The sequence below is a fragment of the Lathyrus oleraceus genome, chromosome 6, assembly GCF_024323335.1.
Source record: "Lathyrus oleraceus cultivar Zhongwan6 chromosome 6, CAAS_Psat_ZW6_1.0, whole genome shotgun sequence".
NCBI classification, from domain to species: Eukaryota; Viridiplantae; Streptophyta; class Magnoliopsida; order Fabales; family Fabaceae; genus Lathyrus; species Lathyrus oleraceus.
The window spans coordinates 9,940,317-10,012,405 of record NC_066584.1 but is presented as its reverse complement, the minus strand read 5'-3'; the positions used below and the strand labels follow the sequence as shown (position 1 = coordinate 10,012,405).

The window sequence follows — 72,089 nt, the reverse complement described above, 5'->3', positions numbered from 1 at the left end:
TGACCTCATGTATGATCCATCACTATCGATTACTAGAATTTTAACTTTAACTTATTTTATAATCTGAGTTCATGCATTCCAACTTCGTTACAAAAATAAGTGGTTCTTGGGTAGCGATTGTAGTCGGAAAGGATATGTATCGACACCGGAGTATTAATTTTCAAACAATCGAGTCCAAAACAATGGAAGCGTTTGGACGAATTTGAGAAAAGTAAATATCTGAGCAAAAGTAACGAATCGTCAACGAATAATCCGGTTGTGCAAAAACAGACGAATTATTCGTTGTCAATAGGGAAATGCACTGACGAAAGCAGATATTACCCATATTTATCAATTTTCTATAATTCATGTGGAATTCTCGTAATAGAAATGACATGGATCGTGCGATTGTATTAGAATAACAAACATGACCCCGGTCATGCTTGCCTTAACTGAGATTTAAGTTATTATTTAAATAAACTATTTACAATAAAGTGCATTTTAAGCTATTTTATTAAAAATCCATATTTTTTATTTTTTTGAATATACACAAATAAGACGAAATTCGATACTTAAGTCACCGGTCTCTTTGATTCTGTATGTGACACGAAAAGTGTTGGGCTTCCATTGTTAATGTTGGTGGGCTTCAATTGTTATTGTTGTAGTACTCTAACTCTAGCTGATAATATTGACATTTTATATATGTATTATCTGTATTTTTACCTTTTTTTTCATTTTGGTGTGCGATCAAATAATTTTTATTTGAGATGTGACACAAGTGTTTCTCTAGAATGAGACTAACAAAAAGATTATTATGCAGTAGTCTTATACATTGTCCGGCTCAAATTGGCTGCTTTGAATTTCTATATAAAATCATAGGCTGCTACACCAAACAATTAGCCTAACAAGCTATCCAATATAGTAATCACCATATTCTTTGTTTCCACACAAAGCATGTTACATCGCTATTGGACATGTTATGTTATTCCACTGTACCTTTATTGTTATAATATATACTTGTAGATTCTATATTATACATTTTTGCAACTAGACATGTTGATTATTCCATTCCATGTATCTAACTAAGTGAATAGTATTCTATATATTGCTATTAAATATTGTTGCATGTTTATCATATCTAGAACTAAACAGGAACATATATATAAATACCAGTCCCAATGTTGAAACATGCATTCATCATTCAAGTACACAACAACAAAAACATATAAACGCGGCTAGAGAAATTAATTACACCGTGGTTAGTTTTTTCAATGGCATTTATAGAGCGTAATATTTCTAGCGACGGGAAGCGTGTGATGACTTTGCAACAGTTCAAGCAGTGGTTAAAGACATCATTTGACGCAAATGGTGACGGTCGGATCAGTAAAGGTGAATTGCGTGAGGCGTTGAGGATAACCGGTGGATTGTTCGCTTCGTGGAAGAGTAATAAAGTGTTGAAATCTGTTGATTCTAACCATGATGGGTTCATCGATGATAAGGAGTTTGTTAATCTTGCACGGTTTGCAGAGAAGCACTTGAACATAAGAATCACAAAGTAGTTTTATTGTTTGTGTATATTGGCCGGAGAATCCTGGCGATCGATGGTGTTTTTTCCTTAAGAGTTTTACATTGTTTTTGTGATTACTACAAGTTTTGATTCTTTGTAAATGTCTTTAATTTTTTGTATTTAATATACTGGTTAAATTATCAATTACGATATATGATATATAAATAGTCTCCTCACAAATTTCATCAATTATGCACCACTCTTTCACAAAAACGTGAAATATTTCTGTTGTTTGTATTTTAATTGGAGAAATATTTATGTTAGAAAAATGTTATTGTTTTAAAACAGAATATTTAGGTTTATCGTAAAGAGAGGGTTTTCTGGGTTTTTTTCTAAGGTCTTCAATAGTGGGGTACTTTTAAAAGTTGTTTTGTTTTCATGAAAGTTTTTTACGAAAAGTTGTCAACTAGGTAAAATCTCTTTAGATGCCAAATTGTGTCTGATTGTGAGGTTAGAATCAGCCGATCATCTTTTTGTTGTGTGTGAGGTGACTTCTGATATTTAGTATAGAGTATTTAGGTGGGTGGGGCTGCCTGAGCCTTTTCCTTATTCAATTCTATGGGTGATTGAATTGTTCTTGGATCTAGGTAATGGGAAACAAGTCTCTTTAGGTTTGACTTTGATATGACATTTTATGGTTTGGACGATATGAAAAATGTGAAACAAAGTTATTTTTTGTTGGAAAAGTTTGACGGTAAATCAATTGATGTCTGCAATTATTAGTATAGCATGGAAGTGGCTTTGTGCCCATGCTCTGGTTGATTGGAAGCGGAATCCACTCATTTGACTTGGCATTAAGGGATGTGTTGGCTTGCCAACTGACCTCCTTTTATTTTGTGAAGGAGTTTGTATCTATCTCCCTCCATTTTTCTCTCTTTGAAGGTCTATTGATCCCGAGATTTCAGGATAGATCGGTTGTTGGAGGTGGTTGACTTGTGTTTCTCTACTCGAGTTTTCTTGTTTTTTATCTTATCTGGTTGTTTTTTTTACTTGTATTTCTAACATATGTTTAGATTGGTTTTGTGGATGGTTCATCAGTGTTTTTTTTCTTCGTGTAAGCTATTTTTTGTTTTTGGGTTGGTGTTGGCTTTGGTTTTTTATTTTCTGTTTACCTTCAGTCTTTTGTTTATAGTCGGTTTTATCTTTTTCTTAAGTACATCTTGTGTTTTTGGCATGTATTATGTACTTTTATCTAATTTTCTCTTGCATATTAATATATTGATTTGCTTTTCTATTAAAAAGAAAATATTTTTTGGTAAAGACTAATATCTCGCGATAATTTTTTTTTTCTTTTTCAAAAAAAATCTCTCGAATAAAATAAAAGCATATAAATTATAATATTGTTGTATTTTTAAAATTAAGGATATGAGTGTTTTCCTTCTAGCCTCGCAATCCATATGTTGATAACTTCTTATGATCATTGTGTGATTTTTTTTTCATCTATAGAGGAATGATAGGAATATTCTCTTTTCAATATTTACTCTTTTATTGGGTAAAATACATGTAGTGTTGGACATGTGACTTCACACAGAAGAGGGAGTTGAATTGTGTGTTTAAAAAAAATGGTTTTGAAAAACTTTTGGAATCAAAATCAGAGTTATAAAACATTTTGTAAATTATTTTAAGATTAAGCAGCAAAAAATTAAATTGTAGAATATAAAGTGCGGAAATTAAAGAAGGGACGAGAGAAAACACCAGAAGTTCTAGAGGTTTGGTCAAAATGAGAAAAAGACATACACCCCTCCCCAAAAATTGATCTTTGAGAGATTTTAGTAGGTTATACTTTATACAAGGAAAAATGAAGATTATAGCTAACTTCCTACTAAATTGTAAACTACGGAGTGAAGCGGTGAGTCTTCCTTCCAAAAGGAAGATCAAAGCGGTTAGTCCCCTTTCCACAAGAATCTTAGTGAAGTTAGTCTTCAAGCTCCTAAATAAATCTTGGGAGCTTTTAACACCAGAATGAGCTCTCGAACCTAAACATTGGTTTTATAATGGGATAATAAATAACATTTTAGATTTTACCATTGGGTTGATCTCGAACCGAAATAAGCTTTAATCATGGGCTAAACTTTAACTTAAAATTGGTTATACAACGGGCTAACCAAGAACCTACGAAATCATTTTTCATAGGCTGGACTTCGAACCAAAACAAGGACTTGATCACACAATCCTCAAACTTAAGCTTATTACGGATTTAGCTTCAAACTCAAACAAAGAATCCCTAAGTGGATAAAATGTTCAACCAAGTTGTAAACAAAAGTTCCATGGTGAAATTACAAATCTACCCTTCCATAATTATAACTTACTCACTTGTAAAAAGACTTTCTCGAAAAACACGTTGGCTAAAGTTCTTAGTGAGAGAAAGTAAATAAAAGAAAAATTTAGAGAGAGGGTGAGAAGTGATAAGTGAAAACACGATTATGGATGTTTTGAAATGAGGGAAGGAACCTCTATTTATAGGCTAGAGGTTGGATCAAAAAGGAAACAGTTTTAAAGGCATTTTATGACTTCCCAATCGATTGGCATCATATACCAATTGATTGGCTGCCTCCATTTTAATCGATAACCAAGTTAAAAATGGAAAGAAAATATATTTAGTCGTTACACCTCATTAAGATGTTGTCCTAATCACTTGGGACACATTTTTGAATTGCACCAATCGATTGGTTCAATGTGTCAATCGATGGACAAAGAGAAAACTTTTCCGAGAGCTTTTCAGAAAGCTTCCAACTCATCTGGCACGACTTCAAGATATTTTTGAAAATGTTTTCTTGAGAAAAACTAGTTTTAAAATATTTTTCGTGTGTGTGTGTGTAATTTAGCCATGAACGTTTTTGAGGACGCCCTTATGCTTTACAAACTATTCACCCAAACTAATTGAGGTTGGGCTTTCTTTTTCTTCAAGACATTTTCAAATACTTTCTTTCTTGTAGGCACTTTCTTGAGTTCACTTGAGATGAGCCTTGAGTTATATTCCATTTGGTTGCCATCACTAGACAATCAAGTCCATCAAACCCTAATATTCTGGTTTTCATCATTACGTCTCTTGCTATGTTTTGACAGATTTCCCATATTTGATTTATATCTATGTCTTATGTTTCTTCTAGATCTTATTCCTCAATTATCCAGTTGTTCCTTAATTCTTCATATTTTATATCAATCTTCATGTCTCTGAGGCTGGTGTAGTCAATTCTGTTGTTGTATGAGATTTATTTTTCTCCCTAAGTATCAATGTTGAAGGTACTTAAGATTCTTGTGATCATTTCTCCATATGTGAGTTTTATTGAGGGGTTTTATTTGAAGTAAGACATGTGATGAAATATCTCATCCACCTAGTTTGATGGAATGTTTTGGGTAAGAAGTCAGAGAGGGATGATATTATCTTTGATGAGCAGGAATCTTGTTATAAGATAGTGAAAGTTTCTAACTTTTGGTTTCAATAGGGTTGTCTTAAACAAGAATCTTATTTTCTCCACGGGGTTGGTGATAAGAGTGTTTAAGGCTACGATTCGCATGAAAGTTTGAGTCTTATGAGCCTCTCTGACTTGTAGGGTGTTCTTAGGAAGGGTATTTCAAACATTCTACCAAAGTATTCTCTGTGGATCATTATTCTTACTTTTTTTACTAATGATGTCAGAGTCTTCCCAATCACATGCAGGTTTAAGTATAATTCTTTTACCAGATTTGGGAAGATTCTATCAGGTACCCTTGTACAGAATGCTCTTGATGAGGCTTGACAAATATGAGACTAGGGTTTGTAACCTCTCATGAAGGTTTCCTACATATACCATGGTTATAGTATCTTATTTTCTAGGATCGTCATATTTTATTATTGACTTTTATTCATTAGCACGGTTGTGAAAATATCTTTTCTTGGCTATTCTATGGGTTTTTGGCTTGAGGAGGTCATGATGATACTTACGGTAGATGAACTCACAAGAAATACATTTTGGAGAGATGAATTTTGAGATGCAAGAAATAGTGAGAAGATTTACCTATTTATAGTGTGTTCTTACAATTTCCTTATGTATTTGTGGCAAGTAATTTATGGAGATTTCATTGATTGAAAATCAGGGCAAAATCTTTCCAAAAAATAAGTTCCAATCGATTGGCTATTTCCTCCAACCGTTTAGTGAATCAAATCTTTCAGGATTTTGTGCGTCCATCATCAATGCTGAGATTTGCTTTGCTTGAAGTGAACGTTTAGCTTGGATATGATCTGAAAAATAGGCGTGCCACACTTCTCCAATCGATTGCCATTGTGCCAATCGATAAGGCTTTTGTTGTTCATACTTGGGCCTTGTGTGGTTTTAATTACTTTTCTTCACTTCCCATTAAGCTTGTTTTCACCTCTTTTCTCGAAGTTTTCCTTTAGGAAAACTTAGTCTTCTTTGTTGAGAAATGGTTCGTTTATATTTCTCCTTGAGGTTGATGTCTCTTCCTCTTCTTCGTTCGGATATTGAAGATAATTCTTCTTCTCCACCATTTCTTAAACAAGAGGTTCCTTCATTTAATGTTGATTTTTTAAAATATCATTCAACTATTGAGTATGTTCTTTCGAAGGATTATACCGGATTTGTATGATAGGAGTACGATGAAGTCAATGATTCTTTGTTTTTTACTTCTTCGTCTATGAGTAATTATACTAGTTCATTCAATTTCTCTATAATATCCTTCTTTCTTGTTTTTTCCTAAATTTTTAAGCGTCCAATTCTTAACTCTTAGACATTGGTTGGTGACTATGTTCTAATATAATTTTTAACATTTCTAAACTTCGAAAAACATTTCAAAGTGGTATCTTCGTCTTCTTCGCCTTATGTGTTCATCTTGTCTTGTTCGATACTTGGAGAGACTCCATATATCATCTCAAAATTAGCCCACATTTCATTGGTGGTATTACATTGATTCTTTGTAAATGTCTTTAATTTTTTGTATTTAATATACTGGTTAAATTATCAATTACGATATATGATATATAAATAGTCTCCTCACAAATTTCATCATTTATGCACCACTCTTTCACAAAAACGTGAAATATTTCTGTTGTTTGTTTTATAATTGGAGAAATGTTTATGTTGAAAAATGTTTTTGTTTTAAAACAAGAATATTTAGGTTTACCTGTAAAGAGAGGGTCTTGTGGGTTTTTTTTAAGGTCTTGAATAGTTGGGTCCTTTTAAAAGTTGTTTTGTTTTCATGAAAGTTTTTTTACGATAGGTGCCAAATTGTGTCCGATTGTGAGGTTAGAGTCAATTGATCATCTTTTTGTTATGTGTGAGGTGACTTATGATATTTGGTATAGAGTGTTTAGGCCTTTTCCTTATTCGATTCTATTGGTGATCGAGTTGTTCTTGGATATAGGTCATGGGAAACAAGTCTCTTTAGGTTTGACTTTGATATGACATTTTGTGGTTTGGACAATCTGAAAAATGTGAAACAAAGCTATTTTTTTGTTGGAAAAGCTTTACGGTAAATCACTTGATGTCTGCAATTATTAGTATAGCATCAAAGTGGCTTCGTGTTCATGCTCTGGATTTTGCAATTCTTCTGGTTGATTGGAAGCGGAATCCGCTCATTTGACTTAGGATTAAGGGGTGTGTTGGCTTGCCAACTGACTTCCTTTTATTTTGTGAAGGAGTTTGTCTCTACCTCCCTCCATTTTTTTTCTCTTTGAAGGTCTATTGATCCCGAGATTTCATGATAGATCGGTTGTTGGAGCTGGTTGACTTGTGTTTCTCTACTCGAGTTTTGTTGTTTTTATCTTTTATGGTTGTTTTTTACTTGTATTTCTAACATATGTTTAGATTGGTTTTGTGGATGGTTGGTCAATGTGTTTTTTTCTTCGTGTAAGCTATTTTTTGTTTTGGGGATGGTGTTGACTTTGGTTTTTTATTTTTTGTTTACCTTCAACCTTTTGTTTATAGTCGGTTTTATTTGTTTCTTAAGTACATCTTGTGTTTTTGACATGTATCATGTACTTTTATCTAATTTTCTCTTGCATATTAATATATTGATTTGCTTTTCTATTAAAAAGAAAATATATTTTGGTAAAGACTAATCTCTTGCAATAAATTCTTATTTTTTTTCTTCTTTTTCCAAAAAAAAAGAAATCTTTCGAATCAAATAAAACCATATAAATTATAATATTGTTGTATTTTAAAATTAAGGATATGAGAGTTTTCCCTCTTGCCCCGCAATCCATATGTCGATAACTTATGATCATTGTGTGATCTTTTTTTATCTATAGAGGAATGATAGGAATATTCTCTTTTCAACATTCACTTTTTTATTGGGTGAAATACATGTAGTGTTGGACATGTGACTTCACAAACAAGAGGGACTTGAACTGTGTGTTTCAGAAAAATTTGGTTTTGAAAAACTTTTGGAATCAAAATCAAAGTTATAAAAGATTTTGTATATTGTTTTAAGATTAAGCATCCTGAAATTCTGGTATCAGATATGAGATGTCGAAGGTAATGTCACGACACTAATATCTGAGTAATGCAAACAGGATAAAGATAAAGAATAGTAATGCAAGAGACACAAGCAATTGTTAACCCAGTTCGGTCCAACTCACCTACATCTGGGGGCTACCAAGCCAGGAAGGAAATCCACTAAATAGAATCAGTTCAAAAACTCTCCGTACACTTCAACAAGTTACAGTCTTTCTCACCTAATCTCTACCCATGCGACTTCTACCTAAGCACTCTTAGATTTGAGAACCCACTCACTCCCCCTCAATCACACCTGTGATTTTAAACAATAATTACCCTGAAAAGAAGACACTTTTCAATTACACACACTTGATTTTCAATCAAGTTGACACACACTTGATCTTCAACCAAGTAGACACACACTTGATCTTCAACCAAGTAGACACACACTTGATCTTGCTTAACAGCTTCAATCAAGTAGACACACACTCATGCTTAAAAGCTTAGAGTGACAAATTACAACTCACAAATCAGACCAATTCAATCATCTATGGATGAATTGAATGGCTTACAAGTCTCACGACTAAACAAGACACAAACCCTTATATTCTCTCAATATTTTACTCAGTATTGGTTGTGTAACAAATCAGGTTTTCCATGTCCTATTTATAGAAGCATTCAGCTGGGCTTGGACATCTTGAAAACCCTAAAACTATTTTCCAATTAAATCTTCTCATGACAACTAGTTAGATCTCCTTGAAAAATAAGTAAATCAGGTTGTAATTAATGATTGAATGCGCCTGCAAATCAGATCTTCAATCATACATAGATTGCCATTAAATGTGCAACCACAAAACACATAACATTCACCCTGAATGTTCTGTGTACAGGATGTCATGACATCGGGTCTGACATCTTGGAACAATCCTGCATAATTCCATTTTAAATTCCAACAGGTACATAATATCAGATGCCATGACATTGTGTATGACATCCTGAAACAATCCTGCATAATTATATTTTTAAACTCCAACAGGTACATAGATATCTTAAGTTAAGACATCACATGGAACATCTTGTGAACACTCTTTGTTTTACCAAAATTGTTACCAACACTTAAAACCAACACATCCAAAAATTAAATTGTAGAATATAAAGTGCGTAAATTAAAGAAGGGACGAGAGAAAACACCAGAAGTTTTAGATATTTGGTCAAACTAAGAAAAAGACATACACCTCTCCCCAAGAATTGATCTTGAGAGATTTAGTAGGTTATACTTTATACAAGAAAAAATGAAGAGTGAAGCGATGAATCTTCCTTCCAAAAGACAGATCAAAGCATTTAGTCTCCTTTCCACAAGAATCTTGGAGCGGTTAGTCTTCAAGCTTCTAAGTAAACCTTGAGAGCTTTTAACACCTAGATGAACTCTCGAATCTAAACATTGGTTTTATAATGGGATAACTAATAACGTTTTAGATTTTACCACCGGGTTGATCTCGAACCAAAATAAGCTTTTATCATGGGCTAAGCTTTAACTTAAACTTGGTTTTACAATGGGCTAACCAAGAACCTACAAAGCATTTTTCACGGGTTGGACTTTCGAACAACATTAGTTTGCTATTGCAGTTTGAATCAACATGCAGCTAATACAACTTTATCTATCATATCATAATTTGCTATTGCAGTTCGAAAAGTTATATATTTGGTAAGAAATTGGAAAAATACTTAAACTACATAATATATAATAAACTCATTTTTTAAACAAACATAAACAACAACATTCATCAACAATAAACCATAAACAACAAATATAACATATCAAGTAATAGAATGCTTCAGAAATGTATCATACATGTCCCATAATGGCGTGTCCATAATAAAATAAGGATGAAGCTAGAGTTAGAGCAGCAAACTTAACATCCATATCTATAAGTTTGCAACACTAGCTTTAGATTCGTCCTCTTTATTGAAACAAGCATCACTACCTACAAGTCAAAACAAGAAGAAAGTTCATACATCATGAAACAAGTTATTGAAATAGATTTCGAAGAAAAAAAATATAGAGAAAACAAATCTGTAAATATTCATTGGTTAAGATTTGATGATATGGTTTTATTTTGGGGTTTCCATATGAGAGAGACGAGTGACGGAGTTGTTAGGGTTTCGTTTGGAGAGAGGCGAGTGGAGTAGTTGTTAGGGTTTTGGTTTGAGAGAGACGGGTGTTATATATTGAAGCAAAAGATAATTTCGCTTTTATATAAATAAGTATCACCTTTCATCACGGTTGGTAATAAAAACTGTGGTGATATACATTGCCAATCACATTTTTATCACGATAAATGACTAATTGTTAATGTTGGAATTCAAACCATTTCACTCAGTGTAACTTTCACTACGGTTGCTTCATTTGATCGTTATGACAATAGTAAATACAAAAAAAACGTCCATAAATAAACTATTACCACAATTAAAACTATGCCCGTTGTAAAATTGGTGTTGCGAAAGATCTATTTTGTAATAGTGAGCTCATAACCTTCTGATGCCTTGTGACTACTGAGACCAGTCAGAACTTTTAAATTTGGCCTAGTAAGAGTTGTTGGCCAATCTTCTTTATATACTTTCTGTTTAAGTTTCTTACACTTTTTCTTTTGGGCTCATACCTAAACACATAGTTAGAAGAAAAATAATCATAAAGAAGATGTGATAATTTATCACTTCTTAGAAGAAGAATTGGAGTTTTCCTAGTTCATTCTCTACCAAGTGACTTATCTCTTACCAAAAATTGGGTAACTTTTAGAGGAATTATTCTACTTGATTCTTTCTTGAGTCAAACTTAATTTTTAATTCATTTCTTTCTTGTTAAGATGCTTTCTTCAAACATTAAATCATTTTTTCTTGGGAAATCTTCAGAAAAACTTTGTTTGATTTGACAAGTTTCCTTTGATGGTGCAAAGCATTCCATCTCCATCTTTGTTGATGTACACATTTATATTTTGGATTAAGGAAGCCTTCCTCAAATTTGTAAGCCAGGCTACATCATAGATCCCCATCTTAGACATTTTACATTATATTAGGAAACTCTTTGCACAATGATTTATTAGTAGCATCGAAGATGTTTTTATCGACAAAAATAAGAACAAGTAAACATGATTGGTTTTAAGAAGGATTTTTATCAACCTTCCATTTTAAAAACTATTTTCAAGCGGAAACTTGCTTTGAAGATCATACTGAGCTCTACGAGGTTGTCTCAGACTATACAGACCTTTTTTCAGTTTGAAAAAAATAAAAGTTTAGAAAACTAAAAGGTTGATAAACATACACTTTTTTTTATTGTTCATGAAGAGTTTTAAAATTAAAAACATTCTTATGTTCTATTGACACTCTGTTATTATGTGAATTTGTGACCAATTTTGGCTAAATCGATGGAATTATGAGCAAAAGCCAAGTCAATATGAAGAAGTGAGAAAAATGACTAAAGGTGAATAAAGTTGTGACTTAGAAAAAATAATAAGAAAAAGGAAGAAAAAACATGAACTTGCATTTGTTTATCAGGCGGCCGTGATGCTTACATTGTGGGCGCAATGACGCCATATCACAATCTCGACGAATGCTAACGCGGTCACGATGACACATTTTCCTGACACACGTGTGTAGATTTTGAAAGGGACTTTTGCTACTTTTTAGAGGGTTACAAATTCTTAGAAAGAAAGTGACGATAATGAGCTTTTGTGAGTGATTTTGGAGAGAATTGGAGCCATTGGAGTGCATATTTTTTATTGATTTTGATGAATACTTCTTATCAAATCATGATATTGTTATTTCACTATGAGTAGCTAAGTTAGTTTAGATTAGGTCTTTTAAGATGAACCTAATTGTAATCTTTTGGATCTTATGAATGTTTGAGATCATTTGAATTCTTTTATGTTATAATTATTATTAAATTGTTCTTGTGTTCATTTCTCTCTGTGTTTTTATGAGTGTGCAAAGTGATTTTAGATGAGTAGGGATTATTGACCGTTAGTCTATCAATTTGAATTAGGGTAATTGTTCAACTTAATAATTAACTAGGAATCGGTAATTATAAGTTGTGGTTGTAGAATTAACAAACTTAGAAACACCTTGGTTTGCTTTGAGTTCTCCTAAGAAATTAGAGAATTATTGTTTAAATTAGTGAGGTGCACACAAAGGAATTGAGTGTAGTGGTCATGTTAATTTTTCGTATAATTATCGCATAATTGTCATTCATCTGATACACACTCATCAACAGGTATAATTAGGGGATTCCTATGTTTATTTTAAAATGACATAGTATAACCTTGTTTAAATTTGCAATCCCTGTGGAGACGAATTATTTTATTACTTCAACGAGACTAGTGCACTTGCTAGTTTTAGTCCACCATACCTATGTTGATTGCACCATTTCACAATGAGTCTTACTACTTTATTTGTTAAAACATTTTAGTCAAACTTATTTCTAAAGATCCATTTGGTTTCAATCACTACATTAGATGAAGGATACCTCTTGACCTTGATCTTGATCATTATCTTCCAACGATTATTTCTCAAGGATACATGCACTGTCAACAACATCTACCTCTACAGTCAAGGGGTTAGACTCATCAAAGGTAACATGTATGAATTATTCTATAGTCATGAGGTTTTAAAAAAAATAGTTTTAATAAAGAAAAAAGAAAATTTTACTTAAGAGTTTTTAAATATCAGGCATATAGAAGAATTAAATAATACTTTATTACCTTTGTGACACAACTTACTTAAAAATAAGTAACTTGTTCCATAAAACTTTAAAAATTAGAACAACTCAACAGTATGATTAGGGCTCTTACCAATAGTTCCAAATACAACAATTTTACGTTTTTTTAGGTAAAATTACACCAGAGATTCTTTAAGTTATTTTCTTTAATAATTTGGTCATTTAATTTTTTTGTATTAACTTGGTCCTTTAGGGTGATTTCTACATCATTTTTCTCATATTTTGAACATTTAAAAATACATAACTATTGTATTTCTTGTTGCACTTCGTCATTTTCATACCACTCAAAATAATAACATCCATAATTAGCACCTTCACTATGTTTAAAAAGGGTAATGGGACACACATTTGGTAACTTAAAGGATCAAGTTCTTACCAAAATACTTAAAGGACCAACATGTTATAAAAAATAACTTAAATGACCTCTGGTGTAATTTTTCCTTTTTTACTACTATACAAAGAAAATTCTCTTCCCATAGGAGTGAAATATGAGAACATGTTTATTTCTTCATTTATATGATTTGAACATGCTTATCTGCATTACAACTTTTCTTCTTCACTTTTGGTACTGAATTATTTTTTTCCCTCTTATGTGTAATGGAATACATATTATCTCTGGAATGATGAGCAGGTATATTTCTCATTTTCATTTCAAGATATTCTTGGTAGAAGTGAGAAGGAGAAAATAAATTTTTACTATATGACTTTTCTTGACAAACCAAGATTGGGCGACATGGTTATTTTTATTGCAATAATTACATTTAAGAGTATTGTGTTTAGAGATATTATTTTCAAGGCATATATTTCTAACACTTTTAACATTATTTTTCTATTCATAACCAAAGACAACCTTATTATACGATACTCTTTCATTTTCAAGAAGCAAATTCAAGTTATCATTTTTTTTAGTGAATCTTTCAAGTGTGTTTTGCAAATATTTATTTTTATTTTTCAAAATATTACATTGACTACACTTGTTAGATTCAACTAATACTTTGTGAGAACGGGAAGAGACTTAAGTTGAAACACTTTGTCTTTCTTTAAGAATATCCAATTTTTTCACAAGGTTTTTATTTTCAATTTCAAGGAGGGCAATTATTTATCTATAATTGGAGACAATCTTTATTTAACTTTTTGCTAATACAAAAAAAAATCATGATAAGAAAAGTGTAAAGTTTTCTTGTTTTCTTCATGATTGTGCGATATTGGATTGAACTCTAGTATGGTCGAAGGGTAGTTTCTTGGTTCGACAATCCAACAAGATCATTAACATGTCGTCGAAGTCTTTTCACATGTTGCACTTGAAGTATGATAGGATTGTAAGCATGTCAAATTGGGTCTGTTTGTTATGTCGAATTGTTTAAGTTAGTTTGTTCTTTAAGTTAGCTTATATAATGAGTCTGTGTAAAAGCTCATTAGTTTAGTGTGTTAGTTTTCTTATAAATAGCATACTAGTCTCTCATCATTGCATAATGCAAATTCTAATTAGGGTGAGAGAGGTTATTTGTTATTCTGTAACACTTGTAATCTTGTTTCAAAGAGAGAGTAAAGAATAACAACTTATAATCAATTTCATTGTGCTCTTATTGTTTTCTTCTTTTCTACCCTTGCGGGTTTCTTACCGATCAAGAAACTAATTATACTTTATAATTTCGGCATCGTTTTCACAATAAATTGGCGGTGAGTATGGAGAAGATGTCGTCAACAAAGTATGAGAAATCAAAGAGAATATATCACAACATTCATCCCAAAAATATAAGTCAAAACGTCAAGAAACAAATGCAAATACACATGCTCTTGAAACTATATGATTTGGATATTCAACCCGCCATTAAGGCACCACACATAATTCATCTCATATCAATGAGAAAAATAACCTTCCACTAAGACACCATTCAGAAATGCATATGCCATGTCATGATGATAAAATGCAAGTATGTCACTAAGGAAAATCTCATCACATAGGCAAACACACAATTCAAATGATAATACACAATCATGCAGATGACTAAAATTATAAATTTTAATATACCACTCTACCACAACACAACAGACAATTTAGACTCACACCACTTAGACAAATAGACAATCACTTAGGAAAACAAACAATCGCATAGTCCATTATTGCAAACACAAACATCCCCTATAATAACAGAACACATCATGCATCACTCCATATAAAACATTTTTTTTCCATTCTTACATATTTATAATAACAATCACAACAATTAAAATTTTAGAACATGTATTATTATAATAACAATATCACAGTAATAGTACATTTGATACAAATTTTTATCAATCATTTAAATAACAAAATCTTACATGGATATCTATATACGAATATTTAAACATCCATATATCACAAAATCATCAAGAAATGTTTACTTTTTTTATTTTATCAATAGATGAATCAAGTGATTAAATACAAATGAAATTATACATTACTATGACTTTAAAAATTTATTCTATATAAATAAATCATTACCCAAAAATATTTTCTCAGTAAGATGAATCGATTAGCATAAATTATATATTTTATTATAAAAATTCTATTTTTATTTTAAAACATTCAAATTAAAAATCACATTCTATCAACTATTTATTCAAAGTTTAATTATGAGTTGTACAGAGAAGAGCGCTTACCTTAGACGCTTTCCTTCTCAACAACACAATAAGTTTTCAACACGTGAAAGACTTTTCAAGAGGAAAAATTAGAAAATAGGTTTGAAGAGGTGTGCACCTTTTTCGAGAGGAAAAATTAGAAAATAGGTTTGAAGAGGTGTGCACCTTGAAAAATTAATGAAGCATGCAAGATATATTATAATCTCTCATTTTGCGTGGGGATGGTGTTGAGATTAAGAAAATGACATAGTATAGAGGAGAAGTTATAAAGAAGAAGATATCAATTGAAATAATAACTATGATAATGTAATGAGTATTAAAATTGATTAGATGACAATAAAGAAGAAGAAACAACTCAAAAGAATATGAATCAACGGTCAAAAGACTAAATCAAAAGAGAGAGAAAATAAACAAATGTGATTTAAGATTAAATAGATTTTTAAGTGGTAAAAACCGACAACAAAAACTATTAAATACACAATCTTGTGAAAGAAAATGCAAAGCTTTATCAATTAAATTATTTTATTGATTCCATAAAAAAATAGAGAAATAAACATATCATATCGTTTAATTTTTGAAGTGTGTCTTATTATTTTTATTTAACAAAATTTATCTATGGGTCACCCCTAATATCAACTCAACTAGTAGTAACATAACCACATTCTTAATTTAAATAAATAGATTTATGATAAATATAACACACATATGTCACACATCAAAACAAAATAAATAAATAAGATACACATATTTCACTTTTCGATACGCAACTATTAAGTCATAATAATAATAATAATAATAATAATAATAATAATAATAATAATAATAATAATAATAATAATGTTACCATTTTCCTAAAGTTTTTTTTGCTTGACATAATCTATTGAATAAATAATAACTCATAAAAATTACCAAAAGAATATTTATAATTTATATTTACAGTTTTGGGATGTTCCAACCACCAAACACCTCTTAAAAGTATTTTTCACTAAAATTTTTTTTACCGATATTATTGCTGATATTGTAAGTAAGGCATTTGACCAATTTTAAAACCATTATAAAAAATATATTAGACATCGATTTTAAACCGGTGTTAAAATATGTAAGAAAATGTATAAAATCAATTAGTTGTCATTCAGAGCATGATATAACATCGTTTTAAATAAAAACCCGTGTTACATTTTGACTATCAACCCCTAATTTAAGGTTTAGTTCGTGTTAAATGTTTGAGTTTAACACCGTTTTATAAAATCAATTATTTTTATTTGCATATTTTCTATTTTTTTAAAAATTGATTATATCGTTCCTTCTAACAACTCTAATTTTAACATCAATTTACTCAAAACATATGTATGCAGAAATTCAAAAATTTATTATATTTTAAATTTTATATATATATATATATATATATATATATATATATATATATATATATATATATATATATATATATATATATATAAAAAATAATGTAAAAATAATATATATTCAGGTATAGTCATGGAAATTAGAAAGAACAAACATTAACATATACATAATTCTTTAGATATTACTAGCCAACTAGCTAAAATTTGTGATAGAAAATTAATTTCATACATATAGTTATTGCACCAAATACAGTTGCATCCTTGATCCTCTTAGACACATTCATAATTCATATAGTTTTCTTTTATCAAAACTCAGTCCATATATATCAGGATTAAGTCTAACGTACTAATCAATTATTTAGTGTAAATTATATTCATATGGATTTATTGAAGTTAGTAATCAATTAGCTACTTGCGTAAAATATTTTTCAGTGATTTTATAAACAGATTTCAAAAATATTTTAGTGTGTGTTTGAGAGTTGTCTTAATATCTCATGAGGTACTTTTATACTTTTACAAAACATTGATCCCTCAAATACAGGATTAGGGGAGAGTTTACGCTTTTTCTCTTTCACAACCTTAAAGCTTTAATATCCATTAATAGATTCATCATGGATTTAACACTTTAACTGGGACTTGACTTCTTGTATCTGATGAGACTGGATGTGATTTCTTTGATAGATGTCATCACCAGAGGTTGCTTAATCAGTGATCTCCAATGACTCCATCAAACATCGCTTGACATTAGGTGCTGTCAGCATCAAAACTACCAAGGATTATTTGCCACTAAGATCATATACATACATATGTATCTACAAACACATGGCTCTGTGGAGTATATAGAAAAAACTAATACCCACAGGAGATCTGAAACAAATTCGAATACGACCACTTGATTTCTAAACAACAAATCTTGATACTTTCATGAAGGAAGGCAAGTAGAAGGAGTTGTTTGCTTTGCTCAAGAAAAACATAGATATATTCATATGGGTTCCCTTAGAAATGCTAGGGATAGATTCCAAGATCGTACTTCACAACCTTACCCTCAATGTTTCAATCAAAATTAGTAATTCAAATGAGGTAGAAGGTGGGTGAGGAAAATAGAGTTTCCATTGATAAAGAATTCGAAAAGTTAAAAGAAGTGAGGTTCATAACATATATAACATATCCCGCATGGATGGCAAACATGGTATTAATGAAAAAGGCACTATGGAAGTGGAGGATGTGCATTGGCTACACAAATCTCAAATTAGTGCGCTCTAGATATCCCTATTTATTACCAAACAATGATAGAATGATTAACGGATCGTTAGGATATAAGACCTCGAGCTCCATGGACGCCTACTCCGAATACAACCAAATTAAAATGAATCCCTTGGACTAGCCCAAAAGGGCCTTCATGTCCAACAATTGTAATTAATACTAAGAGGCCATGCATTTTAGCCTCAAGAATGTAGGTGTCACCTGTAAGAGGTTGATGGATGTTTAATTTTCAAATCATATATGGCATAATCTCAAGGTCTATATTTAGACGTGGAAGACATCCTAAATTCAGTTAGGAAATACAATATGCGTTTGAACCCCGCCTAGTCAACATTCGGCATCCAAGAAGGAAATTCATTGGGATTCATGATGACCAAGAGAGGGATAGAAGCCAACCCAATAAAGTGTCTTGCCTTCATTAATATGTGGAGTCTAACCTCAATAAAGGAAGTCAAACAGTTGATAGGATTCATGACAGGACGCATGGTTGCACTCTCTCGATTCATTTTCCAATCCAAAGACAACGTTTTCCATTCCCTTACCACCGTAAAATAAAATGACAGTTTGAGTGGAACATGGAATATGAGGAAGCCTTCTCAAAGCTGAAGGATTTATTAGAGACACCTCTAGTCTTGTCTTGCTCAACAAAGAGCGTGTCGTTTTTCTTGTACTTCTTGGTAATTGGAACATCAATGAGATATGTGTTCATCCAAGAAAAATAAAGTAGTGAGTAGTCGGTCTACTTTGTGAGCAAGGATTTCAAAGGTGATTAACTAAGGTATAAAAAGATAGAGAAATTAGTGTTGGAAGTGGTCATAATGACAAGAAAATTGAGGCCTTACTTCCAAGGGCACCCGGTTATGGTGAAGACAACCCACCCTTGTAGGGCGGAAATGATACCCCTTAAGTTCAGGCGAAGATACCTGATAGTGCAACAATTATTCCCCTTAGGGTTCAAGAAGATATTCCTCGTAGGATGGCAATGAGATCCCTTAGAGTTCATGAAGATTGCTATAAACAGTAAAAATGTGATTGACTTATGGAGTTGTCATCTTTTAATCTTCTTGATAGTTGTCATCAGTTGTCATTGTCAAAACTAACTAACAATTATACTTGCATAACACATTGATCCAGACAACATTGATGGTCTTGAGGACCTTATACTCCAATATAGTAAATGGACTCCCCACTCCCAGGTCGTAAATGATAAAAAGGTACATGTAAAAGAACTCTCTAAATGGTCCCCGATGCACCGTAATTTTGAACCTTTCGGTCTCTTCAAGTGGCTCCAATACAACGTCACCTTCATCGCCCATAGAAGAAAGATATATGCCTTTATTAAACGAGATTGCCATAAGCTCCCAACTGCAGAGGGTCTTAATATGATCGACGCATCCACGACTAACACTAGTAGTCGTCATTGACGATCTTGTTTGTCCTAGGAAAAATAGAGAAAAACAATGTCAATATCATTATCACTATAGTTGTTGGATTTGGAATTATTAGAACTCCAGTCCTAACTCCCAAACATTCTTAACTCTACGAGATTACAATCAACCTTCCCCCCTGGCCGCAATACAAAATATATCCATATCTCACAAATCACCTTGTGTATCATGGGTTCTATTACAAAATCATTTTCCGTCCAACTCCCAAAGAATCACCATTTCTAATCGTGAAAAATTAAAGTACAAAAAAGGGGGGAAATGCTTAATACCTGGAGCTTGTTTGAATAGATGATGAAGATGAATTTGAAGAGAAATGAAAATCGCTAAAAAAAGCACAGGGAAAAATGAGGAAGGATAAAATAGAAGAGAATAAGTTGTGACCCTTGTATTTAAGGGGTTTGATTTACTCTTAGGTCGATAGATTTATCTTCACCTAGATAATAAGGTTACGAATATCGATTCAAGGACATGGCATTAATGGTCTTTCTCAAGAGCATGCAAATAGATTAACGATGCATAACGTTTGGTCCTTCCCAATGAAATTTAATCATGATATAGCACTAAATGCGTCATTTTATCCCAAAAACCAATCCATACGTCAGCCTAAGTTGCAACTAAATAGTGTGAAATGTCATACCCAAAAAAGGAGACCTGTTCCATGGCACCAGCTAAATGCGCCTAAAGAACGTCACCCTTCCAAGCTTCGTGCTTGAGGGACTTGTCCTTCCAGACCTCGTACTAAAGAGGTCGAAGAGTGGGATTATGAGGTACTTATAGATTCGGTTTTCCATAAGTTGCGGCTACTATTTCTGTTTATACTCCCTCCGTTCCTTTATAAGTGTTATTTTCTTGTAAAAAAATTATTTCTTTTTAATTGTCACTTGCAAAGTTTAAGGTAGTATTAATTGTAATTTTGTCAAAATTACCCCTAGATAATGATTGCAGAGAGAGAAAAAGTAAAGTGAATGTAATAAATAATTAAGGGTATTATAGATAAAAGAAGAATTATTATTTGAAAAATAACAATAATGATTAGCTTCTTTGGTATGTGTTAAAAGTCAAAAAATAACACTTAAAAAAGAAACGAGGGAGTATTACTTTAGTTTTTTAGAACTTTAAATCCCTTGTTCACAAAAACATGGACCCTCCACCAAAATACTAATAATACTTCTTTTTTTTCTTCCTTTCTAAATAAATGAACCGCCCAACAGTTATATTATTCTTCTGTACGTTTATTGTTATAATATACACTTGTAGATACTATATTATACATTCTTGCAACTGCACATATTAATTATTCCATTCTGTGTATCTATCTATCAATGTGAATATTACTACTATTTTTTAAAGCAATATCACTACTATTAAACATTGCTGCATGTTTATCATATTTAGAACTTAATGGTGACATATATAAATACCAATCCAACTGTTGGAACTTGCATTCATCATTCAATAAACGGAGCTAGTGAAACTAATTACTCTGTGGTTGGTTTCAATGGCATTTATAGAGCGCAATATTTCTAGTGACGGAAGGCGTGTGATGACTCTGCAACAGTTTAAGCAATGGTTAAAGACATCATTCGATTCAAATGGCGATGGTCGGATCAGCAAAGGTGAACTGCGTCAGGCGTTGAGGATCACCGGTGGCCTCTTTGCATCATGGAAGACTAGTAAGGTGTTGAAATCTGTTGATTCTAACCATGACGGGTTCATTGATGATAATGAGTTTGTTAATCTTGCACGGTTTGCAGAGAAACACTTGAACATAAGAATCACCAAGTAGTTTGTGTGTATGTGTATATTGAACTAACAATGGGCGATAATGTTTTGTTTCAAGAATTTTAACATTTGTGATTACGATGAGTTTTTATTCATTGTAAATGTCTTTATTCATTTACAAACGTGTTTTCTTTTTATACCGATTTTTAATAAAAATGGCTTAATATCTCTAATTTTATTCTTGTTTTTCACTAATGTGATTAAACTATCAGCTATCTTATCCTATTATCCTGTTGTTATAACAAAATTTAAATTTTGGTTTTGAGATCAACAGAGCAAGTAGAATGAAATTTCTTCATGTGAGTAGACAACATTTTAATAAGTTCGAAGAGGTTTGTTCAATGTATTTCAACTTTTAGTGAAATAAACAACTTAGTTTATTTCTTTTTTTAAACAGTTGTTTACTTCACATTTTAAAAAACTCAAATACTCTATATTTGTTTAATAGGTCTCCAAACTTGGACCTCAAAGCGATATTCGTTTTCCGCCCTAATCTCCGATAGAAATGAAGAATTGAAATCTAAATCTATTGCAAACGAGTTTGAGTATTTCCACCATATCATCTTCTATATAATTAAATTAATATTTTTAATAGAAATATTATTTTTCCAATATCAAAATACATTACAAATAATAAAAAAACATCAAAACATCGATATTTAGTATTATAAATTTATCAAAATAAAATAATAAAGTACATAATGAAATAAACAAGACATGCTCAGGGTGGATATTAATGTCTTCTTTATCTGACATGTTCCCATATTTTGTAATCAGGAAAACCCCAACCTACATGACAAATGTGTTGAGTGTGCTACTCGTCTAGAGAGGTGTCAGACTATGCAAAGAAATGTGCAGTATTTTATGGACTAGGGTGGCCTACAAATCAGTCGCGCTAAACGGACATACTATGAGTTGCACACGCCTGATGAGTTCGTCTATCAGAAAATGGACAATGCTCATCCATAAGCAAATTGTGTGTCACTGGTGGTTATATGTATGTCGTCGTCTTTTCCGTTCGAAAATAGAAAGGTTATACTATGGAGGTATGATGTGACGGCCATTGTGGATGGAAAAGAAGAACACATTGAGGATATACCTAAAAAGGCCACAAAGACTGATGTCACCCACATTACGGGGACCAGTGGAATGACCCATATTAGTTAAGTATTTACACCCGAACAACTCCAAAGGGTGACCAAGTCTCCAAGGGACCGGAAAGTGGAAAGGAAACATTAAATCCCAGCGAGGAGCCAAACCTTGCCAAGTTTATTGTTCCGCTCAATGAGGCCGCCTATTTTTGAAGCTCATCAAAAGAAGTGACTACAAGATGGTCGGCCAACTTCATCAAACGCCCTTGAAGATTTCCATTTTGTCTTTACTGCTAAAATCGGAAGCACAAGAAGCACTGTTAAACGTACTCAACCAAGCCCATGTGACTCAAAGCATAATTGTGGATCAATTTGATGGAGTTGTATCTAATATTACACCATGTATCAATTTGAGCTTTAATGATGAAGAGCTCCCATCGGAAGGAAGAGACCATAACCGACCATTACACATCTTTATGAAATGTCTATACGATGTTCTTGTCTGGGTTTTTATAGATACCAGTTTGTCACTAAACCTCATGCCTAAGTCTACATTGGCAAAGTGCTCTTTTGAAGAAAAGTTAATGAATCCCAATGCCCTGGTGGTAAAAACTTTTGATGGATCAAGGAGGCCCGTTATCGGAGAGGAAGACCTACCAATGCAAATCGCCCTACATGTCTTTTATATACCCTTCCAGGTTGTGGATAAAAATTTGGCTTACAGTCGTTCGCTAGGAAGACCGTGGATACATGTCACGGACACATTCACATCCACTTTGCCCCAAAAATTGAAATTTATGGTCAAAGATAAACTGATTATCGTGTCTGGTGAAGAAGACGTGTCGATTATCCATTTTTCGTCATTCTGATACATAGAAGTCGATGTGGAAACTTCTTTCCAAGCTCTTGAAAATTCTAATGTTATAATCGTTAGGGATAAGGACCACGTTGTAAGGGAGAGCTCATCCTTTACTTCTCTGAAAAGTGAAAAGCTGATAGTTGAGAAAGGAAGCCTTAGAGGTTGGATCCAATTGATCAATCTCTCTGAAAAGAAAAACCGATGCGGATTAGGATATGTGCCTCCCATGGAGAGTGAAGCCCAGGTTCCTGCAAACACCAACATCTGAAGCATTTTAGAGGTGTTTTACAGAGGTGGTTTCCTCCATGAAAATCAGATAGCCATTGTAGAAGACGATAAATAGAAATAGAAGCGCTGAGCTTTGTGTATCATTGTGCTTCTAATACAATGTTGGACAACTGGAAAGTCATCAAGATACCTAAGCTCTTTTTTGTTTTAAAGTAATTTGTTTTTTCAAAATCTTTTACTCTGCCCAAGGCTTAAGGATCATGTCTAGGGCCCCTTTTGTTTTAAATTATTATCATCATTAATAAAAGTGTTTTGTTATGCAGTCATCTCTCTCATTTATTTTTGTATTTTAGGAAAATGGCAACCTTTATAAAAACACATTTTGTTTCTCGCATTTTGATTTTTGTCTTCTTTTCCTAAAAAGTCATCATAAAATCATGCAGAATAATGGACCCATTGAATCCAATAAAACTAGAAACCCTCGTGACTTTGAGCTCCCTAATAATCAAGCCGAAGAAGGGTGTGAGGACGATTGTGATCTTCCTAAGGAACTATCAAGGTTGCTCGAGCACGAGTCCACAGTCATTCAACCGCATCAAGAACCAATAGAAGTGAAGAATTTTGGCACAGAGCAAGAGAAAAAGGAAGACAAGATCGGAACATCGCTAGAAGCAAACATACGAGAGAGGTTGGCCAAGCTCCTGCATAAATATGTGGATGTGTTTGCATGGTCATATGAAGATATGCCAGGGTTTGACACAAACACTATCGAGCATAAACTACCACTTTGTCCAGAATGCCCTCCGGTGAAGCAAAAGTTGAGAAGAACTATGCTTGACATGTTTCTCAAGATTCAAGAAGAGGTCAAAAGGAAGTTTGACGATGATCTCCTAGTAGTAGTCAGGTATCCTCAATGGGTTACCAATATCGTTCCAGTCCCAAAGAAGGATGAAAAAGTATGAATATGTGTTGATTACATAGACTTGAACAAAGCTAGTCTAAAGGAAGATTTCCCTCTACCATATATTGATGTATTGGTAGATAACACCGTTAAATTCTTAGTATTCTCAATCATGGACGGATTCTCCGATTATAACCAGATCAAGATGGCTCTGAAAGTCATGGAAAATACCACATTTATCGCCCCAAGGGGAACGTTATGTTATAAGGTAATTCCCTTTGGCCTGAAGAATGATGGGGCAACCTATCAGAGAGCGATGGTCACTCTTTTCCATGATATGATGCACAAAGATATTGAAGTGTATGTCGATAACATGGTTTCCAAATCTCAAAGGGAAGAGGATCATATGGACCACCTACAAAATTATTTGAGCGCTTAAGAAAATTCAGGTTGCGGTTGAACCCTGCTAAGTGCACATTCAGTGTCCGATCCACGAAATTTCTCGGATTCATTGTTAGCCAACGAGGAATTGGAGCGGATCCTGACAAAGCCAGAGTAATACAAGAGATGCCCGCTCCGTGAACTAAAAAGGAGGTTAGAGGATTCCTAGGAAGATTGAATTACATATCCATGTTCATCTCTCACATGACAGCTACTTGTGATCCAATTTTCAAACTGCTTCAAAAAGATCAAGCAATTGAATGGAATGGGGATTATCAAGGGGAGTTTGAGAATATCAGGCACTATTTATAGGAGACTCCTATATTAATTCCACCTACTCCAGGAAAACCAATCATAATATTCTTAACAGTACTTAACGGGTTTATGGGATGTGTGTTGGGGCAACATGACAAGACCGACAGAAAGGAGCACACCATCTATTATCTGAATAAAAAGTCCACTGACTGTGAAGCAAAATATTCAATGCTCAGGAAAACTTGTTGTGCATTAACATGGGTTTCCAAACTCCTGAGGAAGTACATGTTGACTCATACCACTTAGTTGATATCCAAAATGTATTCGATCAAGTACATCTTTGAAAAACCTGCCATAAATTGGAGGATCGCTTGTTGGCAGATGTTATTATTTGAATATGACATTTAGTATGTTACTCAAAAAACTATAAAAGGCAGTGTGGTGTCAAAGTACCTCACACACTAACCAATGGAAAACTACCAACTCACGCGGTTTGAGTTCCTCATGAGAACATCATGGTCCTAAAAGACAATAAGGTCATAGGTAGCGATGAAGGGCCCTAACCAGGAGCTCGATGGAAGCTCGTTTTGGGGTGGCGCCTCATATTCCCTTGGGCATGGGATTGGAGTTGTCTTAATATCTCAGAGAAATGGTTGTGCTCCCTTCATAGTAAGGTTGTGGTTTGACTGCACGAACAACATGGCAGAATATGAAGCGTGCATCATGGGCATTGAAGCTTCTATTGACTTAAGATTAAAATCCTAGAGGCGTATGGAGACTCAACGCTAGTTATTTATCAAGTAAAAGGATAATGGGGAACCCGTCATCCCGATTTGATACCATATCATGCTCATGTCATAGAACTGATGAAATTACTTTTCATCGCATTCCTGGAGAGGAAAATCAGGTGGTAGTCGCCTTAGCTACATTATCATTGATGTACAAGGTGAACTTCCACAACAAGGAACCGATCATGATAATGGATCTAGAGATGAGTCGGCATATTGTCAATCAGTTGAAGAGGAACCCGATGGTAAACCACAGTTTCATATACATCAAACGTTATCTCTAGAAGCAGGAGTACCCGACGAATGCTTCGAATAGAGATAAGAGAACCTTGAGAAGGTTATTGTCCAAATTCTTCCTAAATGGAGAAATGTTCTACAAAAGGAAGTATGACATGGTTCTGCTCAGATATGTGGATAAACATGAGGCTGACATGCTTAACAAAGAGATTCGTAAAGGATATTTTGGCACCCATGCCAATGGGCATGCAATGGCAAAGAAAATCCTTAAAACTGGTTATTATTGTCTGACAATGGAATCTGACTACTTCAGCTATGTCAAGAAATATTATAAATGTCAAATATATGTTAATAAAGTACATCTACCGCCAACTCCTTTGAACATGATGACATCTCTTTGGTCATTCTCAATATGGGGCATCAATATTATCGGGCTCATCAAACCAAAAGCTTCAAATGGGAACTGGTTCATCTTAGTTGTTATTAATTACTTTGCCAAGTGGGTTGAAGTTGCTTCTTATGTGAATGTCACAAGCCAAGTGGTCGTCCAATTTATCAAGAATGAGATAATTTACCGATAGGGACGTCCCAACAAAACCAACACTAATAATGGTTCAAATTTGAACAACAAGATAATGAAAGAGTTATGTGAAAGCTTCAAAATTGAATACCATAACTCTTCTTCGTAGTGGCCGAAAAAGAATGGTGTTGTAGAAGCAGCAAACAAGAACATTTAAAAGATCCTGCAAAAGATGGCTACGTATCCTCGGGTGTAATAAAGAATTCAAAGCTACATAGTTCAGGGTAGAAAATGTTTGTTGGTTGGTAAATTTTAGCGAAATACATTTAGTCGCATTCGAGTGAAAAATATTGCTTGTTATCCAAACATGGAGAAATGAGCATTCGTGTCGTGTCAGAATGGACAACATAATCTGAATTTTCACAGATTTATGTTCTCGTCGCATTCGAGAAGAAAACATTATTTACTAATCACACATGGTAGGAACAAAGTGTTGCTTACATTGTCTCAGAATAGAAAAAGCATCTTTCATTTATGAAAAAGTTTTAACCTCACACTAAGGCGGAAAAAAGTCAAGTTTGATGTGTTGAAATTGTTTTTTGGCGGAGACGAGTATTCGAAAGGCAAGCTATACGGCTTGTATCCAAATACTAGGGGACCAATATGGAAATTTTATATGCAAAATATGTTTGGATTGTGAATCGAATTAAGATATCTCAAAGATAACAAGTACTCGGGAGGCAAGCTATACAGGTTGTATCCAAGTGCTTGGGATCAACAGGGATATACGTCCAAGAGATCCTTTTTTATATTTGGAAGATGAATTGAATTCGACCATGTTATTAGGTTATTACATTATTTTAGGGGGGAGAAGAATATTCAAAAGATAAACTATACGGTTTGTATCCAAATATTCGGGGACCAATAGGAATATACGTCCAAGTGGTCCTTTTTCATCCGCATTTATTATAAAAGAATATGTATAATTAAATTTTCAAAATAATACAATTGATTAAAAAAAGCTTGTTTTTTAAATTGAAAAAATTATATGATTTTCTTTCTGAAATGGTTCGATTTTAATTGAAATTCGTTATTTTGATATTTAATCAACTAATCACTTATTTTAAAAAATAAATTTATATATATATATATATATATATATATATATATATATATATATATATATATATATATATATATATATATATATAAAAGGGTGGTTAGGTGAAATTAGGGGGTGATAGATTAGTAAAAGAATAATCCAATATTAAGCTAAAAACCAAACAAACAAGAAAAATTCTATAAAAAAAATAAGGAGACATGGGTGAATCTAATTTATTTTCATGATCTAAGAATCTAAGTCTCATGATAGTGATCAAAGGGATATTATTGAGGTGACCATGAAATATATGATGGGGATGTGTTGTACATGATCATCCCCCACTTAGATCTTAGCATCAATCAAGTGGTGACGTGTGTCTCATTATATTTAATTAAGAAATGAAAAGAAACAAAAAGAATTAATACATGAAACACCTGAATGAAATCCTAGTACCTCTTCTCTCTCTCTTCTTCATCCCCTACATAACTATTTACAACTCATTTTTCCACAAAGCATACCCTTTTCCGTTAAAGGATGAGGATTTCTTTAGTGAACCATTTAAAGTCATTCCTACCTTCTGAGACTATTAGTCATTAATAGAAATTAGATTCTAATACCACTTATTGATTAAGTGAATCTAAATACAAAAGGGGGAATTGTGATATTCAAAATCCTAAATAAATATATTTGTAAAACATTTGATTTTGAAATTATTTATGTTAGATAATCGAAGAAAGAAGTGAACGAGCAACAAAACAATAGAGAAGTGAAAAGATACTGAAATAAGCAACATTATTAAAATAAATAAATAATTTAAAATGGATAAAAAGGTCACACTAGAGAATTATCCTAATTTGACCTAAATCATTTGGTCTACTCTAATCTCTAAGAGTTTTTTCTTAAAATTTATACTAAAACAATCTTGAGCTTTTATACAAGATCAACTCAAACAACCTTACAATCAAGTTGCATTTTTTCACAAGATCAACCCACAAATCTTATACATACAAATAGAGATTTTACATAGACTGAAATCAATACTCTTAACCATAGCTTTTACACAAATTCAGCTCAATAACCTTCAATAAAGCATTTTACAGATTTAGCTTACATCCTTCGAATATATTACCAAAAAAAACTATGTCATTGGATAAACAATTTTAGCACAATATTAATACATCACAACTCTCATGTGAAAATGAGGAGTTTTTATTCAAAACAAATGTGTGTTTTTAAATGAATAGATACCTCCTTTATATAGGAAAAAATCTGACTCGAAAAAAAAAAACAATTAATGAACGTCTTTAATGAGATAATATATTTAAAACATCTATTAATCAATTAATCAAACTAAAATAGGAAAGTTTGATTTTCTATGACCCTTAATTGATTATCAGTCTCCTTAATCGATTAAGATGCATTAGGCTTTTATTTAATCGATTAAATAATCTCTTAATCGATTAAACAATATATTTTTATCTTTCTAATTGATTAAACAAATTTTAATCAATTAAATATTTTTTTAAATTGATTTTAAGAAATTTTATCAGAGATAAGAGATGTCTTTATGTACGCGTTAATTATTTTCATCAGGAATGTAAAACCAATATGTCTAAGTAACAAGTCAAAAGAATAGAATTTAAGAAAGTGAATTATTATGAAATTTATGTGAGTAACTACCTTCACAAAGTTAGTTAGTATTAACTAAGTCTTAAAACAAATAGCTTTGTGAGTAATATTTTTATTAGTGTTAAAATATTTAAAATCATAGAACACTTTTAAAATAGTTATTTTTTATATATATGTTGTATAAATATTAATTATAAATAACTTCGACCCCAATATTGAAATTTAAAAATCTGTTCATGTTATTTGGTTTTATAGTCCTTATAAAATTTATTCAGTTAGTATTTATTTGGCTCATATTGGATGGACTAAAATTAAATATTGAATATATATTATAAAGATCAAACTTGCAATGTAAAATAATATTTCCACACGATTAAAATTAAACAATACAAAAAAAGGAAAGAATTTATATAATTGCAACTCTTATAGACACCTTTTAAAAAAAAAACTTAATAGTAAAAGGTTGAATATTTTATGGGACTAAAAGCAACTTTAAACTAGATTTAAAAATTAAGTTTTCGACAAAACTACTGCAAAGGGAAGAATATTCTTTGTTTTCCCAGAAAGTGTGTTACATGCATAGATACTTTACATGTTATCAAACTTTATGTTTATATTTATAGTACATACTTTTATATACTATATTATATATTGTTACAACCAGACATGTTAATGATTCCATTCCCTCCATGCATCTTTATGAATATTATATATTGCTACTAGTGATTGTAGTAAAGACAGAAAAAGTTGGACAGAAATAACAATAATAAACAAATGCATTTTAATTTGGTCGGTTTCCATATAATCTCTGCCTCTAATTTTTTATTTTTTATTTCTTAACTTAAAGAAACAATGCTTATTTCTTAACTAGAAACAACTTGATTTCTTTATGAAATTCTTTGTGTATGTAATACTCTTTTCTTTTTTAAAAGGCAAAAATTATATTATATATAAATGAATACAAGCCTATTGATATGGAACATGTTAATTATTGAGAATATTCTGTAACTTTAACAAATTTTAATAAAGAATATGTAATAATTGAAATATACTCATTATTTGTAGAATCATTTAGCAACATAAACTAGAGTATGCAAAATAGATAGATGTTTATTTCTATTGGTCAGGTAATTTTGACGGATAACCGAGTTTTATGCCTCACATCATGCTACCTGTTGATACTTATTTCCACTATTTAAGATGAAAATTATATCACTATCAAGTATTCAAAATTATTTTCACTCAAATATTATTTTTTATTTCATTATAGACATGGGTGTCATAGTGTAAACTTTGTAGATCAATTTTATTTCTATGGCATTGAGATTCGGGTACATCAAAAGTGGTACTATTTGTGAGAACTTGCAATTTACACAGTAATAACAACACAAATGTTGTTTTAAAGCCAACAAGTAGTTGTCTCATTAATAAAACTTAATTTTGCAACTATTTTGTTCCGCGAAACTAATTTTTATTTTATTTATTTAATTTGAAATTTGTTTAAAATTATTATATTTTTTGGGATTCAAAATCGAACCAGTCCAATAAAAACCCGCGTATCGAATCTAATTAAACTAATATATATATATATATATATATATATATATATATATATATATATATATATATATATATATATATATATATATATATATATATATATATATATTATTTGAATGTGTTTGAATTATTTTTTAAAAGTTTTGCATGACTAGTTCAATTCATGGTTTATATTTCACAAACCGAACCAAATAAAAAAAACTACATTATACAACAAAATCTTACAAACTATTATTTACTTTTTTATTTTTTAAAGAACTTAACAAGTAATATTTATATATTTTATTGTATTATCTATATGATATTTATTTTAATTTACATATTAATAAAAAATAAAATATTATTTATTTATATTTAAACAAAATTGTTATATAATTGTTTTTGTTTTTATTTTAAATTTTAATTTATTGACATAAAGATAAGATTAAAAAAATAATAATTAGTTATATTCACTTGTCTCAATTCTTCTATTGAATTTCTATGTTCAACCTTTTTGATCAGATTCATCATTGATTGATGTGCATGATATTTTTGATCTTTTTTCTTCTTTGATAATCTTTTTCCTCATTAAAACTAAACTAGATATAAAATGCATTCTTCAACCCCTCTCCCCTTTAATTGATGAATCTTGCAATGACATAGTCAAACTTGTGATGTAAATGTTTTGATTCATATTTTAATTCATACAATAATTTGAACAAAAGGTTTAAAAGCTTGTCAAATCATTGTATGGATTAAAACAACCATGTTCAAAATGATAAGAAAATATGCAAGTGAAGTTTGTTTTTTTAATTTAGAAATAGTCAAAGCTTGTGAAGTGTTGCAGTAGTCAATTTTTTTTAATTCGAAAATAGACAACGATTTATGAAGTGTTATAGTAAGCAGTTAAAATAGACAACGCTTGAGAAATGTTGCTGAAAAGTTACAACACTTAGCATAAAACCGTAGTTGGAAGAATGTGTTTCTGAAGAGTTGCAATCTTGTGAAATAATACTACTTGATTTATAAATTCATAATTTTGAATTCAAATAAACACAAAAACAAAAGTACATCTTATTTACTATAAATTTTAAATTTCATCTTTTCCACACTCAAATTTTCATCGATCTAATGCAAATTCAAAATAGATTGAATTATCTTAAATATTTATGTGCATTGACTCTAAGACATTTAAAAATACTTAAAATACTATAAGAAAAATGATACGTTCACAATTCTAGACTCGGTCCATTTAATTTACAATTAATTATTTATCACTATCAAACTTTAAATTTATATTTATAGTACATACTTTTAAATATTATACTTGAATACTTTTACAACTAGACATGTTCACTATTCCATCCCGTATGTACATCTTTGGGAATAATATTATATTGCTACTAGTGCATGTTTATCATACTCTTTGTTTAACATCCATGTTTATCACAATTAAAATTAAATGGGGGGTAATATATAAACACCAATCTCACTATTAGAACATGCACATCAAATACATAGACGCAGCTAACAAATTAATCACTCTGTTGGTTAAGATTTCTGATGGCGTTTATAGAGCGTAATGTGTCAAGTGATGGAAAACGTGTGATGACTCTGCAACAGTTCAAGCAGTGGTTCAAGACATCGTTCGATGCAAATGGCGACGGTCGGATCAGCAAAGATGAGTTCCGTGAGGTATTGAGGATCACCGGTGGCCTCTTTGCTTCGTGGAAGAGCAACAAGATCTTGAAATCCGTTGATGACAACCATGACGGCTTCATTGATGATAAGGAATTGGTTAACCTTGCACAATTTGCAGAAAAGCACTTCAACATAAGAATCACAAAGTAGACTTTTGTTTTGATATAAACGATATGACAAATCTTGAGCGAGACAACATGAGCAAAAGTGCGTTTTCGGAAAGTTTCAATGTTTTTGTTGTGATCACAACGTATATTGAATCATTAAAAAATTTATTTTGTTTTTCTATGCATGTTAATCTTGATGATGTCATTTGATAATCCTCCTTATCTTAATTTTTCTATTCGGTCGGTCTATTGTATTGTTTTGGTAAAAAGGAAAGACTTGTGTTAAGTAATTGATATTTACATAAAATTATGTTGAATTTCTATGGACCAAATATGGAATAATGTGAGTATTAGATGATTGTTCGGAAGTAGTGATGGCATAATTCAAGAAATGTGTCAAATGAGCAAGGTTTATGATATCGCCACATAAATGTGTAAAAAAATGTCATAAATAATATTATTTGCTTTAGTAAATTTAGTTTTTTTTTTAAATCACGACACATTCTGTATTTTTCCATAATTTTATATATTGCAAAAATTAAATATTAGTAAAAAATAGTCAAAAATAAAGTAAATATTATAATATTATAAATAATATCATTTACGTGTTAGTTATATCTTTTATCATTGTATCAAACTAATTGTCTGACAAACATAGTATAATTACATTATTCTACTTAGTATGGATCATTATTAATTCTTCGTGCTGAGCACCCGAATAATTAATAATGTATACAAAATTGAATGTTAAATAAGATAAAACACAAATCTATATATATTTACGAATTCATAAATTGTGCTAAATAATCAACTCTATTAACTTAGATTAATTTATTTTGTATGCAAGTTTGGATCTTCATTAAATAACACCCTAAGTATTAAATATTGTAAAGTCCAAGAATTCATCCACATCCGATTTATTTATTTCTATACAAAGTTAATGCATGTACCTAAATGTTAAAACAAGTCAAACTTTGAAGTAAATTTTGACATCAAAAGTATTGGAGAGCAAATCAATATAAATTGATATCATCCTAAAAAAATATACTTACGTGCATCATAATTACCGTATAGATATGTCTAGTAAATTAGTACCCTACATAAGATCCATAATACATCTCTTTTGAAAGAAAAAAAACTTCGCAAGTGCTTTGTATCATGCTCTAATTATATTTCGATGGCATTTGTCATATCTTTGACCACGCTTGACATACATTTGATCTAGTTGAGGAATTGTGGTCTCAATCTTGTGTTAGGATCAGGGCTTAGTGAAGCATTCCAAATTTATTATTTTCTCTATTTTCTTTTTTCTTTAATCATTGTCTTCTTCAATATTTCATATCCTCCATGAGACAATTTATGTGTATAGATATTTTTAATCTTGTTTTTCTTTCCACTTTGACTCTTACCTTATTATAAACATAATGAATTTTAATTTGTAGGGTTGTATTAATTTTAAAAGGATCAACATAATTATACACAAGATTTTTAGCCCAACATAAAATTACTATTAACCTTGAATTCATGAGAGTTGTGATACTCAACAATCTTATCCTAACTCTCCTAATCAACATAACTAGACATCTTAGGTGGAGGCTCTGCATTTGACTTTAGATTTATAATGTAATATATTGTGAGATATGTCTTGAAGCCACTCCAACGCTTAACGGCATATGAAATCCATTTCTTTGTTAGATTATCACCATTTGGAACAATAAAAACATCATACCTTTATATCATAAAGTTGATATTGTTGGTGCACAAGGTTAAAGATGAAAAAGAAAAAGATGGAAGATAGAGAAAATAATTTGTAACTAACTTTCTAATAAAATTGGAAAATTCAGAATCTTTTACAAATGAAATTTGGTTCAATATTTATACTAACTGAACCTACTCAAATGCAAATCAAATTACACCTAACTGAAAATTGAAATGAATTTGGATTACATTATAACATTATCCCTTAATTTGTATTCAAGACTAAAATTAACAACACCAATTTCATCCCTCAAATAGATAAAGTGTCTAGTATTGATTGCTTTGGTCAGTGCATCTGTCAGCTGCTTCTGAGTGCTACAGTGAATAACATCAAGCACTCCATTCTAAACTAGGTTTCTTAGAAAGTGAAACTTTGTGTCAATGTTCTTACTTCTTCCATGAAGCACTGGATTCTTGGCAAGTTTGCTCACAATCTTGTTCACCTTCATCAAATTCACAAGCTTGTCACCTTGATCTTCAGATCCTGTAACAAGTTCAAAATCCACACAACTTGACAAATAGACAAAGCATCTACAATGTACTCAACTACACACGTTGACAATGCAACCATTGGTTGCTTCTTGGAGCACCTAGAAATGGGACCTCCTAGATACTTGAAAAAATATCCAGAAGTACTTCTTCTATAAACTCTGTCTTCAAACTGATCAGAGTCTGAATAGCATATCAACTCTGAATCAGCTTTGAATAACATATCACCCCAGTATCCTGACCGCAACTTGGTAATGTGACCTCTTTGGTTTATTCATAAATCTAATCACCATTCCAACTACATAGCAGATGTCAGGTCTAGTATTGTATAAGTATCTCAATGATTCCACCAACTATTTAAAAATTGTAGCATTTACATCATCACCCTCAACATCAAAATCCAACTTGTGATTTGTCTCAGCAAGTGTGATTGCAGGATTGTAATTTATCAGCTCAAATCTCTTCAGAAGCTCAAGTTCATACTTTAGCTGATGCAAGATTATATCCTTATCAGAGTACATAATATTCATCCCTAGAAAATATACCATATTTCCTAGATCAGTCATCTCAAACTCATTCATCGGCACCTTCTAGAACTTAGCTATCTCATTTGAACAACTCCCTGTTAGCAATATGTCATCAACATAGAGACACACCAGAATCATGTTACTATCATATGTATGTTAAACATCAACATCATACTCCATCTCACATTTTATGAATCCTTGAAGCTTGAAAAATGAATCAATTTTCATATTCCAGACTCTATGAGCTTGTTTCACTCCATACAAGGCTTTATGCAACTTGTACACCATCCATTCCTGATTCTTTTTCACAAATCCATGAGGTTGTGATACATAAACTTCCTGTTGTAAAGGACCATTCAGAAATACATATTTTACATCTAAATGCATCAGAGGCCAATTTCTATTAGCAGTTATAGAAATCAGTAGTCTGGTTATTTTATGTCTAGCTACAGAGGCAAACACCTCAAAGTAATCTAATCCAGATTTCTGTAGAAATCCGCTAGCTAATAACCTTGCCTTGTGTTTTCCAATTAATCCATCAGGTGCTGGATTAGTATCAGATGTTGGACTGCCTTCAGAGTCAAGTCAACATTCAGAGGCATGACCACCTTTAGAGGCATGATTACCACCAAAGTCTAAATCATCATGAGAATCTGGATCAGAATCAGATTCATCTTTGGACTCAACTTTAGAGTCAGACTCCTCTTCAACATCATAGTCACCTTCAGACTCTGATTCGTCTTTAGACTCAGAATCTCCTTCAGAGGCAGATTCTCCTTAAGAGTCTGAAATATCTTCAGAAGCTAACTGAGGTGTTAACACTGCACCGGAGTTGGATTGAGACTTGTTCCAATCCCACGCTTATGATTCCTTCACAATGGCATCTCTATGGAATTCAACTTTGTTAATGACAGGGCATTAGAGCTTATAGGAACTTGTACTATGGTACCCTACAAGTAACATGACTCCGCTTATGTCATCCAACCCCCTTCTCTTAGCATTTGGTACATGTTTATAACAAACATAAGCAAACACCTTCAAATGGCCCACACTTTTCTTATCTCAAGTCCACTTCTCAAAAGGAACAATTTCCTTCAGCTTCTTAGTTGAACACATGTAGAGCACATATGTTCCAGTGGCAATAGCTTTTCCCCCACAAGGTGTGATGAAGCTTCTTCTCCTTTAGCATGCTCATTGTCATATCAAGTAAAGTTATGTTTCTTCTTTCAGCGAGACCATTGTGTTGAGGAGTGTATCAATTCCATTCTCCTCACATAACCTATTGAACTTCGTAGAGTTATGCTCACCTCCACCATCAGTTCTGAGAATTTTCAGCTTTTGACCACTCTATTTTTCAGCCTTCACCTTGAACTTCTAAAACTCATCAAACACCTCATGCTTAAACTTGATGAGTGCTACCCATGTCATTCTTGTGAACTCATCCATAAATGACACAAAGTACTTGTTTCCTCCAAGTGAATGTACTTCAAATGGTCCACATACATCAGAATGCACTACTCCCAAAGCATGTTTTGCTCTTTTAGCCATTTATGATATGAATTGCAATCTAGGTTTCTTTCCTTTCATGCATATCTCACATGACTTCTCAGACTTCACAATCTTATAAATTCCATGTACCAGCTTCTTAGAACTCAAATGTCCTTAGCTTCTAAAGTTCATATGCCCCAATATCTTTTGCCACAACTCACTGTCACCTTCAACACCTTTTGCAATAAGGTATTAGACATGCATTTATGCATATCTAATACGACTTTAACGTATTTCTGTGTAGAAGAAGAATACACACACTTGCGGATGTCTGATATAGATTACACGCATATCATTGATCCCACCGAGTACGAGCCCCACCGTAGGAAACACAAGCAACATGCTTAATACAGGGAGCATGTTAATACGTTACTACGTGAACACTAAAATAGGAAAGACAAATATATTGATTGGAAATGGTAGCTAATGCCATCTGATGCGCCCGACTATAAAATGTAAAAACCATTATTAGGAAAGTGCGAAGAGCACATCCAGTGCTTTGTGGAAACGAGTCACATCTTTCCTTCCAAAAGGCAAGCAATAAAGGTTTCATCACCCTAAGTAGAAAGCCCTTCACAGTTTCCAGCATGCTAACTCATAACTCACCGGTGTGATGGCCGGAGTATAAACGGTAGTCGTCTTCAGAGGCACAACGACTTGAATACTTTTAGCACTTTCAAGGTCATATAACATTTGCAGCTTGTCCATCTTATCTGCAAAATGCAATAGCACATGTTAAAAAAAGCAATAAGACTTCATCCTCACCAAAAGTCTCTTTCTTTTCTCCCCGACTGATCACACTCACAATGTCGTAAGTGTCAATTAGCATTTTCCTCATCTTGATTGAGGGAACCTCACGGGTTCCGAACCTTTCCTCATATTTGATGTCGTGAAACCAGGAGTGCATGTTTTCCTCCATGTCGCATCCGCGAAAAACAACCGGCGGGCTAAAACAAACACAACACAGAGCCGCCACCGTGCGTTATTTATCCCAAAAGAGGGAAAGGAAACGCTCAGAGTAAACCTGGAAAAATCATGGTCTCGCGACCAAAGAGAATGTGATCGGGAGTCGGTTATGCGAAGGGAAGGTATTAGCACCCCTACGCATCCGTCGTACTCGACGGGATCCACGCTATAAAGATAGGAAAAGGTTGCTAAAACAGACATCACACACACACACCACAGGAGACAACACAGGTAGAGGAAGAGGAGAGAGGGCTCACTAGGATATCGCATCCTATGCCTACGTATCTCGTCTGAAACGAGAATCAGAGCTGCCGTAGTTCGGCTCATGCACGCCGAAACAAACACACGCAAAAAGGCAAACATAGAACCCGAACGCCAATCGCTGGACTTACATCAGCTTCCGAACCAAACAAACCCACACTGGAAACCAGATGCCACTTGATGGACTTATACCGGACTCCAAGCACACAACAAGAGGATACGGAATGCCAATGGTTGGGCTTACATCCGTCTCCTACACACACAAGAAGAAACAAGCAACAAGTTACTAAGGAGTCGGGAACTCGAGCCTAGCAACTGTCAAGCAAACACACACAAAAAGAAAAAGGGTGCCCGGAGAGACCTCGCACGGTCTCCTACCTACGTACCTCATCTGGTATGAGGATCAGGGCGACGTAGTTCCCCTGAACAGGAAAGAAATTCTAACCAGATACAAAGGGGAGACACACTACTAGGGAGCTGTACTCGAGCCTAGATGTTATCATGCATCATTGCCCTATGTTATGGTTTCTATCCTAACTTGCACTGGCAGCAAGCTAATCCTAAACAGGCAAAGCAATCAAAGCAAAGCAAACATTCACAATTAGCACACACTATATTCAGACAAAGGTGGCTCAAACAGGGGTTAGACTGCCAAAGCAAGTCAACTGTAGCAGGGTAATGTTAGCTCTTAACCCTGACATTGAGAGTCAGGGTGAAGCCAGATGAAAGGTGAGTGAGGGGTGTGCCTCACAGCTCTTATCCCTGGCCAGGGAGAGCTTCAGACAAAGGAGTGTGGGTTCAGAAAGTGGGAACCCTTCTACACTCATGACACTGACTCAACTGTACAACTGTACATGGATCTTGGGTTAGGATCCACAAGGCATCAACATGTGATGTAAGCCAAGGGACGACTCAACAGAATAGCAGGAGGTGGACTACACACCTCTTGTATCTGCCAATTGCCTTAATCAAGGTCTTTTCCTGCTTGGGGACAAATATAAACAATCACAGGCATTGCCTCTTAAGGAGGACTTCAGACAGGTGCCTGGCCAAGTAACAGGCCAGGTCTTCCAGACTACATGGAGAAAAGAAATTCTACCTCAATTGGTTTATACAACCAAGAAACAGCACAAAGCAAGTTCAAAGATGAACTATTAGCAACTAATGTACCTTAGTGATGATGCAGTGTTGGATTCGGTGGATTCAAGGTGCCAATTGCCAAAACAGAAGTTGAATGATGCTCTAGGAAGTGAATGGAAGAGGTACTTCAGCTCAACACAGATCCATATCCAAGAATGCTCAAGCTGCCATGGATGAACTTGGATGCAACAGTTCCAATTCTTCAAGTTTGGCCATGATTTTGCTTCAAACAGATGATCAACACTACCTGTAGATGATGGATCACACAAGAACAAGCAAAAAGAGTGAAGAAATTCAATGGAAATGGTGAAACAAGTGTGAAAAAGCTTGAAGAAAATTGAGAGAATTTTGGTGATTTTCTGTTAGATCTGAGAAATGAGATTGTGATTAGGAGAAACAGTTATGATTAGAGCCTTTATACCATATGCTAATCCAAATGTTAATCAAGATTAAGCAAATGTGATGTGAATTAATGAAATGAAGTTTTAAGTGTTTTGGCCAAAATGCCCTTTTCAAAATGCAGCCAATGTAACAGTGCAAATGCAGTCCAAACAAGTCCAATTTTCTGTTTATGATGTGTTGGAAATGGTTTTGAGTGAAAATTACATGTATTTTTCAAAAACACCTTTTTTCCCACCAAAATACAAAATGAACACTTGAAAAATGGACTTTTGCTATGATGACTTTTGATGAAATGTGATGATGCATCATGAAAGTTCATGTCAAATGTGGTTTGCTCAAAAAAGAATCACCCAATTTGGCCTTTCCATTCAAAAGTTATAGCACCCTGAATTTCAACTTTTTCTAAAAATGATTTGATCACAACTTGCCAACCACACATGAGAAATGAGTGTTCTTGGACTTTTTGGAAAGGTGAGAACAAGATCTACAACTTTCATGTTGAACAAAATTTCATTTGAAGCATTTTTGGACACGTAATTTTGAGGTGAAAAACTTTCCATTTTTGGCAGTTTTCAATTACAAGTCACTTTCTATTTTTGGAAAGTTTCCATCTGACTTTATTTTCTTCATTCTTGATGTTTGAAATGCCAAATGAAACTTGTTTAGACATGAATGAAGTGTCTCTAACTCTCTCCCCCCTCCAAGTCCATCAATTTAGGCACAGTTGACCACAGTTGACTTTCCTGACTGATAGATGAATCTGGCTATGCACTGATCAACTTGAGCCTCAAACTCCTGATGAAATGGCTCAATGATGAAACCCTAGCTTCCATAAGCTCAATATAATCATGAAATGATCCCCATATCCATTGAAAACCCCATCTCCTTGCCAAGCCCTGACTGGCCCAATGCAGATGATTCAACTGATTAGGGTTGACCAGTGGTCAAAACCCTGATCTCAAGGTATCTGATCAATCTCTTGGTGATGACAAGACCATGATGATGATGATGTACCATTTCAACCAAGATAAAGCTCAATCTCCTTGAGAATCAAGAAACCCTAATTTATACCACAAACCCTCAGATGATTAATGATCAATTCAATCAATGAAACCCTCAGGCTTGCATACATCAACCTTTTATCTTCTGACCAAGACTTAGGAGGATGACTTGCTCAATGTAGCCATATGATATGCAACATGCTAATGACTAATGACTTAAGAAATGCAATGCAATATGTTAAGCTAGTCCCAAGAAAGGAGGGCAAATTTTGAGGTGTTACAGCTGCCCCTATTCAATCCACTGTGAACCTATCGATATGAATAGCCTCGGCTTTCAGATGATCAAGATGAAGAGTGATTGAATACCAAGAACAGACGAACAATTTGCACTCTGATGGGAAAATAATTAACAATGCATGTCAGAATCGGCAAAGAACAACCTTGAAAGAAGATCCGTCTGGGACGGAGAAAGTCGGCCTGATCACCGAAACAGGATGCCGACCTGTATACCAAAATAAATGGTAACGCAGGGATAACCATGGCCTGAACACCACATATCCGCTGGGGATTATTATCTCTCTTTTTTCTTTCACTTTTCTTGAACCCCGAAATTTTTCGTTTTCTTTTCTTTTTCATTTTCTTGAACCCCGAAACTTTCTTTCGCGCAAATGATCCCGGATCATTGCAGTTGAACCCCGACATCTTGTTTGCCAAAATAATGAACCCCATTCTCCATTTGAACCCCAGTCGCCTGACAATAACTTGTGATCGCCATTGTGAACCCCGTTCTCCAGAAAATGCCTCAACATTTCCCTTTCTCCATTTGAACCCCGCTCTCCAGAAAAATGCCTCAACATTTCCCTTTCTCCATTTGAACCCCGCTCTCCACTTTCTTGTGATAATTCCGCTGGCAACGTCGGAAATAACACCAAACACCACTCTGAGGGCGACATATCAGAGGGTACACCTTCACAAAAGAAAGGTAACATGTGCATCTCTTCCTCAGAAGACACCCATAACGACCTCTGTTGGCCTCAGCCAAAGTCTAAGGTGACACATGAACAGAAGATAATCCTGCGGACCTCATCCCGGATATAATCTTCAACTCCAATCTCTATTTGAACCCCGATCTCCAAAAAATGCCTCAACACTTCCTTTTCTCCATTTGAACCCCGATTGTCGCGCTGATCGCGTAACGTCCTTTGATTTTATTTCCATCTTCGTCCGACGGAAAAATTTCCTCCAATATCGCACTACTGGGGAACATTGCTGATCTGACGTCACGATGCTAGACTCCTCAGAGTAACACCTTCAACCAGACACTGACTAATGACTGGGAAGGAACTCGACGTTTACTGGACATCGAACAATGATGTTTACCTGACACCAAAGAAAGCTCGACCAGACATTAACTGATGACTGGGAGGAAACTCGACGTTTACCGGACATCGAACAATGATGTTTACTTGACACCAAAGAAGACTCGACCAGACATATACTGATGACTGGGAGGAAACCCGACGTTTATTGGGCATCGAACAATGATGTTTACTTGACACCAAAGAATACTCGACCAGACACTTACTGATGACTGGGAGGGAACGCGACGTTTACTGGACATCGAACAATGATGTTTACTTGACACTAGAGAAAGCTCGACCAGACATTAACCAATGACCGGGAGGAAACTCGACATTTACTGGACATCGAACAATGATGTTTACTTGACACCAAAGGAAACTCGACCTTACGGGGATCGACACGACACTTACTGGTATCGCAAGGATGACATCTCCATATGTCCAAAACCAGGCAGACGCTTGCCGGGGACGAACTGGGAAACACTGTTGATCCAGAATCCCGATGCTGAACTCCTCAGAGTAACACATTCCAACTTCCATCTCGCACGACAGAAATCCTCCTCCAGTATCGCGCTACTGGGGAATACCGTTGACCCAACGTCACGATGCTCAACTCCTCAGAGTAACATCTTCAAACTTCCGTCTCGCACGACAGAAATCTCCTCCAGTATCGCGCTACCGGGGAATACCGTTGACCCAACGTCACAATGCTAAACTCCTCAGAGTAACATCTTCACTGACCGGAAAAACCCATTCTTGGATGGTAACCAATGCTTGGGTAGCATCTTCACCCACTGGCGAAACCAAATCTCAAACGGTAACCTCGGCTTGAGACTAGCTCATGCTTGCAATATGATGCATGATTGATTTTTCTGCGTAATGCTCCATAATTATGGAAATGCTACGCGATTCATTATGCAATATGCTATGTTTATCTACATGATGAATGTATAAAAAGTATCCCCCTCAAGGGACTCTTCTGGGGAGCTCGAGACATTCTGCTGAGGAACCCGACAACACTCCGATTTCCGCCCTGCTGGGGAACAACACTGCTGCTGGGAAAAAGGAAACCCTTGCTGGGGAAAAACCTCCTTTGCACCCAATCCGCTCGAGGAATTGCTGGGGAAGTAACCACCAATGCACTCTGTGGGGATACAACGGTCTTTGACTTGCTGGGGATATACATCCTGACTCTGCTTGGGAAACCGCCGCACACAGATACTTCCGCTGAGGAAATTGCAACTTTCAGGCCTGGCGACTGGGGAAGCGTTGATCTAAAACATGCTGGGGATAATCATCCTGACCCTGCTAGGGAAGCCACAGACCTTGGATCTGCTGGGGAATTAGTCCTCACGACTCTGCTTGGAGAGATAAGGAAATTCTGGTACTGAACACCCGACGACTCGTCGAACCTTGGTATTCATATCCAACTCCCATGTCAGCTTTCCAATTTTGAGAACTCCCAGACTCGTCTGGACCTTTTCTGCTCCATCATCTTGTATTCCAAACCGCTCCGTACTCGACGGAGAGCGAACCCCTGGGATTTACACAAACTTTTCAATCTTCCGACTTTGAAGAGTCTTCTTGATTAATTCTCAAGGATCATCGTACGTCTCGCCGTCTTTTCACCGTTCTTCTATTCATTCGTCCCTGATTGGACTCCATGGGGATCGTCTTGTCAAAATCTTCCACATCACAACCTGCAAGTGAGTGAAAAATATCTAACAGCACCTGCAAAAGAGATCGTTAGATAAAACCGTGCCCCAGGCGTACCAAGATTTCAACACTTGGGTCACTCAACCTTCCAAATAAGATTTCAAGTTTTCAATCTTATAAACATGCATTGGAAGGGACCTGTATGTCTTAAAATGCAAAGATTCGTTATCAAAATAATCGGATGTTTTTGCAATCAAAGCGGTAATGAAAAACAAAAACAAAATTATTTGACTGAATATGCACTTTATTGATTTGAAAAATGTGGCTCAAATGAGCAATACAAAGGAAGCAATTCCTGAAAAGAGGTAATTGCGCGCAAAAGGAAAAATCTATCCTAATGGCAATGTGAAACCCGTGATCTCATCGAGTTCCAACTCGGTTACACCCCATATGTCCTCAGACTCTCCGTGCTTTCTGCCTTCTGAACAAGACGATTCCGATTGATCCCTACCGGGGATTATCCATGATGTTTTAACCAAAGCGTAAAGGATCATGCCAGACGCAGTTGTTCGTTTCAATCCCTCTTTTGCCTGGACCGCCCTTTCGGGTTTTCAGTCCACCGGGATACACCTTTTTGCCCAAGTCGCCTGTTCAGGTTTTCGACTTGTCGGGTGTACATTTTTTCTTTTTATCCCTAATTTTTGCCCGAGCCTTTTCTTTCTGTTTTTTTTTGTTCGCCGGGATGCCCATTTTTGCCTGGACTATTTTATTCTTTTCGTCCAGCGGGTCTCTTTATACGAAGTATTTTTTAACTGCGTCTGCATTCACAGGGGATGGAAAATCTTCGCCATCCATGGTCATTAACAACAAGGCTCCTCCAGAGAAAACCTTCTTGACCACGAATGGACCTTCATAATTAGGTGTCCATTTGCCCCTACGATCGTTTTGAGGAGGAAGGATCCTTTTCAGCACCATATCACCCACGTGATATACCCGAGGTCGTACCTTTCTGTCAAAAGCACGCTTCATCCGCTGCTGATACAACTGCCCATGACAGATGGCCTCCAGCCTCTTTTCCTCAATCAGGCTCAACTCTTCGTACCGGGTCCTTACTCATTCCGCCTCTTGCAATTTCACGTCCATCAGGACTCTCAAAGAGGGAATCTGAACCTCAACTGGTAGCACCGCTTCCATTCCATATACCAAAGAGAAAGGTGTTGCCCCAGTAGATGTACGCACCGACGTTCGATACCCATGCAATGCAAACGGCAACATCTCATGCCAGTCTTTATAGGTTACCACCATTTTCTGCACAATCTTCTTTATATTCTTATTGGCCGCCTCAACCGCCCCATTCATCTTCGGACGATAGGGAGAAGAATTGTGATGCTCAATCTTGAATTCCCGGCACAGTTCTGCCATCATCTTATTGTTCAGATTAGAATCATTATCAGTAATGATTCTCTCGGGAACCCCATATCGGCAAATGATGTCTCTCTTGAGAAATCTGGCAACGACCTGCTTCGTCACGTTCGTATAAGAGGCTGCTTCCACCCACTTGGTGAAGTAATCAATAGCCACTAATATGAATCGGTGCCCATTCGAAGCCGTAGGCTCAATCTTTCTGATCATATCAATGCCCCACATAGCGAACGGCCACGGGGACGACATTAAGCTCAACGGATTTGGAGGCACGTGCACCTTGTCAGCATAAATCTGGCATTTATGACACTTCCGCACGAAATTAAAACATTGGGCCTCCATTGTCATCCAATAATAACCCGCCCTCAGCAGCTTCTTCACCATTGCATTCCCACTGGCATGGGTACCGAACGATCCTTCATGAACCTCTTTCATTAATTGGCTTGCTTCCTTGTCATCAACACATCTGAGCAAGACCCAATCAAAATTCCGGTTATACAAAACCCCATCCCTATTGAGATAGAACACCATGGCCAACCTCCGCAGAGTCTTTCGGTCCTTCTTAGATGCTCCCTCAGGATACTCTTGAGTCTCTAGATAGCGCTTGATATCGTAATACCACGGCTTCTCATCATCAGGCGTTGTATCAACAGCAAACACATAAGCCGGTCTATCTAGACGACCTACTTCAACACTGGGGAACTGATTCCACCTCTATACTTTAATCAAGGCGGCCAGAGTAGCCAAAGCATCTGCCAAAGGATTCTCCTCTCTGGGCACATGATGCATCTTCACCTTGGTGAAAAACGTCAACAATCTCCTCGTATAATCCCGATACGGCACTAAGTGAGATTGATGCGTATACCATTTCCCGTTAACCTGATTTACAACCAGAGTTGAATCTCCATATATGACAAGGTTCTTGATCCGCAAATCAATCGCCTCTTCAATCCCCAATATACAAGCTTCGTATTCAGCCACGTTGTTGGTGCACTCAAATGTTAGCCGGGCAGCAAAAGGAATGTGGGATCCTTTCGGCGTAACCAAAACAGCACCAACACCGCTACCATTCACGTTAACGGCCCCATCAAACATCAAAATCCATTCGGATTCGGGGTCAGGCCCCTCCTCCGGGATTGGTTCCTCGCAATCTTTCGATTTGAGAAACATGATGTCCTCATCAGGGAATTCAAACTTCATCGGTTGATAATCCTCAATGGGTTGCTGGGCGAGGTAATCAGACAATACACTCCTCTTGATCGCCTTCTGAGAGGTATACTGTATATCATATTTTGTCAAAATCATTTGCCACCTCGCAACCCGTCCGGTCAATGCTGGCTTCTCAAAAATGTACTTGATTGGATCCATCTTGGAAATCAATAAAGTGGTATGAACCAGCATGTACTGCCTCAGTCGGCGAGCAGCCCAGACCAAAGCACATCAAGTTTTCTCGAGCAGTGAATATCTTGTTTCACAGTCGGTAAACTTTTTGCTAAGGTAGTATATGGCATGCTCTTTTCGACCAGACTCGTCATGCTGCCCCAATACACACCCCATAGACCCCTCGAGGACTGTCAGGTACAGAATTAACGGTCTTTCCTCCACAGGAGGCATCAGAATCGGAGGCTCCTGCAAATACTCTTTTATTTTTTCAAATGCCGCTTGACAATCATTATTCCACCTGACCGTTTGATCTTTTCTTAACAACTTGAAAATTGGTTCGCACGTGGCTGTTAGATGAGATATGAACCGTGAAATGTAGTTCAATCTACCTAAGAAACCACGAACCTCTTTCTCTGTTCTCGGTTCAGGCATTTCTCTTATTGCTTTTACCTTTGCAGGATCAACCTCGATTCCTTTCTCACTTACAATGAACCCCAGCAATTTACCGGACCGCACCCCGAAAGTGCACTTGTTCGGATTCAACCTCAGTCTGAACTGTCTCAGCCGGTCGAACAACTTGGCCAGATCTACCAAATGTCCCTCTTCTGTCTGGGACTTTGCTATCATGTCATCAACATAGCATTCAATTTCATGATGAATCATATCATGAAACAAAGTCATCATGGCCCTCTAATAAGTAGCACCGGCGTTCTTGAGACCAAATGGCATCACCCTGTAACAAAAGGTGCCCCACGGTGTAATGAACGTTGTTTTCTCCATATCATCTGGCGACATTTTGATTTGATTATAGCCAGAAAAGCCATCCATGAAGGAAAACACCGAGAATTGAGTTGTATTATCTACCAACACATCAATGTGAGGTAATGGAAAGTCATCCTTCGGACTAGCTCTGTTCAGATCTCGGTAGTCCATACTAGGGGTGGACAAACGGTCGGGTCCGGTCGGTTTCGGGTCCAAAAACCCAAACCAAGATAAACCATGGATGAAGAAAATAGACCCAATTTTGGTTAATTTAATATCGGTTAAATTCGGTTTCGGTTTGACGGTTTGACGGGTATCTCGGTTGGATTTATACGGGTTGTGCCTATTTAAAATTGCAGCCCAACTACAAGAAAGTTAACTTTTCTTTTAATATTTTAAAATAATTTATTTTCACATAAAATTGACTAGTCAGATTTTTCTATATCTATAACATCATTCATCACAAAGTCATTGAATATAGGATATCATTATATAAAATCAAATCCATATATCAAGCTCAAGGCTATTAATAAATATATTATCAATCACATGTCTAATTATCTTAACATTTAGCATTATAAAAACACTATTAATATAGACACAACACATCTAAAGTTATAATTACAATCATCCATAGTGAGTATCAAAGAAGTTTAAAACCATCCAACAAGCAACATGATCAATAATTCATCCAACAAGAAGGACAAATATTGTGATTGTAGTTCTTGAGATAAAGATATAGATAAACCATTATGCATTGTTGAATTGGCATATTTGTTGAATTGGGGTATGTTGAATCTGCATATGCTGAACCTAACAATTTAATACAATAAGGGAAACATGAATAACATTAACACTGATTGTTGCAAAGTACAACCAAAAATAAAGGAACAGCCAAAATATTGATGCAGTGGTTTTTGACATAACATTCTTTTAATTCTTATTTCAATTGATTGTTTAATAGAGGAAATAAATACCTTGATATCAACGGAACCTATTGTTTGTACACCAATTAAATCTATTGAGCATTCACTTTCCCATGGTTCAACTCAGCAATGCCTATTCTAGAGCTTGACCCTATAAAGAGGAAAGAGCATGGGAAAATTATAAGGTTCCATTCTTGATAAATCATCATTTAACAATTACATGAAAATTAAATGAAACAATATTTAATTATAACAAGTACCTCAATCACAACTACATGGAAATTTAATGTTGCTTGGAACCGTTCCTTACTGTTATAGAGTTTTGTGGCTTTCAATTCACAACTACATGGAAATTAAATGAAACAATATTTTAGAACTACAGGAAAATGTATTAAATGAATTAAGTCAGTTTTGATAAATCATCTATTCACAACCACATGGACAAATCAGTTTTGTTATAAAATAAAGTACCTCTTTGACAAATGAGCAGTCTCATAGTAAGCAAGCCAAACATTTGAAAACAAAATGCCAAATTCCAACAAGCAAAACATCTTAATCTGAAATGAATTTGAATAGATTATAAGTATAATGAATGTTAAATTAAAACTGATATATAGTAATTAAACATTACCTAATTTCATTGAAGCTTGAGTGAGTGCCAAGATTCATCACAGAAAATTTGACCTCCCAAAAAAGGCTTACAAAATATAATTATGTGTTGTGCCAAGATGTACAAGTCATATATGACTCCAAAATATCAAAATGATTTCAAACTGTGGAAAAATAAATAAAAGCAGAATTAGTATAATATAAATTAAGTATAAAAAAGTAGAAATAATTATGCAAAATAGTCATTATCTTACAAAATTAGAAGCATCATATTTCTCAATCACAACCTATTGGTTGTGTTTGAGTAGAACCTACAGCAGCACCAGTAGCACCTCCAACTGCTGCTCCAGCTCCAGCAGCCCCAATATTTGCGGTTATGAAGCATTGTTGAAATTCTGAAACAATAAAAATGAAAATGTTATAGTTAATGGAAACCAACAAAAATATATAAATAAATAAATATTGAGCAAGAATTTTGGTACCTGATATGATTTCCTCAGTTATCCCAAACTCTTCTGTGTAATTGATGTCTTTGAAATATGTACGAGCTGGCTTCAACCAGTTCTGAGTACATATCAGCCCTTCAGCCACTGCTGGACTCAAAGAGCTCCTATAACATTCTAAAACTCTCCCCCCGGTGCTAAATGCACTCTCCGAAGCTACGGTTGATACAGGGGTGGCCAAAATTTCTTTCACCATTGCTGCTAGGATTGGGTAACGAGGTTTATTTTGTTTCCACCAAGTTAGAATGGATGATTTGTCATTATCATTTGTACAAGGATCATTCAAGTACCTCTCAAGTTCATTTTTTTTATCAATGGTATCTTTATCCTTCAAATGTTGCTTAAATGCATCAGCCCTTAGAAAATGTGAAGAATTTCTAGGTTGAGCATCAACAACAGATTGATTATCTGATGGACCGAATGACCGAATGGTCACATTAGTTTGGTCATGGGCAGATTTGTACCAGGTGTACAATTTAAACAAATTATCCTTGACATTTTTGGCCATTTTCATAGATTTTTCGGTCCCTTCCCCGTGAACTTGATCAAAAGACCACTCAATATATCTAAACTTATAATGAGGGTCAAAAATCACTCCAAAATAAAGAAATTGATTGATGTTCTTTTCCTCTCCCCAATATTTATCGTACTTACGCTTCATCTCATGTCCTACTGAGGCTAAATCAGAGTTCAAGTTCATAGATGCTTCTTGAAGCTCACCAAAAACAGATGATAATTGGTGGTAAGCAGTGTGCAATGACACTTGTTGAGATGAAGAAAATACCTTGGTGGCTTCATAGAAAATTTTCAAAAATTTCACAAAGGCCCTAGCCTTTTCCCAATCAGTATAGCAAGGAGGACCATGACGTCCAAACCATTCCACATACCCTACATCTTCTCCTTCTAATTTTTCAAATGCTGTTTGGAACTTCTCAGCAGCATCCAACATCATGTATGTCGAGTTCCACCTCGTGGAAACATCGAGACATAGATGTTTCCTACAAGTAATCCTAGAAAATTCAACACACTCTTTGAATTTCAATGCCCTTTGTGGTGAAGATCTCACAAATCTCACAGCATTACGAATGCTTGACACAGATGAATCTTGTTCTTTCAATCCATCATTAACAATTAAATTCAAAATATGTGCGCAGCAGCGCATATGAAAAAAATCAGCTTCACCCATTAATCCATTCTTGATATGAACCCTTTTCTTTAAATATGCTACAGCTACATCGTTGGACGATGTGTTGTCAACAGTGATTGTAGACACATTTCTAAGACCCCATTCCCTCAATACATCCTCAAGTTTTCTACCAATGGTCTCCCCTTTGTGATTAGGAACTAAACTAAAGCTAATGATTCTTTTTTGGTAGTTCCAATCATTGTCAACAAAGTGAGCTGTAACTGTTATATAGCTAAGGTTTTGAATGGAAGTCCAACAATCTGTAGTAAGTGTTACCCTGCTGCAATCAGACCTAAAATAAGCTTTCAATCGCAACTTCTCATCTAGATACAACTGAAAACAATCCCTAGCAACTGTCCTCCTAGATGGGATAGTCAAAAGTGGTTCTAATTGATTACATAAGAATATAAAACCCTCACCATCAACTACTCTAAATGGGTGTTCATCAAGGATAACAAACAGAGTTATTGCCTTTCTACAAGCTTCTTTATCAAACTTTGGGCTAACAGAAATCAAGCCACCACTACCAAAAGCAAGGTTGGTTTGTTTCAGGTCATTTTCTAGGTAAGGATTTTTGTAACAAATTTTGGAGTGGGCGAGCATGTTAGACGTTCCGTGTGATTTAGGATCACATCTATATCGTTTATGGCAATGCTTACAGGCAGCAGTTCGTTCCACAACATCAGTTAATTCGATAAAATGGTCCCAACATGAAGATTTTTTCTTGGGACCATCCGCATTAGGCCTCCTTCTCTTTCTACTATGGTCAATAGGAGGGATAAGAGCCTCAGTTGCAGCTGCAAACGATTAATAAAGCATACAAAAATACACTTAGTAAAACAAAAACATTTACATAAAAAAGAACACTAGTTAATAAATTATTTATTTTTCACATACTGTATCTACTAATGAGCATGAAAGAAACACTAGTAATAAGTAGTATTAGATTATTAAAAGGAATACTAGTTATATATTTGTTTGTTCACATATTGTACAAACACAAAATCAGGTTAAAAGGAATACTAGTAGTTTTAAAATATTGTATTAGATTATTAAAAGGAATACTGTATTATATATTTGTTAATTCATATCAGGTTTTTCAAAACACAAAATAAAATTAACATTTGAAAACTTCTAATAGCCTAACCAATATTTCACATTCAAACAACATAGGCAAAAAATAGAGTTAATTAACACTTACTGTCTTGTTGTTCTTGCTCCATAATTTCCAACCCAACTGGTGGTACTTCTCTACTACTATCTCCTTGCTCCATCTTTCCAATTTCCAGTCCATATAATAAAACATGTCAAAACAAAATCCAACAAAATAATTAATACAAATAAATCAAGAATCAGAGAGATAACATTAGCTATTAAATCAAGAATCAAACAGAAAAGTAACATTACCTGATTAGAGTTTTTTAGAAGAATCAGAGATCTAACATGTCAAAACAAATAAATAATGTTAGTTTATAACTTTGAAACATTAAAACTCAAATATTCATATGAAAACTCATGAACAAAGTAAAACCCTAAATATATAGAAGAAACAAAAGACTGAAAAAATAGAAGAAGAAAACGAAAATACCTTAAAGAAGATGATGAAGAAGAGTTCAGTGAACAATATACACGGTTTAGAAGAAGGATCTATGCCATATTAAGGTTTTTGCAGCGGCGACGGTGGATTAGGGTTTGAGAAGATGAACAGTTCTTGAAGAGAAAGTGAGAGAGCGTGAGATGAGAAAAGTGAGGAAATGTGTGTTTTGCTGAGTCTGAATGGAAAAAGGCTAGGGCCTTTGTGAAATTGCCAGCATGTAAAATTGTGAATTAAACCGGTTCGGTTCGGTTTTAAATGGTTCATATATATAGGTCCGAACCGGTCCAATGCTACCCATATTAAACTGTTTGGACCAACCGATTAAACCGTTTAACCGACCCAGCCCAATCCCTTTTCATTTTTTTTTCCGGTTATGCCGGTTCCGGATCGGGCTTGGACCGTTTGTCCAGCCCTAGTCCATACACATTCTCACTTTACCATCTTTCTTCGGGACTGGCACAATGTTCGCGACCCAAGGCGGATAATTAGTGACAGCAAGGAATCCAGCATCCCACTGCTTCTGCACTTCCTCTTTGATCTTCATCGCCATGTCAGGTCGGGTTCTGCGCAACTTCTGCTTTACTGGAGGACAATCTACTCTTAACGGGAGCTTGTGCACAACAATATCGGTATCCAACCCTGGCATATCTTGATAAGACCAGGCAAAGATGTCGACATACTCTTTCAACAATGCTACCATCCTGCTCTTGACACTTTCCTCCAAAGCAGCCCCGATTTTCACTTCTTTCTTGACCTCCTCGGTACCCAAATTCACAACCTCAACCTGCTCCTCGTGCGGCTGAATCACCTTATCCTCTTGTTTTAACAACCTGGCTAATTCCCCTGGCAATTCACAATCTTCTTCGCTTTCTTCTTCGGCATGATAGATTGGATTGTCGAAGTCATACAAGGGTGTAACAAGATTGTCATCAATGAGATTCGGAGAATGATCGCATCTGCATGAATGTGGATTCATGCATTGCTTAGAACCGGAACGAGACAAATTGAAAAAGAAAAATGAAAACATTGCCATTTTTATTTTGTTTTTATTTTTAAACTGTAAAAATAAATGAAAAACAGGGAACACCGCTTTTAACTGAAAAACATCCTTTTATTGATGATGCAAAACTTGCAAAAGTTAAACATGAGGTGGCCCTTACAATGAACCATTACGTGTCGGGCAACACGTATGGCTTTCATGCATATAAAATCAAAAACAGAAAAATATTACTCTTCCAGCAGAGTGACCGTGATGATCTTTTCAGCCTTCCAGTTCTGGATTCCCATCCCTGGTGCACACGGCTTTATCCATCGGTCCATCTCGCAGTCGCTGTCAGCTTCATCACTCATCATGCAGATGCGATCCGGATCCAGCATTCCGGCACTAGTAAACGTGACAGACGGACGACGTCCTCTTCCTTGTCCAGGCGAGCCTCTGTTCGGCTGATACCCCACTCCGAAGCGGTCTTTCTTAGCGGAGATATCCATCATTTTCCCCCAACCAGGAGCCTCTCCGTTCTTCACCACCTCAGCGGCCTGTTTGTACGAAGATATGGACGGTTTCTCTTCTTCCTTCGCAAAAAGAGCATTCTCCACCTTAACGGTTTCGAAGGCTTGACTCGGCGTTTCCCATATTTCGCCGTCCATTTCAACGTACTTGAATGAGGACAGGTGGCTGACGAAGATGTCCTCTTCTCCGCACACTGTGACAACCTGTCATTCCCAGATATACTTCAACTTTTGGTGCAAAGTCGAGGTCACTGCCCCAGCAGCATGGATCCATGGTCGACCCAACAGGCAACTATATGCCGGCTGAATATCCATGACGTAGAAAGTCGACTTAAACACCTCAGGGCCTATCTTCACCGGAAGCTCAACCTCTCCGAATACAGCCCGTTTTGACCCATCAAAGGCCCTCACTATCAGATCGGTGGGAGTTAGGATCAATCCGTCACAATTCAATTTAGCCAAGGCCTTCTTTGGCAACACATTCAATGAGGAGCCGGTATCAACTAGCACATGCGAAAGCACAGCCCCTTTACATTCCATTGCAATGTGTAAAGCCCGGTTGTGATTCCTCCCATCCACAGTCAAATCCATGTCGGTAAAACCCAGCCCATGGCTGGCATGCACATTAGATACCACCGTCTCCAACTGGTTTATTGTTATCTCTTGAGGAACATAGGCTTTCTTCAAAATCTTCATCAAAGCCTCTCTATGCCCCTCAGAGCTTAACAGCAAAGATAGGATTGAGATTTTGGAAGGAGTCTGCTGCAAATGGTCCACAAGCTTGTACTCAGACTTCTTGATGATTCTTAAGAATTCTTCTGCATCATCATCAAGCTTCTCTTCCGACCCCACAGGCGCCGGTGTCACCACTGGAGTACCATCACTAATCACTTGTTTTCCTTTCGCACTGGCTAAAGCCTCGGCCTTTTCTTTTTTCTCTTTTTATCCGTCTTCTCTCCTCAACGCATCAGGAGCAAATAGTCTTCCACTGCGAGTGAAACCACTGGTACCGGCATTATCCACCTTTGAAACGGTGGTTTCATCCGCAGTCTGCTCTTCCACTTTCTCCCCATTGCAATATACCTCCCCACCATAATGCCATGGCACGGCATCATCTTTGTCATATGGAATTGGTCCAAGTACCGTGATGGTAACTGGAGCCGCCTCAGCTAGATTTGACAAATCCACCGGATCAAAATAAATTGTTATGGTGGAGACCTCATCTTTCCCCACATCAGCCCTCTCAATCAGAATACTTCCATTGTCCATCAGTCCCTGGACAGTCTCTCTCAACAATTCACACCCATTCTGAACAACGGTGCACTCAGCACAATCATCACCACATCCCGGGTAAACCCCATTCAACATCAACTGCCTCTTAACCTCAGCCAGAGGAGTCTTCAACTGACCAACCCTCAACAATCCGATTCGGCCCTCCTCAGAGATAACATTCACCCCCCTTTGACCATGCGCGGGCATGGGATTAGCATTCACGTTGGGAGATGGTGCAAAGTTGATCGCCTTTGAATCCACCAGGTCTTGAACTACGTGCTTAAAAGCTTTGCAGTTCTCTACGTTATGCCCGGGAGCACCTGAATGGAATTCACATTTCGCATTCTCATCATAATTGGCTGGCCTCTGATCAGGTCTCAAAGGTGCCAGAGTTCTCAACTGTACTAACCCCAGATCTTGCAATTTCTTCAACAAGAAAGAGTAAGTCACAGGTGGCCTGTCGAACTGCCGGTCATTCATTCTTCCCCGCACCTGATAACCAGCCCTCTGAGGCCTCTGCTGAAATGGTTGACGTTGCTGTTGCGGTTGCTGCTGTTGTTGTTGTGCAGGCTGATTGTCAGCAGGAATAGTTACCGCAGTGTGCTGGAAGTAACGATCCCTACTAGGTCCTCTCTGAGCGTAGACCGCGCTAGTATCACCCTCCTTCTTCCTCTGGCCATTACCGAAGGGCTTCTTCGATCCTGAAGATGAAGCATTACCCTGAATCTTCCCGAGCTTCAGCCAGCTCTCAATCCTTTCTCCAGCCACAACTATATCTGAGAAATTGGTCACTGGACAATCGACCATCCTCTCAGCAAACGCATCAGACATCTCCCTGTCCACTAATAGAGGTTGCACTCTGGCAGCCAACTCCCTCCACCTCTGAGCATATTCTTTAAACCCCTCGTTGTTCTTCTGAGACATACCCTGCAGCTGGGTACGACTCGGAGCCATATCAGCGTTGAACTGATACTGTTTAAAGAATGCGTCACCAAGATCTTGCCAGCTTTTAATATCAGATGACTTAAGGTTGGTGTACCATTCCAAGGAGCCTCCGGACAGACTGTCCTGGAAGAAGTACATCCACGGCTTCTGGTCCATGGTGTAAGCTGAGATTTTGCGGACAAATGCCTGCAGATGAGTCTCTGGGCAGGAACTCCCATTATATCGATCAAACGTGGGCGCTTTGAATTTCTGTGGGATCACAATCCCCTCAACTAGCCCCATGTTTGACATGTTTACAACACCGGGAGTGGCATAACTCTCCAAAGCCCTGATCTTTTCAGCCAGCAGCTGAATCTCCTTATTCTGTGGTTGGGCACCGTACTGACCAAACGGTTCGTTGTGCATGGAAAACTGATCAGCCTCTCGGTCTTCCTCTCTGTCGTCATCAACCCCGAAGAAAGGCGGGAATAGACTATCTTTCATGTTATGGCCCATCGGACCAGGTTGACCACCAGTAGGAGCACCAAACCCGGCAGCATTATTCACTACCACAGTTGTCCTCTTTCCACCATCTCTGGAACCACCCAGCCCCTGGTTGGAGACACCATCCAGGTTCACACCACTATTAGCCGCTGAAGCCCGCTCGAGCTTCTCAACTTTGTCAGCTAGAGCTTTCTGACCAACTGCAAAACCTTGCATGATGTTGATCAGCTCATTCATTTTGTCCTTCAGCTCAAGAATATCAGTATTCGGAAGATCCATCAGTCTGGGAGTATTGTGTCGAGTGAAATATCTGTGAGGGCGTGTTGAGTGCAAAGGTACAACTCTACGAGCGCGAGCAATGATTCCTGAAACAATCAAGCACGTTAGAACTGATACCAGCAAAATAAAACACAAGTTATTATGATCATGCATGAATGCAGTGTTTATCCACATGAGGAACACTTTGTCTCTTGATCCTGGCTTCATCGAGACATATAATAATCCGGCAGCAATATTCTGACATTCAGCATTTGATTTCATCATACAGATCAGAGATATATGATTTAGCAAAATACCCCTCAACCATGTGTGTGCTGTGTGAGTGCATACGGTAAAGCAAATAAAGCTTGAAGATCAATCACTGAATGAAAACAATCATCACATAGCAAAATTGCACAATAAGTGCCATAGTCATACATCAAAGCTGATGCAAATCAGATACAATTCTCCAGAATCAATAAGGAAATACAAGCAAATGAATTCCGTCAACATGCCTGACGGTAATCCAACACAAAAGAAAAGTCTAATCTGATGAGGGTCCCACAAAAGGCCCTATATCATCAACCATCTTCGCGAACTCTGCGGCGAACCTGAGCTCTGTGTTCTCCTGCTGTAATCTCCTCACCTCTTTCTGGTGAATCTTCATCTGCCTGAAGTAATGATCTCTCTCAGCAATGTAATGATCTCTCTCGGTGATATAATGATCTCTCTCAGCAATGATCTTCACGTTCTCCGCTTCCTTAATCTTCAGCTTTGCCTCCCACTCAGCAATGAGAACTCTGACTCTGTCATCCCTCTGATCCCTCACGAGGATTTGCCTCCTCTTCTGATCTTCGATGACCTTTGAAGCCCTAGCCAATCTCTCTTTGGTGATGTCGTGCTCCTTTGTTGAAGATGCCAAAGCCTGATTGACCTTCCCATAGTAGGCAGTATCCATCTCAAAGCGCTTTGCTTCCAGGGCATGTCGCTTGTCCTGATCTTCCATCCTCACTCTGATCTCCTAGTTAGCCATCTGAACCCGAGCGACACTCATCTCCAATTTCGTTTTCTCCGCAAGCAACTGATCTCTCTCCCGCTTCATCTCCAGGAACTCTTCCATACCAACAAAAGAGGGAGATTCCTCAATCAACGGATACCAAGGATCAACCATAGGAAACGGTAGACAAGTAAGCTCCACTCTCTTACTGAGCCAGTCATCGAACGGAGGAAAAGACCTGTTATTGGCTCTACCCCAAGAAAACTTGCCTTTCCTTTGAATGCTGCGCCACGCATCAGATACCTGCTTCAACCTGGCCTGATTGCCCTCAACCGGGAAGTACAAAGTTTCCTGAATCTCACTCTTGAAAGGAGGAAGCTCCATAGCGAATCCCATTTGTCTCTTAAGAAGCGTCGGGTTATAATTAATGCAACCCTGAACTCCTATAAGCGGCACATTGGGAAAACCCCCACAACTGCAGATGAAATCTTGTCCAACCCCACTACTGTGAGTCCAAGCTATGTCTTTGGCCCTCAAACCCATCAGCTTGGTTGCCCAATTGACATTTTGGCCAAGAAGAACAAAAGCACCCCTGGTAGGCAAATATCCCATAAACCACTTGTATAGCAACTGAGTGCAACATCGAATCAATCCCCTACGCCGCTTCTCGTTCCTGTTGTGGACCGAGTAATAGACATCTCCGATCAAGGTAGGGATAGGTTTCCTCTGAACAAACAAGCGAATTGCATTAATATCCACGAAGCTCTTCTGATTAGGAAACAAAATGGTCCCATAAATGCCCACAGCAATCAAAGCACAGACTGTGTTCCAATTACCCAACTCAGCATTCTCCTTGGCCTTAGCTTCTAGGAAACTCAGATGAAAACCAGGCAACTTCCCCTTCTCTTTCAGACTCCCCTTAACCATCTTCGGACTCAAATAAAGAGCACGGGAAATTCCTCCAATATCAGGCTCTTCCCTAGTAGCATAGAAAGGAACCTGATTTCTGATCTGAATGCCCAAGATACCAGCATAATCCTCCATCAAAGGCCCCAATAAGTAATCTGGGAAGACGAAGCACCTCAAACCAGGATCATAGAACTGGAGGAGAGTATGAATGGCGCTCCTATCTCTGTCAGTGAGTCTGAAAACCATCTTTAGAATACCACCATATGCCTCACGAAACATCCCCACATGGTCGGGTGTAATCAAAGCTATCATATCCTTCAGCACACTGATCTCTGGGTCAAAGAAGCTGTAGACCACATCGTCCTTTAAACCAGGCCTCCTCATGTCTGAGCAAGAAGTCTCTCAACCAGGATCTCGATCAAAAATGTCCCTGCATATGGATAAACATGTGTTAGATGCAGATAAATGCAGAATGTGATGATGCTGATGAATGAATGCAATGCATTGTGCCATCCTCCAAGTCATCTGAACATCTGTTGCACTGAAACCCTGATCTCTGAACCGATCACAACCCTCTGAAGGAAAATGTAACCACAAATCTACCTCAAGGGTTCCGAAATAAACGGAACTAAAAGATACACCATCATCATCATCAGACAATCTCTGAGCAGATACCCATAACTATCTCTGAATCGGCCCGGGGAATCCTGAAATAAACGGATCCCCACTGATAAATAACTCGGACAGCACTCCGGCGTCTCAGAAATAAATGGCCATAAATCCGACTTATAAATATGACTCTGATCCGCGGAACCAATAGTCACCATCAAAGTCACCATCTGAACATGCATCTGTAAGAATCACCCTCCCCTCACAGGTAAATTCTAATCAGGTCATCCTAAGGCGGATAATAGTCTCGACAATCGGGCAGAGATACTCAATGGGTTTGCCCTTTCGGGTGTGCCATTGTAGCTCCCTTAAGATCGTCTAAACCAAAGATTCGGGAAATGATCGGTCACCGAAGTCAAAAGCTCAAAAGAGGTAACCCAACCAAAGTGGAAAACCCCATTGAGGAAGAGCACTCTCAGATGAACCTCGTCCGGCTTGTGGTATGTCACGTCGCAACAACATGCCCAACCAGCATGTGAGGAACGTGAGACCACACTAATCCTAGGTGTATACTCGGGCCTGGGTTTTAGCCCCACTCAAAACACCCATCCCAAAACAGAGGAACCACCTGCACAGAGGACGGCAACATGATAGTATGATGCATGCAGACATATATGCAAATATATACACCATCAGAATAATAAATGCAATAAATAACAGCACAAGCAACCTAAACTATCCTAGAGCGCTAGGAGAGACTCGCTTAGGGAAGATGGACCAGCACAGGTCAACATCTCGGGTCCCCAGCAGAGTCGCCAGCTGTCGCATCCGCGAAAAACAACCGGCGGGCTAAAACAAACACAACACAGAGTCGCCACCGTGCGTTATTTATCCCAAAAGAGGGAAAGGAAACGCTCAGAGTAAACCTGGAAAAAGCATGGTCTCGCGACCAAAGAGAATGGGATCGGGAGTCGGTTATGCGAAGGGAAGGTATTAGCACCCCTACGCATTCGTCGTACTCGACGGGATCCACGCTCTAAAGATAGGAAAAGGTTGCTAAAATAGACATCACACACACACACCACAGGAGACAACACAGGTGGAGGAAGAGGAGAGAGGGCTCGCTAGGATATCGCATCCTATGCCTACGTATCTCGTCTGAAACGAGAATCAGAGCTGCCGTAGTTCGGCTCATGCACGCCGAAACAAACACACGCAAAAAGGCAAACATAGAACCCGAACGCCAATCGCTGGACTTACATCAGCTTCCGAACCAAACAAACCCACACTGGAAACCAGATGCCACTTGATGGACTTATACCGGACTCCAAGCACACAACAAGAGGATACGGAATGCCAATGGCTGGGCTTACATCCGTCTCCTACACACACAAGAAGAAACAAGCAACAAGTTAATAAGGAGTCGGGAACTCGAGCCTAGCAACTGTCAAGCAAACACACACAAAAAGAAAAAGGGTGCCCAGAGAGACCTCGCACGGTCTCCTGCCTACGTACCTCATCTGGTATGAGGATCAGGGCAACGTAGTTCCCCTGAACGGGAAAGAAATTCTAACCAGATACAAAGGGGAGACACACTACTAGGGAGCTGTACTCGAGCCTAGATGTTATCATGCATCATTGCCCTATGTTATGGTTTCTATCCTAACTTGCACTGGCAGCAAGCTAATCCTAAACAGGCAAAGCAATCAAAGCAAAGCAAACATTCACAATTAGCACACACTATATCCAGACAAAGGTGGCTCAAACAGGGGTTAGACTGCCAAAGCAAGTCAACTGTATCAGGGTGATGTTAGCTCTTAACCTTGACATTGAGAGTCAGGGTGAAGCCAGATGAAAGGTGAGTGAGGGGTATGCCTCACAGCTCTTATCCCTGGCCAGGGAGAGCTTCAGACAAAGGAGTGTGGGTTCAGAAAGTGGGAACCCTTCTACACTCATGACATTGACTCAACTGTACAACTGTACATGGATCTTGGGTTAGGATCCACAAGGCATCAACATGTGATGTGAGCCAAGGGACGACTCAACAGAATAGCAGGAGATGGACTACACACCTCTTGTATCTGCCAATTGCCTTAATCAAGGTCTTTTCCTGCTTGGGGACAAATATAAACAATCACAGGCATTGCCTCTTAAGGAGGACTTCAGACAGGTGCCTGGCCAAGTAACAGGCCAGGTCTTCCAGACTACATGGAGAAAAGAAATTCTACCTCAATTGGTTTATACAACCAAGCAGCAGCACAAAGCAAGTTCAAAGATGAACTATTAGCAACTAATGTACCTTAGTGATGATGCAGTGTTGGATTCGGTGGATTCAAGGTGCCAATTGCCAAAACAGAAGTTGAATGATGCTCTAAGAAGTGAATGGAAGAGGTACTTCAGCTCAACACAGCTCCATATCCAAGAATGCTCAAGCTGCCATGGATGAACTTGGATGCAACAGTTCCAATTCTTCAAGTTTGGCCACGATTTTGCTTCAAACAGATGATCAACACTACCTGTAGATGATGGATCACACAAGAACAAGCAAAAAGAGTGAAGAAATTCAATGGAAATGGTGAAACAAGTGTGAAAAAGCTTGAAGAAAATTGAGAGAATTTTGGTGATTTTCTGTTAGATCTGAGAAATGAGATTGTGATTAGGAGAAACAGTTATGATTAGAGCCTTTATACCATATGCTAATCCAAATGTTAATCAAGATTAAGCAAATGTGATGTGAATTAGTGAAATGAAGTTTTAAGTGTTTTGGCCAAAATGCCCTTTTCAAAATGCAGCCAATGTAACAGTGCAAATGCAGTCCAAACAAGTCCAATTTTCTGTTTATGATGTGTTGGAAATGGTTTTGAGTGAAAATTACATGTATTTTTCAAAAACACCTTTTTTCCCACCAAAATACAAAATGAACACTTGAAAAATGGACTTTTGCTATGATGACTTTTGATGAAATGTGATGATGCATCATGAAAGTTCATGTCAAATGTGTTTTTCTCAAAAAAGAATCACCCAATTTGGCCTTTCCATTCAAAAGTTATAGCACCCTGAATTTCAACTTTTTCTGAAAATGATTTGATCACAACTTGCCAACCACACATGAGAAATGAGTGTTCTTGGACTTTTTGGAAAGGTGAGAACAAGATCTACAACTTTCATGTTGAACAAAATTTCATTTGAAGCATTTTTGGACACGTAATTTTGAGGTGAAAAACTTTCCATTTTTGGCAGTTTTCAATTACAAGTCACTTTCTATTTTTGGAAAGTTTCCATCTGACTTTATTTTCTTCATTCTTGATGTTTGAAATGCCAAATGAAACTTGTCTAGACATGAATGAAGTGTCTCTAACTCTCTCCCCCCTCCAAGTCCATCAATTTAGGCACAGTTGACCACAGTTGACTTTCCTGACTGATAGATGAATCTGGCTATGCACTGATCAACTTGAGCCTCAAACTCCTGATGAAATGGCTCAATGATGAAACCCTAGCTTCCATAAGCTCAATATAATCATGAAATGATCCCCATATCCATTGAAAACCCCATCTCCTTGCCAAGCCCTGACTGGCCCAATGCAGATAATTCAACTGATTAGGGTTGACCAGTGGTCAAAACCCTGATCTCAAGGTATTTGATCAATCTCTTGGTGATGATAAGACCATGATGATGATGATGTACCATTTCAACCAAGATAAATCTCAATCTCCTTGAGAATTAAGAAACCCTAATTTATACCACAAACCCTCAGATGATTAATGATCAATTCAATCAATGAAACCCTCAGGCTTGCATACATCAACCTTTTATCTTCTGACCAAGACTTAGGAGGATGACTTGCTCAATGTAGACATATGATATGCAACATGCTAATGACTAATGACTTAAGAAATGCAATGCAATATGTTAAGCTAGTCCCAAGAAAGGAGGGCAAATTTTGAGGTGTTACACTCCACCACCGCCTCCTTAGGGGAAATCAGCCTTGGTTGAGTGCAGTAGGAAAGGACATCCCAAAAAAATCAGTTGAAGATCAATACTTTGGAAATGATCCCTTATAAAATCGGGAAGACCCGACACGAGAGTAACAAAAAGTGAGATGGCCTCTAGCGTACGAGTCTCCACTAGTTAGAGGTGCCCCATGAAACCTCCTTGTTCCTCAGTGAAGTGACCAAAGTAAAGGTCGTTTGAGTAAAAGATGATGAGCCTTTGGTCGCAGTAGTCGTCCTGATAGGTGCATACTAGATAAAATATATTAAAATATAAACTAATCAAGGGATTCCAAGAATTATGATTGGCACAAAATTGGAGTACCCTCATGTATGCCCAAGACCTTGAATGAAATTGAGAAGGAGCAACTTTTAAATGTTTCAGGATGGCCACTTCGAAGTCAGGGAAAGGTAGTGTAACCTTATCCTTGTGAATATACACTCATAAAGCGGGACCGCACAATCGTCAAAGTAGCTGCATATCCTCTTCTATAAACCCATTGGAAAAGCCAACCAGTCTCGAGGATCACTGGCCACGATTCCAGCAACCTCTATTGTTTCTCTAGTATTTAGGATAGACGGGATGCTTACTATCTTGACCTCCACCCAGTCGTACTTCATTGCATCGGACGACTCCACTAACATCAATCCTTTATGGTTCAGATGGTCGATCTTAGAATATACGTCGGGCTCTATCCAAGAAATTGCATTTGACCGACCTCGAAGATCCAGGTAGGCTTTCACTTTAGCGTTGTTTGGTTCACAATTATTAGTTCTTAGGAAAAATTGGATAAAACTTTTAGGGCATTCTCTCATCTACTTATTGGATTGTATTTCCTCTTCGGTTAAGACGGGATGGGCATAAGGACCTCGATATAATTCATCTCTTTGTTGGAAATTGGCAAAAGGGATTCTAATGAGTTGGATGAAAAGGCTCTTTCCTCCAAGGAATTCTCATATACCCTTCTGAGTCTGAATCATCAGATAAAGGTATGATATATGGTTTCAGGTTATCATGATTAAGAGGAGGGAGATGAGAATCAAAGGTTATCCCCATCCTTAAGGCAGAAAAGGTTACGCTCTCAAAAATGCTCACTAAGTTAACTATATTATCATTCATCATGACTAAAAAATAGTAAAGGCTGAAGAAAAAGTCTAAGTCTATGATGGCACCTGGGATGTGAGATTGATAAAGAAAGTAGAGATTTTGATTAAAGAGTTGCAGCCGTCCTATTTAGTGCTCTAAGGGTATGAGAAAAAGCAAAATTGTTTACTAAGAGAGTGAATACGAATGAACTTAAATGGCAAAGATTGCGGAAGTTTCTAAAATGTTAAACTCCTTTTATTTATAGGCGATGGCAGTTGAACGACTCAGATCAACTAGAGAGGAGTTGTGATATCAACGACCGGAATTCTCCTAGGGAATACAGGAAAACTTGAGTGCACTTAAGTGCACTATAAGTCGTGTCATGTCCTAACTTGTCACGTCAACACACGTGTCAAAAGAAGGCGACACAAATTTTCTATGATGGAAATGCATTTAATGCACTTGTTCCCCACTACCTTTTTTTAACTAACTCCAAACTTTTTAGTTCTAGCTCACATTGGACAACATCCTCGAGGCCAGCCAACTCACTTAAGGCTTCACCGACTCACTCAGTGTCCGTCAAAGCCTTAGGGGTAATTGTTTTAGGTCGGCCAAAGACCCAAATAGTTAAGGCTCATTTCGTCTCAAATTCACTCTACTTGACCCGAGATATGAAATTCAGTCCACGCAGAAAACAAGTTACCTTCTCTAATCTTCATTTATCACTATACTTTTCTTGAATTTTGAATTGATTTGATCATCAGAGTGCTAACCACGCAGGTCCATCCCGCACTGCCATGACAGAGATCAGCATCACCGATTCAAAATATTCAATTCATCAATTACATTCATTACTATTTTCGGGGCAGACAAAATCAAAGATTATTTTTTTAAATAAAAAAATATTATAAACACTAAAAGAAAATGTGAACTAAAAACAAAAAGTGATATATTTGTAATGAATAAAAACAATATATCTTAAAAGTAAAAAAATTGTATGATTGATGGAATTAAAAACTAGTTTAAACCTTGTTTTTATTATTTTAGTATCTATCTTAGATATAATGACTTAAAATTAATGTTTCAACCGACCACTGCATGTATATAAATAGTAAAGCAAATTCTGTTTTCCCATAAAGCATGTTACATTGCTACTGGACATGTTATCCCACTTCAGGTTTATATTTATAATACGTACTTCTAAATACTATACTTATACTATATTGTTACAACTAGACATGTTTATTATTCCACCCCGTGTATACATCTTTGTGAATATTATATATTGCTACTAGTGCATGTTTATCATATTTTTTGTTTAACAAGCATGTTTATCATAATTATAATTAAAATGGAGCAATATATAAACACCAATCTCACTGTTGGAACCTGCATTCATTCAAGAGCACAATAAAAACAAACACAGAAACGCAGCTAGCATAATTAATCTCTGTAGTTGGTTAAGGTTTCATATGGCGTTTATAGAGCGTAATGTGTCAAGTGATGGGAGGCGTGTGATGACTCTGCAACAGTTTAAGCAATGGCTTAAGACATCATTTGATGCAAATGGCGATGGTCGGATCAGCAAAGATGAGCTCCGTGAGGTATTGAGGATCACCGGCGGCCTCTTTGCTTCATGGAAGAGTAACAAGGTGTTGAAATCCGTTGATGACAACCATGACGGATTTATTGATGATATAGAATTGGTTAACCTTGCACACTTCGTAGAAAAGAACTTGAACATAATAATCAGAAAGTAAATTCTTTTGTATGTAAAGTTGATTTTACTTTTGTTTTTTCTTAACTACTAGATGAAAGAATCGATCGAGAAGTATTCGTCATGTTAGAATTAATTAATTTTCATTAACTTGTAGATAAAATTTGTTAGAGGATACTTTAGTATTTCATCTAAAGTAATTTGTATTTAAGCAAGTGATTGATGTGAACAAACGGTATCTTTATTCATTTTACAGTGTGTGCGCATTTTTTCCATGGAACCATTTTGTGTAATCATTTTCAAGAGTAGTGGAAATTTGTTATTATTCTCCCTTATCTCTCTTATTTATGTTGTTCATCTTTATCCCCTTGTGCACCAATAATTGGTATCTAGATCTCCGGTTCAGATCCATAGGAAAACACCATGGGAAACACGAGTGAAACGGTGAGACGTTGTGTGATTGATTTTTGTTCGGAGAATTCGTGTTGAATTTCTGATCAGAATTATAACATAATCACATATCTTGATTTTGCGGGATTGGAAAACATTGTGTTTAGGGGAGATCTGAGTGTATTATAGAAGGTTGAAGATGAACAGAAACAATTTGAGCACCAAGCTTCTAATGTTCGATGGCAAGAACTGGAATTGTTGGATGATTCAGATGTGTGTGTTGTTTGGAGCTCAAGATGTACTTGATCTCATCAATGACGGTTACGTTCAGGTTGCACTTCCAAAAAATGCAACAGATGCGCAAAGAAATGTTCAGCGTGATCTGAGGAAGAAGGATCAAAAGGCTCTCTTCTACAACCATCAGTGCGTGGATGTGAACATGTTTGAGAAACTCGCTGATTCAACGACAGTGAAAGTTGCGTGGAACACACTAGTGCGGTGCTACGATGGTGATGCATCAGTGAAGAATGTGAAGCTTCAGTCTCTACGTAAGCAGTATGAGAATCTCAGCATGAAGAACAATGAGAAGGTACCTGACTACATCTCTAGAGTAATTCTAATCACTAATGAGATGAAGTCGTGTGGAGAAACTTTCTCTGAAGAAAGTATCATTGAGATGGTACTGAGATCTCTTACTCCTTAGTTTAATTACATCATTGTAGAAATTGAACATTCTAAGGATCTGAGCACCATGAGAATAGAAGAGTTGCAAAGTAGTCTAGAGGCGCAAGAGTTGCGTCTGACTGAAAGAACCTCTGAGAGAGAGGTAGAGCAGGCTCTGAAAGCTTCTTTTGTCAAGAAAGACCAGAAGCTGACTTGTTCAGAAGGCAAGAAAAAACACGGTAGGTCTCAGAAGTCGGAAACCTCAACTTCTGAGAGTCCGAAGGGAAAGGAGAAGTATGACAAGAGAAAAGTTCAATGTTATTGTTGTAAGAAGTTTGGCCACTTCGTTGCAGATTGTTGGTCAAACAAGGAGAGGAAATCAGAAGAAGCGAATATAGCTAGAAATTCTGATGATGAACATGTGCTATTAATGGCTTCTGATTCTGATAGTGTGTCTCTAGAAGACTGGTGGTATATGGACACTGGTTGTTCAAACCATCTTACTGGAAATAAGAAATGGTTGTTTAATTTTGACTCTAGAAAGAGGACCGAAATCAGATGTGTTGATGATACGTATCTGAATGCTGAAGGAATGGGAAATGTTAGAGTGACTCTGAATAATGGAAAATTTGCGTTAATTCAGAATGTCTGGTATGTTCCTAGAATGAAGAGCAATCTGATGAGTGTAGGTAAATTAATTGAAAAGGGATTCTTAGTTACCATGAAGGTCAATCTTTTGAAGTTGTATGACTATAATTAGAAGCTGATTCTGGAGTCAAAATAGGGAAGGAATAGAACATTCAAGCTGAATGTTAAAACTGCATACTTTGAATGCCTTATCGCAACAAGTGTTGTGAAGGAAAGTGAGTTATGGCACAAAAGATTTGATCATTTGAACTTCAGAAGCTCGGGGCACGCAAATTAAAAGTAACTCGTACATGGAATTCCTGCAATTAAGAAATCAGAAAAGTCATGCAATGTGTGCATGAGAGGGAAGCAACCAAGACTGTCATTTGCATCAGAAGTAGCTCCAAGAACAAAGCATGTTTTAGGAGTAGTGCATTCTGATATGTGTGGACCATTTCCAAAACCTTCACTAGGAGGGAATAAATACTTTGTGGCATTTGTGGATGAGCTCACAAGGATGACATGAGTATCCCTTATAAAGTTCAAACACGAGGTGTTTGCTGAATTTAAGAAATTTAGAATCAAGGCTGAGAAACAAAGTGGTCAGACTATGAAGATTCTAAGAACTGATGATGGAAGTGAGTATAACTCTACAGAATTCATAAAGTTCTGTGAGGATAATGGAATTAAGCATGAAGTAACTACTCCATATACTCCTTAACATAATGGTCTTGCTGAAAGGAGAAACTGAACTTTGCTTGATATTACAATGAGCATGTTGAAGAAGAAGAAACTTTCTAACACTTTGTGGGGAGAAGTTGTTGCCACTACAGCATATATGCTCAACAAGTGTCCAACCAAGAAGATGAAGGAAATTGTTCCTTTTGAGAGGTGGACTGGAGATAAGCAAAGTGTGAATCATTTCAAAGTATTTGGTTATGTCTGTTATAAACACGTTCCAAATGCTACTAGAAAAAAATTGGATGATAGAAGCAAGGTGATGTTACTGGTGGGGTATCACAATACAAGTGCGTATAAGCTTTATTGTCCATTCACTAATAAGGTTGAAGTAAACAAAGATGTTATTGTGAAAGAGTCAGAAATATGGGATTGGAGCAAATCTCAATCCAACTCCGGTACAGAGTTAACTTCTGAAGATATTAATTTTGATTCTGAAGATGAGTCAGAGCTTGAATATGATTCTGAGAGTGAGTCAGAATCAAAAGGAGAGACTGATTATGAGGAAGAATCTGATTCTGATCCAGATTCTAATGGTAGTCCAGATTCTGGGAATATTCCAGATTCTGGGAATATTCTAGATTTTGAAGGTGGTCATGCTTTTGAAGTCGGTACTTCTGGAGTTCCAGCATTTGATATTGTTCCTGAATTGGAAGGTTATGAACAAGTTCAGAGGCCACAAAATATCAGAAACATTCCGAGAAGGTTTGCAGGGTTGATGTAACACCCTTCTAAAATACCCCAAAAATTAATTAAAATAATAAACATATAACAATCAGAGTAATTATGCCATTCAAGGGTGTCACACAATTATTCAAATTATTCACCAATTATAAATGTCATGCTCTTTATTAATTCAAAACATAAGCATTTGCATAAAACGCAACGGATAGAGATCTCATCAATCATGTACAACATGTAACATTCGCATGTAAATTATTCACCAAAATAAAACGTCCCATCCCGATGTTACATCTATCAGAGCACGACCCACTAAGGAGACTACACTAGACTCCAATCATTCGCTCCTACTCAACTCAGTTCTCGTTACCTGAAAAACAGTTGTAAGGGTGAGTTCCTCAATCGATATAATAAGCATTATAAAATATCATGCAATGTTAAGTAATTTAACACATTAATCACCCTAATCACAACATACAATCAGTAACAGCACATCAGCTCACATCATACTCAACATTCCATCACACACAAGTATAATCTCAAATCATACTCTACAACAACACCAACACACGTATAATATTGGAATACATCCATTCATATTATACGCCATACATACATTATGCAATGAGACTCCACACATGCGGTACCGACTATTCTTGAACATATAGTTCAAGCTCACCGATCAAATCCAGATACGGCTACTAAGCTCACTAGTCCCACTCATTTGAGACCTAGTGACTCACTCACTAATTCCTCACTATGGGAATTAGCTACAGCCCCAAAGGCTAGACTATGCACACTAATCACCTAGCATGCAAACATCAACAACAAATCCACAATGATTCACTCACTAATTCCTCACTATGGGAATTAGCTACAACCCCAAGGGCTATGCTATGCACGCTAATCCTCTAGCAATGCAACATCAACAACAATCCACCATGGACATATGCTCACACTCTAAGCCATACAACAGTCCGTTCACAAATACATGCATAATATATACATTCACAGCATTATGCATACCATCAGACATCATCAATACATGTATCAAAACATCATATCATGTCAATTAATTAAACACAGTATTAGCACACTCTACTAATACCTATACCGCTCAAAACAACGGGAATAATCCCTACTATATCACTCACCGATATAGGCCAACCATCACATATACACATAACATTTAAAATATCCATTTTTCCACTTTTTAACAGTGTTAACCGGTTAACGCCCTGGGTTAACCGGTTAACGCAGCACAACACGCTTCCTGTCCCAAAACTTAACAGTGTTAACCGGTTAACGCCCTGGGTTAACCGGTTAACGCAGCACAAACAGCAATATTTCAGCAATCACAACAGTGTTAACCGGTTAACGCCCTGGGTTAACCGGTTAACGCAAGCAAAACAGCACATTTTCACAAATTATAACAGTGTTAACCGGTTAACACCCTGGGTTAACCGGTTAACGCAAGACAGAAGCTGTTCCTGCGCTAACTCAAGGCAGAATGCAGAATTCTCCGCATTTTCCGCCATTGGAGGACTTCCGGACCTCCGATTCCAATTCCGTAAAAAGCTATACGTTCGGGAAAACACGACTCACACAATCACGGATTAAATTTCAGTTTTTGACACAGTTTAACCAACGTAATTCCAGCATTCACCAATCCCAATTAGGGTCAAATAACGGCTTATCACTACCCATTACATATTATCCCATAATACCCATTAATCAACGATAAACCCCCCTTACCTGAGTTAATCCGGCAAAATCTCTAAGCTCCAAGCTCTTCTCCAACCTTTGCTCTCTGGTTCTTCCTCTTTGCCCCTTTCTCCTCTTCTCTGCAGCTTCTCAGTTTTCACGTGAAAACCCTTATTTCCAAAATGAACTCTTTTTCTTATTCCAACTTATATATTTTCCAAATTATATTATTCCAATAATAATAATAATCCAATAATATTCTAAATTATTTAATTAAATTAATAAAATAATATTAACTCAAATTAAATAATTATCTTATTTTAATCGGGGTGTTACAGTTGACATGCTGCAAGATAATGAAGTAGATTCTGAAGGGGAAGTTATTCAGTGTGCCATGTTAGTAGACTCTGAACCCGTGAGTACGGGAGAAGCTCTCAAGCAGAAAGTTTGGCTGAAGGCCATTAAAGAAGAACTTGATTCCATAGATAGAAACAAGACTTGGAAGCTGACAGAACTTCCAAAGAAAAAGAAAGCCATCAACATGATATGGGTTTATAAGCTAAAGCTAAAGCCCGATGGATCAATTGGAAAAACACAAAGCAAGGTTAGTTGTGAGAGGCTTTCTGCAGAAACCTAGGTTATATTACTTTGAAGTGTTTACGCCTGTAGAAATACATGAAGAAATTAGGTTAGTGATTGCGATAGCTACTAACAGAAATTGGCCTCTGATGTATTTAGACGTGAAATTAACATTTTTGAATGGTCCATTAGAAGAAGAGGTTTATGTGTCACAACCTCCTGGATTTGAGAAAAAGAATCAGGAAGGGATGGTGTACAGATTACACAAAGCTTTGTATGGACTGAAGTAAGCCCCTAGAGATTGAAATTTGAAAATTGATTCATTTTTCAAGAAGCGGGGATTTCAGAAATGTGAGATGGAGTATCGTGTCTATGTTCAGCATACTTCTGAAGGAAATATGATTATAATGTGTCTGTATGTTGATGACATATTTCTAACAGGAAGTTGTGAACATGAGATAACTAAGTTCAAGAAAGAGTCGATCAATGAGTTTGAGATGATTGATCTAGGAAATATGGTTTATTTTTTAGGGATGGAGATTATGTACTCTGAGAAAGGCATAATTTTACATCAGTTGAAATATGAACTTGAGCTTTTGAAGAGATTTGAGCTTCTAAATTGTAAAGTTATTGTCACACTGGCTGATACAAATCAGAAATTGGATTCTGATTCTGATGGTGATGATGTAGGTGCGACAACGTTCAAGCAATTAGTAGGGTCTCTAAGGTATTTATTTAATACCATACCTGATATTTACTATGCAGTTGGAATGGTGAGTAGGTTTATGAGTAAACCGAAGTGA

At 36.3% G+C, this 72,089-nt stretch overlaps 1 protein-coding gene and 2 pseudogenes across 2 annotated transcripts; 2 read left to right on the top strand and 1 right to left on the bottom strand.

The window, feature by feature from the left end:
* The first annotated feature begins 906 nt into the window (after positions 1 to 906).
* On the top strand, positions 907 to 21,237 carry LOC127094784 (calmodulin-like protein 2; annotated as a pseudogene).
* Positions 21,238 to 32,362: 11,125 nt separating this feature from the next.
* On the top strand, positions 32,363 to 65,947 carry LOC127092536 (probable calcium-binding protein CML18; annotated as a pseudogene).
* LOC127092535 (zinc finger BED domain-containing protein RICESLEEPER 2-like) lies at positions 47,903 to 50,580 on the bottom strand. Of its 2 annotated transcripts, none has more exons than XM_051031437.1 (7): positions 49,325 to 50,580; positions 49,097 to 49,237; positions 48,865 to 49,006; positions 48,705 to 48,790; positions 48,494 to 48,575; positions 48,285 to 48,384; positions 47,903 to 48,120 (listed from the first exon to the last, which is right to left on the bottom strand). In XM_051031437.1, the coding sequence occupies exons 1-2, from the start codon at positions 50,529 to 50,531 to the stop codon at positions 49,119 to 49,121; spliced, it is 1,326 nt and encodes a 441-aa protein (XP_050887394.1). In that variant the 5' UTR covers positions 50,532 to 50,580; the 3' UTR covers positions 47,903 to 48,120; positions 48,285 to 48,384; positions 48,494 to 48,575; positions 48,705 to 48,790; positions 48,865 to 49,006; positions 49,097 to 49,118. The 2 variants fall into 2 exon arrangements, with proteins under 2 accessions (XP_050887394.1, XP_050887393.1); XM_051031436.1 differs by having other exon boundaries at positions 48,544 to 48,575.
* Positions 65,948 to 72,089: the final 6,142 nt, after the last annotated feature.

Bases quoted from the DNA above. Each gene is read 5' to 3' on its own strand.
- LOC127092535 (XM_051031437.1), bottom strand. From the start codon at position 50,531: ATGGGTGAAGCTGATTTTTTTCATATGCGCTGCTGCGCACATATTTTG. The intron at 49,238-49,324 runs GTACCAAAATTC...TTATTGTTTCAG, and splicing joins AACTGAGGAAATCATATCAG to AATTTCAACAATGCTTCATA.